Source organism: Diabrotica virgifera, chromosome 6 (genome assembly GCF_917563875.1).
Source record: "Diabrotica virgifera virgifera chromosome 6, PGI_DIABVI_V3a".
In the NCBI taxonomy this organism is placed as follows: domain Eukaryota; kingdom Metazoa; phylum Arthropoda; class Insecta; order Coleoptera; family Chrysomelidae; genus Diabrotica; species Diabrotica virgifera.
In genome coordinates, this window is record NC_065448.1 from 148,443,524 (window position 1) to 148,515,612 (window position 72,089).

The window sequence follows — 72,089 nt, forward strand, 5'->3', positions numbered from 1 at the left end:
CTGATTTCTAGCTGCTGCTTTTGGTAGTGGTTTCAAAAGGAACGGACTCAGCGGAGGAGAGTTCTTTTTGTGATTTTGCATTGATTTTTGTCGTAAGATTACTTTTAGAAGGGTCAAGTTCCTTTGAGCACAACTTCGATCCTTCATCAGGTTTGCTCAAAGATCTTTCAATATTTTTATGAGCATCAAGTGCCTTCAAACACTTTGGTTGCAGCTTTTCGTTGGATCGGTTTGACACTTTTGTGGGATCTTCAAAACTTGAAGGTTCGCTCTTTGGCAGTCCCTGTTATGGATTTTCCATATATTTTTATATCACTAACTGCTCTTAACATAATATCTGGTGTAGTTTTACCTTTTTCGGACTTCCTTTTAAAAGAACGCATTTCCTAAAGCAAAACGTCAAATCAATAAAACTATATTTATCAGAGCCGCGTTTAGGTCAATAGACGCCCTAGGCAATTCTCTAGTAGCCGCCCTTCAACTATGTACCATTTTTGCGGAAAAAATTGCAGACATTTGCAAAAACACTATAAATGGATTTAAACCTTTAAACATTTAAATGGTGTACGACCTATAACAGAAAAAATTGTCATTCCAGTTCGATCACATCAGAGACTTTTTTTTGAAAAAAGACTTTTAAAAAAAAATTTTTTCTTGACAAAATCGACAAATTCACGTTCTTGCGTCATACTTGATCAGAAATTATTTTTAATTCTTAACATTTTCGAAAATGACCTTTCAGCGGACACGTTGGCACTTGGGATTAGGGATGGACTCGAGCCGAGCCGAGCCGAGCTTTTGAAAAGCTTGTGCTCGGCTCGAAATTTCGAGCCGAGCTCGAGATAGAAGCTCGGCTTGAACTTCGAGCTTGCAGGTTGAGCTCGTGGCTCGTGCCGGCTCGGCTCGAATAGTTCGAGCCGAGCCGAGCCGAGCTCAAAAACATAATAATGAATGTAAAATATAACATTCGTAGTAATTTTTTTTACTTATAATAGTCAAATATAAGAAATAATAAGAAATTTACTAAATGCTTTTCACATAATAGCTACATACTCTGTCATAGTAACGTTAGGAGACAAGAAGAGTGAGATATTTTTTTTCTTAGATTAATGAACAAATAGGAGAAATTAAAAATGTTTATTTCACAGTCTGTCTTAATTTCTGTTTAAAAAACTATGATAATGTATGATTTTAGTGTTCGTCCTGGAATAATGTCAGTCTTTTTAAAATAACCCGATTTAAAGGAAGCCAGGAAAATAGTTTTATCGCTGAGAAACTATATAGGTAGATATATTACGATAGTTTAATATAAATTTCAAATAAGATGGCATATTTGTATTAAGTATTATGACAAGATAGTGGATGAATTGTTTGATAACACCCGGATTTCGTATAGTGTAGTGATAATAAATAATACAAATAACAATAAAAAGTAAAGTCTAATACGACCAGACTAATCCATAAATAATCGGAGTAGGAAAAAGCAGCATATTTTATGAAAACATTTTTTTAAATATCAATATTCATATGTACATACAGTGTGGCCAAGCCAAATGGAATAAATTTATTATTTCGTGAATAAGCGCTTTTGGAAAAAAATTCCGAAACAGGTCGGTTTTTATTTTTAAATTACAATTTTTTGGCATATACTCGTATATGATAGTAGCTCATTTGAACGGTTATGAAATTCTCTATTCAGTAATATAAATATTAACATAATATACAGGGGGTCCAATTTTTTTTAATTAAATTAATTGACACAAAAATGAGAATGTATATGTAATTTATTTAATTCAAAATACATTTTGCTACTGTCAGTAAACAGAAAGAATGTTCATTTGACAAATAAACATAGCTTTTCACTTAAATTCAATGTTCAAGATGCCACTCACCTGCCTCTTGGTAGTGTGAACATTTAATTTAAGCGAAAAGCTGTGTTTATTTGTCAAATAAACATTTTTTATGTTTTCTGACAGCAGTAAAATGTATTGTGAATTAAATAAATTACATACATTCTTCTTTTTGTGTTAATTAATTTAATTCGAATTTTTTTTTGTACACACTGTATACATAATTATGTTAATATTGATATTACTGAATAGAGAATTTAATAACCTTTCAAATGAGCTAGCACATGACCCCTATTCCCATTTAAAAAAATAATCGATTACGTCATCACGCCCAGATGGATGACGTCATTAGTATGATATATGTAGGTATTATATATGCCAAAAAATCGTAATTTAAAAATAAAAATCGACCTGTTTTGAGATCTTTTTCCAAAATCGCTCATTCACGAAATAATGAATTTATTCCATTTGGCTTTGCCACACTGTATAATACTATTGGTAATATTGTAATGTAGTACCTACCACCTAAAAGGCCTGCATAAATAAATAAAAAATATAAATAAAAAGTATCAAGTATTTTATTGTCTTATATTACTAGATTCGCATAAAATAAATATTTCACTAAACTTAATACAGATGAGTTGTAACTCTTTTTTTTTAATTTAAGTAACTAAAAAACCTGTGTCACCTGAAAAATATTTTTGTACACTTACAGTCAATTGTAAATAGGTACATAGTATCTCCATTAACATTTTATATCGGAGATACTATTTAAAAAAAAATTACATTGTTAATAAAAATCATTTACAAGAGGAAAGGAGGAAAGTGTAGGTATATATTTAAAAATAACATTATAACTCTATTCTTACCAAATTATACATATACGACTCTACTTCAACAATAAATAAAATTAAACCTAGAACTAATTTAAACGATTAAAATTTTAAAAAAAAATTGTTTTACACATTTTTCAAAATTGGGTTTTCTACCCAAGAGTTTAGACATAAGAGGCACTTAGCCGATTCATTAGTCAATCTATTGCGTTGTTTTCGAATAATTAAGCCAGCTTTCGCAAACAATCGCTCAGATGGTACGGACGTAGCAGGAATACTTAGTAAGTCTCTGGCCATTTCAGCAAGAACAGGAAATCTTCCTTTATTTACCTGCCACCACTTTAAAATATCTTCGTTGCCAGTACTTTGCGGGAGTGCTATGTAGTCATAGAATTCAGTACTTAAGTCTTTTGGTTTTGTTATGACCTTTGATTGATAATAGATTTCGAAATTGATTTCAAGCTCATCTTGTACTTCCATGACCACCGACGATTCAGATGTACTTTGCGTTATATTTTCTACAGCTTGCTGATTTCCTTCATACTTTTTTAACAGTTTTTTAAACACTGAATACGATTCGTTCTTTAAGTCCCTTCCCCAAAGTGAGTTATCAAATGCTTCAAGTTTATGTCTTGGGTCTAAAATAAGTACTGCACAGTAAATCCAATTTGTTTGTCTGTAATGTTTTAAAATTTTATCTCTGGCCTTTTGAAATGCAGTTAAAAGTTGTTCATCTACACAGGAACGATTCTGTTTATCGTCAAGCAACTTTGATTGTAATTCGATTTTGTCTAACAGTATATTTAAACTGACTATCACTGATGGAAGCGTTGCGTATTTGTCTCCTCCAAGGTTTTCGCTTACTATTTTAAACATCTTTAAAAATTTACAGACGGAAGCTAACATCTGCCATTCGTTTTGGTGTAGTCGAAAATTGTTTAATTTATTGACACTGTCGCTTGCACATAGACAGTCGATCCCCTTTTTTAACTTTAATGCGACATCCAACATATCATGAGTGGAGTTCCATCTTGTTGGAACATCCAGAATAGGTGAAATCTGTGTAGATGCCCCAGCAGTTTGGCACGCACTTTTAAAACGGATCCGTAATTTTTCAGATTTTTTTATTTTCTTAAATATATAACGAATTTTATCCAAACAGTTAGTTGGTGTTTGAATATCTTCATCTAGAACATCGTTGTGTTCGAACTCAACCTCTTCATCTACGTTACTGCTTTCTTCATCTTCAGCCTCCCCTCCTACGTCTTCTTCTATTTTCAGAGATTTTAAGCAATCTTGAACAGCCAAGTTCAGAATATGTGCTACACATTTAAAATGTTGATTAACGTCATCAAAAGAAGGAATAAGCTTTTTTAACTCCTGCATGAACGTTGTATTTGCTGCAGTGTTGTCAACAGTTATGCCTTGAATTTTCGATGTGATGCCATAGCTCTGCAAAGATTCATAAAACAACTTGGCAATATCTCTCCCAGTATGAAGCCCATGTGAAGGTGAGAAATCGATAACTACAGACTGGAGTTGCCAATGGTCATCAATAAAGTGGGCGGTGATCCCATAATAAGATTTTCCATTAATTGCCGTCCAACCATCAATGGTAAAAGATATTCTTGATGTGTTTTGTTGTAGTATATGCATAACTTTTTTTTGATCCTGTTCAAAACGGGACACAACCATTCTCTTTAAAGCTTTTCGTCCAGGCAGGTTTATTCCAGGTTTGATTTGATCGAAGAAGTTCCTTGTTGCTTCGTCGTCAAAAAACGAAAAAGGTAGGTATTTAGTGGCCACCCAATCAACGATAAAGTTTTGATCTTTAGGTTCATTCACGGATTTCTGCAATAAACATAAACGAGTGTAAATTACTTGATATTTGAATGTAAATTTGAATTATTTTTAAAATAAAGCTATTATTTTATTGTATTTATTTTGCTATTTATTATTTCCCAGCCAACATGAATTCACACTAAATTACCAGAGCCCGCTAATAGTTAAAATAGGATTGGAGGTCGTTGGGTAGGTACAATGAACTGCACACTAAAGGGATTACCGAATTGGGCGCTGAATTTTTTGAACTTTTTTTTTGGTTTTTCCATAAATAAACAAATTAAATTGACCTAGTCTTTTAGAAAATTATGAAATATAAAATATTTTAATTATAACTTTTATTTGTTCTTTAAGTCAATATCATTTACATTGTTAAAAAACTGAATCATTGAGAAAAGTAGTAATAGATAATGAGAAATTATCTAATTGTTTAGAATTATTATAGCAGCCCAGCGGGTAAACAAAATTATTTTTACCAACTTTACGGCAATTGAACCAACAAGAATATTAGCAAGAATAAGGAGACAATGGTTGTTAAGTGTTAAATGTTCTTTACGTGTTTTATATTTTAATTTTTGGTTCCTTTCAGACTTTTGTAAGCTTTGGTTTCAAACAACACAAAAATAGAAGTAATTAAAAACTAAATTATGGACGAAAACGGCCAGAATTACTTGTCGCAGACGGAAAAGTTTTATAAAAGTAAAATGAAAGTGATAAAACATGGTAAAAAACATAAAAGGGAGTTTGGGTGTGGTACCAATTATTAAAGATAAAATGAGATAAGTTTAAGGTGGTTATGGCGCGTACAATGCGCAAAGGTACCATTTCATCCAAAAAGCGAAAATGTGTGTCGCACCTGGAGCTAGTAAGAGAGGAAGAAGAAGCCGTTATGATAAAGTTAGGAATGACATGGCGGTAAAGAATATTTATTCTGATGTGGCTCAAGACAAAAAAGGCAAATATGTATAATGATGATGATGTAATAGAAGAGAATATATTAGGCTATTGATTATGTTCAAAATAAGATGGCTAAAAGGAACTACAACGTTCACGGGGTTTTATTGTTTCTTGTTTCATATGGTCAATGGACCTCTAAATATGAAAAAACCGCGGAGTGCTTCCATTTACAGGGGTGCGTTTTTGAGAAAGGGGTGAATTAACCCCTATGAACTAAGGTGCATAGTATGAGTTCTATGCCCTTTTAGTACATACATTTCTACAGCAAAATTGTTCGAAATTAAATTTACTATTGAATTATCACCTTTTAAAGTTTAAAAGTGTTTTTTACAAAAATATATTAAAAAAATGCAAATTCATCCTTCCTCTTTAAAATGACGTTTGGCAGAGGTCATCGCTTATAACTCGACAACAACTAATTTTAGACAAATATCACAAGAGACCTTTTTTGCTCAGAATTATCCAAAGAATCTAAAAAGACCTTAATACTATCAATTTCTTTACCGGGCTTCTCATAAAGCCCTTATTTTACCATAATTTGTTAATAACAATTAAACGGACCATATTTGGGCTTCCACACCACTTCCATTGGATTCAGCGACCCAAAAAACTTATAATACCACCATTAAATCACGGGGAGCTCGAACTTTCCCACGGGACCCCCTCTGTTGCGACTAGACAATGGATCTCGGATTTGCATTTTAGGTTAAGTAGGTATATTAATTTTCATTATAATTAATGCAATTGTTAGTACTGAAAACTAACAGCTTAAAATTTTATAATTTTACTCAGTTTGACAACATTGTTTAACGTTAAGCAATTATTTAATGCCAAATATTTATCAGATTATTACATCGACCAAAATTTTATTAAGAAAATTCCCAAAAAAACTGGTTATGAACAAAAAATTTTATTACACTTTTTTTTCCAACAATAATAAATAAAAACTGAAACATCATGCAAAAAAATAATAAAATATTATTTTTGAATATTTGCATTGTTTTGGCACATCGAAAACTTTGGCGTTAATACTTTGAATATTGACATTACAATAGTAAAATGTGTTCTTACCTTAATTGTTAAGAAATTATGAAGTGGTCCAGCTTTGCTAGTTCCAGGTTGAGACAGCTTTGGAAAAATAGTACCATATTCCTTTGGATGTTTACTTAATAAGTGCCTTTTTAAAGTAGTTGTAACGGAAAGTTTTACTTTAAACTCACTTTTAATTTTTCGTTTGTTACATAATTTGCATGTCGCTAATTTGTTTATTTTGTCAATAATTTTAAACTCAAAAAAGCATGTAAACTTGCTCCGAAATGTCGAAGTTTCGTCAAGAGTATAATCGCCGCTAACGCTTTCAGTCGACTTAGTTGACACTTCACTATTTCACTTGGACTTGGAGAAGGAAGATTTGTGTCCATAAAACTATCATCACTATCGTAATTAAACATTTTAAAAACGCGAAAAATTTGGAATTAGGTTCCTAAACAGAAATGGACGAACAGCAACTTCAACTTCTTTCTCAAGACTGAAAAGATTGTAATAACTATTAGATTTCTTTCCTACTACCCGTAAAATACAAACGTGCTAGTTTTCTTAAAATCGGAATTATTTTCTTAATACCTACAGATTTAGCAAAGTTTATACTGAGAAATAAGTTACAATAAACCATTCAACTGTACAGATTAACAGTAAATTTCTATTGTTAAATTCATATCATTATGTCCAAAACCATTCAAGTATGCAGGTACGAGGTAGTAGTACCTTTCCTTTAATAAAATTATTATAGAGATTCAAATTTTTGGGTAGATTATATTACCCCATGAACATATTTTTTTGTTATGGTAAAATGTAAATATTCGCATTCCTAGAAGTTAGTCTTTTTGATAAACAAATTCTTAAGAAGGTTACAAGAGGCAGTTTAAGTTTATGGAGGATTATAAAATTGGGATTCTACCTACATTAAAATTTTTACCTCTTCCGAGTAACTATAGTAAAAATGAGAAGTACATAACTGCATTTTATAAATCCTATTCAAATATTTAGTGACGATATTAGGGATAATCGAAATGCAAGAATATTATTTAAAAAGGAATTTATACAGAGTGTCCGTAAAATATGTAATAAATTAGATACTTCCTTAATCCTTTTTAAAAATATCTGGAATTCGTGGAGTTTTAATTTTAATGTTCTACCTTCTACCATAAAATTTGATTATACAGGGTGATATACATTAAGCTGATATGTATGAGGTAAATGTACACTCTGTACCTACGTTGTGACATTTTTAGATCGATAAAAATGAGTTGATGTTAAAAAGGTATGATACTTGGGGTCTAACGGACAGAATTTCAAAGATATGCGCTATGAAAATAAATTTTATTGATTTCAAATTATTAATCTAAGAATTTGAAAGTAATCCAGTAATTGATACATGACTTTATCTTAAATTTTCACACTCCCACGTCTTCCAATCCACCTGTTCGGAAAAATTTCGTCTACGTACCTTGGAACATCTACAGCATAATGCGGAGGCGCAATATCCTGTTGAAACCATAAACTTTCATCAAAACCTCCAGGATTAATTCTACTGGGAAATAAATAAATTAAAGTAGGTGCGAGATACCCCGTTAAAGACTGATGTTATGCGACTCGTTTCAATTACCTTTGAAAAGTAGGGTCCGATAATTGTTAGCCCACATATTTACCTTTTGCAGGTATTGTGTATGAAGCTGTTATATTTACAAAAAATCCGATGGCGTCATCACCATCACCTTTATGTGTATCACTCTGTGTAATTAAATTTGGTTGTAAAATGTAGATCATTAAAATTAAAAATCGACGTGTTTTAGATTTTTTTCAAAAGACTTTTAGGTTAGGAAATATCCCATTTATTTAATACATTACGGACACACTGTATATTGCAAATACATATTTGTCGTCTAAATTACTTATTCTCAAACAAAAGTATCAGTGGTATCAAAAATAAATAGAAAAAATATTAGAGTATTAGCTAAAATATTGACAAGCTCGTTAAGGAAAGCTCGGCTCGTTTCCAATTCAGCTCGGCTCGGCTCGAAAAAAATTTGGCTCGGCTCGCAAGAAACAAACAGGCTTGAGCTCGAAGCTCGGCTCGTCAAACGAGCCGAGCCTCGAGCCGAGCCGAGCTAAGCTCGAGCTTGTGTCCATACCTACTTGGGATGCACAAGTAAATGTGCAAAGCAATGTCAAAATTAGGAAAAATATCTTTCAATCCACTTAGTGCAGTCACTGAAGGTTTTCACCTCCGATATCGTTGAACCTCCATCAATTTTCATGAAAATTGGTGAGTAGTTATTAGAGGATACCTCAAGGAACAAAGGTGACATGATGCCAACTTGCGCTTTTACCGCGGTGGTGAATGCCACCCCTTCTCGAGGATGAAAATTATTTTTTTTAATAATTCCATAAATCGATAGTGAGACAAATTCTAAGCAAAATTTGATATATAAAGTTATTAACATAAATCAATACTTTTTGAGTTATTAAAGATCAAAGATTTTATTTTTTCGTAAAAAATTGCTGTTCTGAAGCTATTTCCTTGTGGCATTTTTATAATCAACTATTTCCCATTGAAAATAGTTGATTGTAAAAAAATGCATATTTTAAAGCTGTTTTTCACGTAGAACTCAATAACTATAAAGTTTTACAAAAAAGTTATTATTATCAAAATTGAAGATAATAAAATGCTGAATACACTCCTTGCTTATAGAACTAAACTAATGTTAATTAAAAGTGAGTTATGGTTCATTGAATGGTTAAATAACGGGAAAAGATGCATTTTATAAAATATACCTACTAAACACTTGTCAAAGTACTTCGGAGTACCTATCAAATGAGCTCCAGTAGAAGTCAATATCATCACAATTAAGCAAGTTATGATGAAAATAAGAAAACCCTTTAGAACTTTTTAGGAAAAAGTGAAAAATAAAACATACGCCATTTCCACAAAAATTAAAATTTATAGTAAGCCTTAGAAGAATGTCTTTATATTAGCATAAGTAATGATTCCAACAATTTTGACTGGTTTAGAATGCATATTAAAAATATATAGGTAATTTAAAAAATCAGAATTTTTAAAATTATCGTAATTTTCATTTTCTTTTGATAATAATTCCAAATATACTCAATATACGTTAAACGTGATATGTGTATAACCAAATTTTAGTTTTCTCTGTATTAAATACTTTAACTTTATATAACTATATAAAACCATAGGGTATAAACTATAGGGTAAAAAATGACCGAGATAGAAACGTTTAAATCTTAAATTTTGCTGCGAGAACCATGTAACCGGGGCCATTTAACCTTTTATTTTTAAATAAGTAAGGTATTTAAAAGATTAAATTCAACGTGGTTTAATAGTCAATAAAATTAACTTTTAAATGGTGTTAAGGCAAACTTGATATCGTAAAAATTAACGGAGTTATTAAAAAAAAAACAATAATTTTTTTGGTAAAATTCTTAAAAGATAAATTTTGAAAAATATTTGGTGCATAAATTTTAATGCTATCAACTTGGTCGGGGCTCATTTAATAGATATTTCTAAGTACTTTGACAAATTAATGTTTAATAAGGTTATGTTATAAAATGCATAATTTTTCCGTTATTTAAACTTGAATACTTAGATTTGGGTACTCGCCGAAAAAATATACATTTAATTACCTATAACTCACTTTTAAATAGTTAACATTAAAAGGTCTTTTCAGTAAGGAGTTTATTTCATTTTTTATTAGATCCAATTTTGGTAGTAATAACCTTTTTTAAAAGGTCCTTAAACATTAAAAGGTCTTTTCAGTAAGGAGTTTATTTCATTTTTTATTAGATCCAATTTTGGTAGTAATAACCTTTTTTAAAATCTTATAATTTTTGAGTGATTTATGAAAAATCGGTTAAAAACAACATGCATTTTTCTCACAAAAAATTAAAATCTTTGATCTTTAAAACTCAAAAAGTTTTGATTTATTTTAATAACTTTATGTAGCAAACTTTGCTTAGAATTTGCCCCTCTATCTAATTCTGGGGATATTTTAATAAAATAATTTTCACTCCCGAGAAGGGGTGGCTTCCACCCCCAGGGTAAAAGCGCAAGTTGACACCATGTCACCTTTGTTCCTTGAGATATCCTCTAACCACTCACCAATTTTCATGCAAATCGATGGAGGTTGAACGAAATCGGAGGTAATAGCTCATATCCACCTTCAGTGACTGCACTGCAAACTCACTTTATAAGTATATTAAGATATGTCAATTGGTGATTTTATTGTGGTATCAAAATGCATTCATGCATGAATGATGTATCTTGGTCGTCTTTATTTTGTACCGGATTTTCAGCTTCTTTAATAATTTCTTCATTGCTTAATTTTGGCAAATCTGTTAATAACACGAAAACGTTAATAAATCAGTCGATAATATTCCAGACGTCTATTCAGGTCTCTTATCAGAGTGTCGATTATAATATAGAATGTGTGGATTTTCATCTCATCACTAGCTGAAAAGTTTAGTTCATCATCGGCCCCCTCGTCAAATTGAATTTTTCTTTTTCTCTTTCTTATTTCTTTATATGTTATATTTGGGCACAATTTTTTGGCTTTCTTGCGGTAAAGTAATTTGAAAGAGCTTCATACTCTTTAATGACAGAACCAAGATCGATAATTTTTATATACTACAAATATTTTTTGTACAGTATTTGCGCCGCCCTCTCATAAGGCCCGGACTGGCCCGCCGGCCCACCGACCCTCGGGCCGGTGCACCTTTTGCCTTCGTTAGTACCTATCTGTCCATAAAAAAATTAAACCGGAAAATTTTTCTTTTGAACCTTTACACAAAGATGATGCAGTTACCATTCCCCTAAAAAATGTTTTTACATGCCTCAGTAATCAGAATCCTACATAATAAAGCCAGTCGGTACAACAAAAGACAGCTTGTAGCAGGCATCAGATAATTAAATAGCTTAGCTACGACGGACGGCGCCCTCGAAGACTATTTTTACTATTCGGGCGCCTTTCATAAGTATCAATATCCGCTGTTTCTTTTATAATAGATTGGATGCAACTAGGGCGCCTTTCGTACGTAATTTCCGCTGTGTGTATTATAATAAATAGCTTAGACGCGGCGCCCTCGAAGACGATTTTTACGATTCGGGCACCTTTCGTAGGTATCAATATCCGCTGTTTTTTATAATAAATAGCTTGGATGCAACGAGCGGCGCCCTCGAAGACAATTTTTATGATTCGGGCGCCATTCGTAGGTAATTTCCGCCGTGTGTATTATAATAAATAGCTTAGACGCGGCGCCCTCGAAGACGATTTTTACGATTCGGGCACCTTTCGTAGGTATCAATATCCGCTGTTCTTTTTATAATAATAGCTTGGATGCAACGAGCGGCGCCCTCGAAGACAATTTTTACGATTCGGGCGCCTTTCGTAGATATCAATTTCCGCTGTTTCCATTATAATAAAAAGCTTAGACGCGGCGCCCTCGAAGACAATTTTTTCGATTCAGGCGCCTTTGGTAGCTATCAATCTCCGCTGATTCTATTTTAATAAATAGCTTAGATTCAACGAGCGGCGCCCTCAAAGAAAATTTTTATCGACGCCCTCGAAGACATATAGGTATCAATTTCCGCTGTTTCTAATATAATAGAAATAACGGATATTTATACCTACGAAAAGCGCTCAAATTGTAAAAATGGTCTTCGAGGGCACTGCGTCTCGCATCTAAGCTATTTGATTATCTGATATCTAATATAAAGTGTGTTACATGTTACATCCCACAATTGGCCTAAATTATACAGGTGAATTTTTCTGCGCTCCATAACTACGGTATACATACTGGATTGTTGCGCCCCAGAATCCTAAATAATGAAGCCAGACAATAAAAAAATACAACTTGTCAACATGTATCAAGTATCAGATAATCAAATAGCTTAGATGCGATGCGCGCCGCCCTCGAAGACCATTTTTGCGATTCAGGCACCTTTCGTAGGTATTAATCCCCGCTGATTCTATTTTAATAAATAGCTTAGATGCAACGAGCGGCGCCCTCGAAGTCAATTTTTACTTCTACATTATACATATAAGATTGTTGCGCCCTAGAGTGCTACATAATAAGACCAGTGGGTACAACAAAATTCAACTCGTTCAACTCATATCAGGCATTCTTGATCTAATCTGCTACCTTTAAAGCTTATCTGATACCTAATACGAGTTGAATTTTGTTGTACCCTTCTTACTCTAATACAATTTGTCCTCAGATATTTATGCAGCTCATTCCACCAGTATGGTTGTTTCCTTTCATGCCTCCCATTTGACTTCACATAAGCCAACTGTGATGTGGCATTTAGATCCTCGATCAACTTACTTACATCCTCGCATCTCGGACCAATCAAGCCAAAAGAATCCATAAAAACCTCCTCATTTAAAAGTCTCTTTCGATCGATATCTCTATCTTCCTGTTTCTTCTTTTTGTTCGTTATTTCAAAACTCACATATTTATGTAAGCTGAGCGATTCTTCTTCCAAAACAGTTTAGCTTATGACCCTATTTAAAAGTGACGTTGAAACCAGTGAGATGTTCAGAAAGGATTCACTATTATCTCTCACAAACGTAGGTGCCTTACCGTCATTTAGCAAAGTAATCCCTGTGGCGTGGATCCATTCTGATAGGGTTTTCCCTGTCCCATCAGATCTCCTATGTTTAATGATTCTTTGTCGAGAGACCAACTTTACATTGGACTCCTAAAAGAGGATCACGTCACAACTTTATCTTCGTGCAAGTGTTTCTGCAACATCGTGAGCGGTCCTCGCCCTTCCCACATTTATTTGAAGGAACTTCGTATTAGATGGTTTTTGTCTGATTCCTGATCCTAGGCGCTTTCATCCACCCTTTCTTCGTCCCTTGTGGCAGGGTCTCTCTTGAGGCCCCGCTTTTCCAGGATCAGTTTTTTATACTCCGAGAATTGTAAGCTGTCGGCTCTGTGACCGGACTTTACACGTAAAGCAGAAAGTCGCCTCACTACTTTAATCTCGTGACTAGTGCCCCCTTGCCTTGTGGGTAGCAGGAGTCCGATTTGTTTTTTCCCTTGCAGTCGGTTTTACTATGTCCGAATTGCAGGCATCTGAGGCACCGCTGAGGCACATGCAGACTCTCTCGTATCTTGCACGACTTCCGGCCAATGGGTATATGTTCTCTTTTCAGCGCCTTCTTGGCTGCTGCGATTCCGACTGTAACGGTTGTATTGCCTTCTCCATTTTCCCATAGAGACGTCGTTAGGTTTCCTGCTGCCGGAATACCTCCAAACCATCTTCAGGATTTCTTCCTTTGTGACATCTCCGTCTATATAAAATATTTTCACCTGGTCCTGATAGCTCCGGACATCTTCTACTGGGTTTCCCTCCGTGCGGGCCACGATAGTCTTCTTCAGGTGCCCGGCTTGTTCTTTTTCTAGCACTTTGAGGTTGAGGTCCCCGCCCCTAGTCTTCTTAGCGTTTTTGACGCTAATCCCCTCCTTCCTCGTGTCTGCGCTACCCTTAATTAGCAACTCAGCGTAGGATTTTCCACCTCCCTTTACAATCAATTTCTGCGTCCCCGCGTTCGTACTCTTCAGAGAGGTGGATGTCCATACCCATGAAGATTACTTTCAGGATTTGCCTGATGTTCCTACTTCTATAGCCCCCCATTATTAAGAGTAATGGGGGCTATGATAACATAATTACTTTGATCTCCAGTGTCTCCATGTCTTCCCTCAATTTCAAAAGAATTGCCAGTAGTCTCTTATCCCTGTCACCCATTTCTCTACAGAAACCATGAAAATAGTCTGACGATTTCCCCTGTTCTCTTCCTCCTGACCCTTTCTTGTAATTGTGGTCATAGTATTAAGTTAAAGGTACTTCACCTCTCCTGGGCTGTATGTACCTCCTGCACATACTACCGGTTTTTCCCTTATCAGGTCATGGTACCTTTCCCCCTCACCGGAAAGTCCTTGTTCCATGACCACTACTAAGTCGCCTGCTGATTTATTCTCTCTTCCCGGTTTGGCGACCGCATATAGAAATTTTCTTCCCATCGACTTTATTATAATGTCGTTTATTTGTTCAAAGCCTTTTTCACCTGAGTTCGGGACCGTTGCGATCATTTCTATCTCTCTTTCACTAAGTTTTTCAGGGAAGAACTTTCGAAATCCATCGGTGTGGACATACTTGCCGTCTCCTTAGTCCTTCCTTCCTCGCCGGTTTTCTCCACTTTCTATCTCGTTTCTCAATGCTGCCGAGGGTGACTTGCCTGAAAGCGCTCTCCATATCTTCGGTGACACTCTTACGGTTTATAGATTATTCTTGATCTCGACCTTCGTGTTTGTATGGTCAGACATTAATCTCACTAAATTATTTGTAACTCTCGTTTCTCCATTGCTCTTACCATAGTCTTATGTCGGAGTTCTCCTCCTTCTCTCTAGATCTTTTTCCCCAAGTGAGGAGCTCCTTTGCAAGGTTGCCTCCCCTGGAACATCCGTCTTGGTCAGGTCCCTACCCCTGACCGAATATCTTCTAACCGAAGACGCTCTTCTTCCGAAGATTATAGTTTCCTCCTTCTTCTTTTCCTACTTGCCTTTTGTTTCCTTCACTACTGATGTTGATGTAGTTGATGATGTTCCATATCATCTCATTCATTCATAGTTTGTTCCAGCTGCACCACCACTGATGACTCACTCCAATGTCTCCGGACTAAAAGGGATACTGAAGCTATATTTTTGTGGCATCTTAATATAATTTACTATTCCCAATAAAAATAGTAAATTACTTCATGGAGTTAAATTAAAATTAAACTTAAAAAAATTCACGAGTAATATTGATTTACTTTGCATAAAAAGTTTGATGTAAAATCTTAGGAGCGGGGTGTGGCGCCTTTGTTTAGATATTAGGTTGGCGCCTTTTTTAGAATTTGGGTTGGTGCCTTTTTCATGAGCCAGTCCGGCCCTGCCTCTCATAATATGCCGCCCTAGACAACTGCCTATATTGCCTAATGGATAAAGCAGCCCAGATATTTATGCTCGGGGAAGGTTGACCAGCCCCAGAGAACAATTTTGGATATTTATGGTGATCGACTCTATAGTAATTAGTTTTTGGAAAATATAATGATTGTATTTTCTAGTAGTAGTTCCAATCTTCAATAAAAACAAAGAACGAATTATTATCTTGAAAAATGGGATTCTAGAACCAAAAATGTATGATAATAAAAATTTACTCATGAGTGTAAAAAAAACTACAAAACGCTCTGTACACCCTATTACTTATCGCGCCAAACTGAAACTACCTTCACCTTCCGAGAGTGCGCTTTGTGGGGAGCCTTGGAACTTGTGTAAACGCGTGATAGCCAAAGTTTCTTAGTTTTAAGAAAATCGCACCGTGTCAACCCAGAAATAAAAAACCAAAATACCTACACGCTTTTAATAAAATTTTCATTTATTTTGGTTTATTTTTATAAATATTTATTTACTTATAATACAATTGTTTTTTATTACATACTTCCATTTAGCGCTCCTATGAATATATTGTCACAATTAGCCTTCATCTTAGTTAATGTCAAATATATTGCCGACTCACTGTTGCGAAAGCTTTCGAAAAAGGGTGTGCTCTTAATATCTGCCACATAGATGTCACTAGGCATGCATCACTTGATTAAGGGGGGGGTATAGTATTTTTGATTATTTTTTTGATTTTTTTTATTGGCTTATTCGATTGTAAATATTTTCAAGAGTATACCATTAAAATTTCAAGTTAATCTGAGCAAAATTGACGGAGATATGGATATATACAAAAATTTTCGGACATCTTGGCTATAAGTGCACCCTATGTAACGCACAGCTGGATCTTATGTTTGTGCGTCACAGTGTTGCCATGCCATTTCTTTCATAATTTCAATCAATGTTAAATGTACCTACAAGAATAATAGAATAAGAAAGTTTACTTCTCCGTCATTACACTAGGTAGAATGACAAATGTGGTGTCAAATGAAAGCTTATAATCCAAGGATAGTACTAAAGGTGAGAAGTTAGACCTAGATTGTCTGTACCTCAAAAAATAAGCGTTATGTTGGGGATTTCTAATGTGGACATTAAAAGTTGCACTATTTTTTTTTTCTATAAAACATTTTGATCAAAACTTACCAAAAAACTTCTTTGTACTCTCTACTTCAAATAAACGTGATTAAAAAGCTAAATTTTAAACTTCGTCACACAACTTTTGCGATTAAACTTTGCAATGCACAAATCCGCACCTTTTTCTTTGAAAAATTCATAACCTTTATCATGATAAGAACAAAAACTTGAAGCAGGTACCTTTGTCTTCAGAAATGTTAAAGCTATATACTGTAAAAATTTCAAAAAAAAATATTAAAATGGAACAGAGTTGTAGCGAGGTAAATGCAAAAAACGTGATTTAATTTTTTTTAATTTTAGGTTAAAATTGCGATTTTGACAATGTTCCTCCAAATAAAATTCAAAATAAACCTCATTTTCGTTTTCAGCACCCTCGAAAATATAAAGTATGAATAAAATTAACCATTCACCCCTCCGTGGTCAGTATCTCGAAAACTAAGCGCTTTTTTGAGGGTGTCCCGCTCGTGTATAATATCAGAAAAAATTGTAACGTGATAGTATGAAAAAATAGAGGATACGGCAACGGTGTTACAAGTGATGGTCGGATCCATTGACATATAACAGGACATATAACAACTCTTAAATGTCATTGGTCGGATCCAATGCCAAAATCTACACAGATATAAATTAGGGTCCACTAATAGCCAAGATGTCCAAATTTTCTTAGTATTATTGACAAAACTACATTTTTTTTTAAAACGCTTTTTCTGAAAAACATGTTTTTTTGAGGCGGTGTACATCATAACTCAAAAAGTAATGCACCGATCTTTCTGAAATTTTGCACTTTTTTTTTAGATATTTTACTAGGTAGCGACGTCGAGTTTTTGCTTATTTTAACAATTTTTTTGTTTATATTACCATTTTTCTCTTTACCAAACACACATTTTTTGTTTTTTTAGATTTTTTCACTTTAAAGTTAAACCATGAATTTAAAAATAAATATAATCATAAAAACTCGACGTCACTACCTCAAGAAACTCTTAAACTAAAATAATATTTTTGGTTTATATGTTTCAAATGATTCTGTCCGAAGATATAGTGTACACCGCAAATCATCTTCTTTTTTGGATCGTCTACTTAAAAATGACGCCACTGCTTCATTTTTTAATATTTTTCAACAAAAATTTAAGTGAATTATCTTCAAGTGTTGTTCCTTAAGATATCCTTTTACCGATTTAATTTAACCCCACCACGTTCAAGGGAAAACGTTTTAAAATTATGCAAAAAAACGCAGAATTAACTATACCCCCCCGCCTTAATTAAACCTATGAGTAATGAATTACAGATCATCCCAAACGCTTTTTTCAGTGCGTCACAGATATCGAATTCACTCTACTCTAACGCATTACAGTTGAAAGTGACAGAAAAAAACGTACTTCTGTGATTATTATACATTGAACTTAAAAGATTATGTATTCCTTGACGGGTATTTGAATATTAAAATGACTTATACTTATAGATGTATAATTGGTTGGCGATTAGAATACTCTAAATAGAAAACCAATAAATGATGAGAATAAAGATAATTTGACACAAAAGTAATCGATCGTGTCAGTATTTTCACAATATCATATAGTAAAATGACAATTTAGGCCAATCAAGTTAGGTTTTTACTAGACATAACGGAAAAGACGAGGTTTGACAGTTGAAAAGACTACCATCTTTGGATTCATCAATTTTATAGTGGAACATTTTTTAAATAAACAATCAAAATGTCAAACTTAGTTTTTTACTCATAACTTAAAAATTTGTTTATTTAGAAATTTGACGTCCACAGGTAACTTTCTTAGAAAAAAAAGATACATCGAATAAGATACGCTAAATAAAAATCGGTTAATAAACAAAAAAGTTATTGCAAAACGGATGACAAAATCACTGTTTTTGATTATAGTTAATAACAATTTTATTGTTTGTTAAAATACGTTTTAATATACCCAAAATTGAGGGCACTATGGTGTTTGAATGGTGTGCAAAAAATGGTCCAGATATGTTAAATAGTTTTCGTAAAATTGAATTTGTTTATAAATTTTTTTGAAAAACGAGCTAATTTCTTAGGCTGGTCCAGTTAATATGGCTGAATGTATCTCAATAATCCGTGGCTCATTTCCTTCGTTAAGATGTATACTAATACCCTATGAAAAAAAAAAGTAAAAAAAATTACATGTACGTACACAAAATTATTTGTTAATAAATAGCAGTTTTTAAGCTTATAAACAATTACAATAATTTCGTAGAAATTAGATCAAATTAAATAGAAATAAAAAATACTGAAAGCTGGTTAAAATACACAACTTCTAAAAGAAATTAGCTCGTTTTTCAAAAAATTTTATAAACAAATTAAATTTTGCACAAACTATTTGAACAGATCTGGACCATTTTTTGCACACCATTCAAACACCATAATGCCCTCAAGTTTAGGTATATTTAAACATATTTTAATGAACAATAAAATTGTTATTAACAATATTCAAAAACAGTGATTTTGTCGTCCGTTTTGCAATAACTTTTTTGTTTATTAACCGATTTTAATTTGGTGTATCTCATTCGATGTATCTTTTTTTTTTCTGAAAAAGTTACCTGTGGACGTCTAATTTCTAAATAAACAAGTTTTTAAGTTATGAGCAAAAAACTAAGTTTGACGTTTTGATTGTTTATTTAAAAAATGTTCCACTGAAAAATTGATGAATCCCAAGATGGTAGCCTTTTTGTAATATCTCATACTACACATTTCAACTTTCAAACCTCGTCTTTTCAATTATGTCGAAAAACGGCTTATTTTTTACTAACTTGATTGGTCTAATTGTAACTTCTAGGTTAGGATTTTTCAGCGATGTAAATATAAATATTTTATGCCATTGGTATATTCGGATATTGTATAGTGAAATTTGATTTTATATTTATTTATTTTTACATTAAAATATTTTAACTATTAATATCATGGCAAATATTTGTATAAATATTAATGTTTATATAAATATTCTGACAACTGTCAGATTTAACTAAAATGTCATATAATTATTTGCGACATTCTTAAAATCCTATGTGACGTCAAAATTAATGAAGCACTGAAAAAACGGTTTGGAATCATCTGTATTACTCATATCACAGCACACTCACAGGTAAAGTAATGGGTGTCATTATCTATTCAAAAATAGTCAATAATGAGCATGTTATTAAATGGTCGCAGAAAAATATATTTTTATCTATTTGAATTCACTTTTATGGATAAGCAATTGGAAAAATAAAACAATCGTTACTTACTATTCTGAATATTTATTACGGACCTGTAAAAAACTGATGCGTTTTGTATTGGCTAAACTCCGGTAACTCTAACTTTTCTTTAGCTTGTCTAATATCACTTTTTATTGCTTCGTTAAGTGCATCCAATGATTCAAAATTCTTCTCCTGTCTAAGATAATCCAAAATGACAATACGCACATCCTTTCCATAAAAATCCGAATCAAATTTATGCATTATATGAACTTCTACGGTTTTCGTTTCGTTGTTGTAAAACGGGTTCCAACCGACACTCATCACCATCTTATGAACTTGACCACCCTCAACAGAAGCGAATCCACAATATACACCAGTCTCAATTTTTTCCGGCAGGTTTTTGACAACTTCTAGTGGTAAATTTGCCGTTGGGCATCCTAGCTCTTTGGATCCACGACCGAAGCCCCTTACCACTTCACCTCGAGCAAAATGGGGCAATCCGTCAATTGAATTTCCAGCCATTAGAACTGAAAACATTAATGTAATCTTTAAAATATATAATCTACAACTTCAATTTTTTTATTATAATAATAATCACGTGATACAATAGTAGATAAAAAAAATCACGGAATCGTATACCGTAATCAATTATGATTATGATATTTACAATAATTATTTAGAGAAACGTTGGCAGTGGCGTCTCGATAAAATAAATGTTTTCATATCAGTAGGTACCTAAGTAGGTACTTATTTCAATATTCGGGAGATTTCCAGTACTGATAATACTGACTATGCTACCGAACCAGAGGCGGCTTTACCTATTGTGCAGGGTGTGCGGCAAGGGCGGTCATAAGGGGGGGCCATGGGGGCCATGGCCCCTCCCATAGGTGGCAATGCACCTTAAATAAACTTGTCTAGTAACACAGGATAATGTTATGTTAATATATTTTAAATTATTTACTCTGTAAATTAATTATTTTGAATGGATTCACATACGGATTTTGAAATACCTAGATACTGCAATCTGTAATAATGATAATTAATCATAATGCCTGTCTCTTCAACTCTGGTTACGCCAATGCAAGTGCATCGCCTCCCGCGCGAATCCCGACACCGGCGACGTCCAGTGTAGAAACAGAAACATAAGAATGCCTATGTACATATTTTTTATGGAAGTTATATCGTTGTGTATTGTGTAGAAATTTGAACGTTCTGAAGTATCTATCGTCTACCCGATATACACTATCGTATCGTAGTTATAGAGGTGACATAGGTGCAGTGCACTATATATATTGCCGGATTGTAATCATCATTTTATTCCAGGGTGACAGGTGAGTAAAAATCCATAGATAGGTTAGGAATAATTTTCTGTTTGCTAACGGAACGAATACATCAGCAATGAGTACATAATACTCTGCAGTTTTCTCTCGTCCAGCGCAGATGTTCGCTATATAGGATGCTATTTCGAAATACAAAAGTTAATAGATTCCGATTTGAACGAAAAGTGACTGCAAATTATTATTAGGCTCAAATTAAAAAACCTGGGCATATCCATCTCTCGTTTGGCCGGAATCACAAATGTTCTTTTTTTTTTCAGAAAATGAAGAGGGCAAACAATACGAATACGTTAAATTCGTATTTTTCTGTTGTTCCGAAGAAAGTAATTAAAGATGTGGGTGATAATGGGTCATCCCGGTCATCTTCCTCATCGTCTTCTCAACAGAATCTCGTAGTGCCAGAACGACTTACAACAGTATCAACATTACAAACATCAGTTAATAATGAAAATACTCTAAAGCAAGTCGCTGTAGAAAAGTCCAATGAAGTTAGTAACTACGACATTGGTCGAGTTGTTGATGGTTTGAGTGGTTTGGGAGACTTTCAAAAATATAATTATTTGAAAAATACGTGGGTTCCGGAAAAAAACTACTCATTTCCATTTTCTGAACATAACAAAAATAACAAGTTAGTTAAGCGGTACTTGAGATACGATCATCTCCAAAAATATAACTGGGTTGCGTTTTCGGACTTGAAGAAAGGACTTTTTTGTAAGCACTGTGCTATCTTCGCAAATTCAGGTGGTAAAAATAAAGCAACAAGTTTGCAAAGTTTGGTTACCACACCAGTTACAAAATTTTCAAAATTATTTGGAATGGATGGTGTGCTAGATAAACATAATACAAATCGATATCACATTGAAGCGGTTTTATCGAGCGATAATTTTATAAAATGTTACGAAAACCGATCTTTAGATATAAGAAATTTGATAGATAGTGCTCGAGCCAGGCAGATAGAGGATAATCGAAATCGGCTCAAACCAATCATTCGATCTATAATTTTTTTAGCCAAACAATGTATACCTTTCCGTGGCCATAGAGATGACGGGCCATTGTTAGAAGAAAGCAATGTGACAAATAATGAGGGAAACTTCCGAGAGCTTCTTCGATTCAGAATCGAAGCAGGAGACAAAACTTTAGAAGAGCATTTAAGAAACACGTCGTCACGTGCCACATATATTAGCAAAAGAACGCAAAATGAGTTGATTGAATGTTGTAAAGACGAAATTTTGTCTGTTATCCTGAAAAAAATTAGTGATGCTAAATATTACAGCATTATGTTTGACGAAACTACTGACATAGCACATGTTTCCCAAATGTCGATTGTTATTAGATACTTAGAAGGTAACAACGTGCGGGAGGATTTTGTGTCATTCATAGATTGTCATTCTGAGAACTATGAGCTCAGTCCCGATACGTTGGAACCGGTTTTGAATGGTACTATTTTAGGAAAATCAGTGATAAAACAAGTTCAAAAATTTCGTTTACCATTGGAAAATTGTGTAGGAATTTGTACAGACGGATGCAGCGTAATGACATCAAAACAACAAGGAGCCGTCCAAGAAATTCAAAAAGAAATGAATATAGCTGTACGATGTCCATGTTTCAATCATGCTTTAAATTTGAGTTTGTTGAAATCATCAAACGTTCAATGTGTGAGAAATGCTGTAGGGGTAATGAAGGAAATAATATCTTTTTTCAAAGCCTCTTCTAAACGCAATTATGTCCTCAAACAAACATTGGGTGATCAGCTCTCTGGATTGTGTGAAACGCGATGGGTAGAACGGCACGACTCCGTTCTGCAGTTTAAAGCATCGATTGAAAAAATTTTGCAAGCTTTGAATTTGATTTCCGAATGGAACGAAAGAGAATCTTCCAGTAAAGCTAGGACGCATATACTTGCGATCTCATCAAATTGCAGCTTTATTATCACTTTGTTTTGTCTAAATGAAGTACTCGCAATAACGTTACCTCTGAGCAAATTATTGCAACAAAAAATGTGGCTATAAGCTCTACACAGAATGCTGTTCTAAATACGCTGCTTGTTTTGAAAGACAAACGCAACAATGCAGAAACAAATTTCAATGCTTTGCTTAAAGAAATAATGCCATGTCTAGAAAATTTGAATATAGATTTATGTATTCCAAGAGTGAATAAATTCATGAAAAATCGACCTAATCCAGATATTCATTCCTCCACAGAATACTTTCGAATAACGATATATATTCCTTTACTTGAAAGTATCATTTCCGACATTGAGTGTCGTTTCCAGCAAGAAACCATGGATGTATTTAATCTGCAAATATGTGTTCCTGCTATATTAATTCATTCAAATGAAGATGACATCCATTCCGCCGTAGAAATTTTGATTGCAAAATATGGAAGTTTGTTTGAGACAGTTAGAGACGTGCTGAAGTCAACTTTTATTGCAGAGCTACATTTATGGAAAATGAGATGGAAACACAGCAAAGAATCGGAAATTCCGAGCGATGATCTAAATGCTCTCATACAATGTGATGAAATGATGTATCCAATCATTAATAAAATTTTAAAAATATTGTGTACTCTTCCAGTAAGTGTTGCATCTGCAGAGAGGAGTTTTTCAGGACTGAGAAGACTTAAGAGTTGGCTGAGGGCCAATATGGGTGAAGAACGGTTAACTGGCCTTGCACTAATGCATGTCCACAAGGACATTGTTATTAACGAAGACAATATAATAGAACGTTTCGCTAAAAGTGGAGTGAGCCGAAACATAGAGTTCGTCATGTAGAGTATTAGTTTTTTGTTTATAATTTCATTTCATTCGAGTTATTGTTATTTTCTCTTTTCAATATATAAAACATCCCATTCTGCGTTTTGTGTCTGTATTGAAATTGAGAGCTAATATCTAATTGTACAAAATGGCCCCCCCCTGAATTAAGATATATGACCGCCCTTGGTGTGCGGTGCACACGGGCGCCGGGATGTTGGGGGCGCCGAGCGCCAAAGGGCGGGTCCTTTACTTTATTCAACATAAAATATGCTTTAAAACGATAAATGAAAAATTATATGGGCACTTAAGCACGATTTATAGATTGCCGCCCGCCCGGCTGTCCGTCCAACGGACGAGCGGCAATCTTTCGATTCGTTTGCAGACATACCGACAATGATTCCGAAATCGGTTGTGAAACCTATAAAGGTCAAATTGCTTGGGATTTTCCGGGCATTTTCAAAGGCGTTGAATTAAGTGATATTATTCAAGATTTTGCTAATACAAAAGCACGAAAAGTATTTTTTTTCATAATTATTATGTTATAGTATGTGCATTCTGTAATAATTCGTTAATAAATTATTATTTTTTAAATAAGTACAAAGTTGGTTTTTTATTCATCTATAACCAATTCCTTCGTAAAAGTACTATTTACTCGTGTAGTCAAACCTGTCAAATTTCCTCAACCAATTTTCAACCTTCATCATCATCCAACCAATTTACGTCCACTGCTGGACATAGGTATCCCCAATTGTTTCCATACTTCACGGTTTTGTGCTGAATGTTGCCAGTTTTTACTAATCCGCCTGATATCATATGTCCATCGCGTAGGCAGCCTTCCTCAACAGCTTTTATCTTCTCTTGGTCTACATTCCATTAGCTTTTGTGTCCATCTTAAGTCCTTTTGCCTGGCGACGTGTCCTGCCCAGTTCCATTTAAGCTTGGTGACACGTTATATATATATGTCTGTGATCCCGGTCTATAACCGGTTCTTTGTCTCAGATCTTCATTTCTTATTTTATCCCGTAGGGTTATTTTATCCACGCCCAGCATGGATCTTTCCATACGCTTTTGAGCAAACCCTCATTTTCGACGCTGTCGCCTTGGTTAGAGTCAGTGTCTCTGCTACATATGTCATTACCGGTAGCACACATTGATTAAACACTTGTCTTTTTAAACTGATTGGTATACTGCTCTTAAATATGTCTCTCAGCGCTCCGTAAGCTGCCCAAGCAAGAGTTAATCTTTTTATTTCGCATGTTTGAATATATCTGCCAATTCTAATTTCATGAATTAAGTAAATTTACTTTTCCACTAGCTCTACTTCCTGTTCACGTAGCTGTCCGCTAGAAATCAGATTAGTCATAAATTTAGTTTTAGTAAAGTTCATTTTCAGGCCTATTTTCCAGAAGATAGCGTCTAACTCATATAGCATTTCCTTTACTTCTCCTAGGTCATCAGTTATAAGGACTATGTCATCTGCAAAACGAATATAATTTAACTTTTCTCCATCTATTGTGATCCCTTTATTGTCACAGTTAAGGATCTTAAAGGCATATTCCAGAATAGTTATGAATAGTTTTGGCGAGAGTGTGTCGCTTTGTCTTACGCCGCGTTCTATGTTTGGTTTTATCATGTATCTTAACACTCGTTTTTGCCTCTTTATAAATATTATAGATGATTGTACAATAACGATAGTCAATGCTGCATTCATTTATAGTTTTTAAAATGCTATCCAGCTTTATCGTGTTAAAGGCTTTATGAAATATACGAAAGCTAGGGCAAGGGCTTATATTCCATTAACTGACTGGCTGATTATATTCCATTGACCTTTCAATTAGTAACTTTACTGCCTGCAGATGGTCGTTTGTTCCAAAGTTTGTGCTAAATCCAGTTTGTTCTTTTGGCTGGTAAAAATCTAGCTTCTTTTCTACTCTTGATGTCACTACTATTGTAAAGAGTTTGTATAAGTGGTTTAGCAGGCTAAGGAGTCTGTAATATTCTGTCTTATCTCCCTTCTTCTGCAAAAGTACCTTTATAGTATTATTTTCAACCTTACCGCATAGATAAAAAATTAAATATTTTTAATTAAATATTTTTAACAGATTTGGGTAGGTTGTTCTGACGCCGTGAATACCAATTGGCTCCCGACATCTTTTAATATTGAACTATTTGCATCTGGATTTTTGTTTGCATTATGAGTGTACCTAATGTACTAGTACTAGGTAGGTACCTATTCAAATAGTCAATTTTGACTGCGCGTCTAGCAAAGGGCGCCAGGGCATCGACTGCACACGGGCGCTACATGGGCTAGGGCCGCCTCTGTACCGAACGCTATCCGCTATGAGCTCGTAGGTAGAGGGGATAATTAAAAGTTCACGAGCGCCAGTAGTGACAAGTCACACCAAATTTTCTCTTTTTTCACCCCTGGAACTGATTAAAGTAAACAGAAGTTTTCAGGGACTTTTGTATAATGTATACATTGCGTATAAATTGCTTTCATTCTGCGTTTAAATTTTTCAACAATACTTATTTATTAGTTTTCTCAGGATTCGAAAAAACATTAATACATTTAAAAAGCGTTGGCCCGAAATTTTACGTTTACGCTTTTAATTATTTGTTTAAGTGCAATAATTGCATAATTTAATTTTTAAGTAAGTATTATACTATAGTTTTATATATTAAATTATTATACTGTTTTCTATGTTTTCTAATATTATTTAGATATCTAAATTTTCATCTATATACAACCCACCCCCATAATTCTACATATGACTATTTTCACCCCATCTATTCAATCTGCCATTTTCATAACATACCACTTGATAACACTCATCTATACTAAAACCAAATCAAAAAGTCTTATTTTTATTTCTGGGTCCCGTTCATGTTCCATTCTCATTAATTTTCTCATATACATCTTATATTCCATCCTCTCCTTCCCCTACTGTCAACTACATCTTATGATGGTTTGGTTTCAAACCCTTAGGGTTCCGGGTAGCCTGCGGGTTCCTTATGAATTACTCGCCTAAGTCTAAGCTTGTTTTTTAATGATATATCCCCCTAGTAGATTATTTAAGACATTTTTACACTTCAGTCACCCCAACTGTGACCTTTTCTTGAACTTACACAAATTCCAACAGCTACCAACAAGTTAAATAAATTCGATAACTTTAAATTAACACAAAATTGCTTTTCTAAATCCTGGGTCTAATCACAATAGGGTTTATTATTATCGATTTTAGTTTTCGATTATTTTTTGTGTAATGTGGTTTGCCTACCACCTCCATTGACAACATACGTGAATACATTTTCATAACTATAGCATCAAGTTTATTTTATTTAAATTGATTATTTATCACAGTGGAGTGATTGTCGTTACTGTTCTTAATTTAACTAGCTTTACACCAGAGTCTTCAAAACTGACAGGTTAATTTTTCAACTTCCTGTGGAACTGCCACTTCTGTCATGTAATCGTTCGCCACCATACAGTCAACATGTGAACAAGTCAATTTAGAGCTCAGATGGTACCTAGAGCATATTACATGGAATATTTTGAACATCCATGTTTAAGTTCACATATTTTATATATGTTTCCATGACGGATCAATTTTGAAGGGTTTTACCCACGGTTCTTAGACATTACTACGGTTGCCTAGATCGACTAACCAATGAACATTAAGGGGAGATTACGTCACGAGAGTGTACTGTCATTTGAATCGTAATATGATTTTTTCCGAATCCTGAGAAAACCAAGTATTTTAGAAAAATTTAAACGCAGGATGAAAGATTACATTATTACCGAGGGCGGAAAGCCCCTTAGAATAAACAAGCAGTTTCTATTGAATGAAATATTTGAAATTAAATATCACACTTCTCTTTTATTTTCAGCCCTGTAACTTATTAAAATAAACATTATAGAAGTTTTCAGGGACTTTCGGCCCTCGGTAATAATGTAGTCTTTCATTCTGAGTTTAAATTTTTCAAAAATATTTATTAGTTTTCTCAGGATTCGAAAAAAATGAATACAATTAAAACACATTGAGAATTTTGACATGCGTCAAAATTTTGCATTAACTCAATGTAAAATTCTAAACTGTTGAATTCCAGCTTCCTTAATTATTTTACATCAAAAGCATGTATTGAAAACAACTGTTAAAATTGGTCTACGTAATTAAACATATTCCAAAATTTTGTAAAAATATAATACATTTTAGTTTTCAGCCCAAACTTAGGCCACACACAATGCAATAATGTTCACATTTTTAAACTGTCAATATTTTTATTTTATCATCTATTGTTTAAAAACAATACACTTGATAAGATACCCTCAGTTGCGGAGAAAGTATTAATAATAAAGATTTTTTATTCAGTCAATGGTGTGAGCACTGTCAGTTAAATAGTAACGTGTGGCCTAACTTTTACACGCATACCTATTGTGGCAAATATATCATATTTTTCAAAATTTTGGAATGTATTTAAATCGTAGAACAATTTTAACTTTTGATTTTAATACAGATTTTAATTCTCTACAAGTATTCTCTCATGACTTTTGATGTAAAATAATTAGGGAAGCAAGAATTCAACAATTTAGAATTTTACATTGAGTTTCCTATGGCCCTTTTTACGATTCACCACCCGGTATAAGATAAAATGTGGACTATTTGTCTTATTATTTCATAATAACACACATATATACACAATAACACACATTCAATGATCGAAAATCATTTAAAAATATGGGAATGTGTACTCTTGTGACGTAAAGTCAAAAATATAAGTCTCCCCACCACCGTCGGTCAAGGCAACCGTAATAAAGTCTAATAACCGTGGGTTTTACCCATATATTTTTATAATATTGTATTTTGGTGGTTAGCATGTTAGATCACGTGAGTATAACCTACATTTCTTAAAACGTTAGTCAAAATTTAAAAAGTTTGCATTATCTTATCAGGTTATACGCATTTTAGGTAAGCATTGATTGTGATTAGTCATCCAATCGAAAACTAGTTCTGTGATGTAGCCCTTTTTGGGGATTTTTAAAAATATACCTTTTATAAAGGTTTTTAGTCGTTTTTTGTAATATATGGTATACAGCCAACTACAGGAAAACTTTTTCCTTGTGGATTTTTTATAAACGAACACTAAAAAGTTTTAATGAGTTTTCCCCGAAAAGTGTTTCATTTTTTGGTTATTTCACGTTGAAATATTCGATTTTTAGAATTTTTTTTTTAGAATTTAGATTTTGAAGAACGAATAAATGGGTATTTACCTACTTACTTTTTGAGTTATTTGCGAAAAACCGCCTGAAAATGTGGTTTTTTTGTTGAACAATAAACATTTTTACTCGCAAGTAACTCGAAAAGTATTGACTTGACCACTTCGGTGGTGACACTGAAAATTACACGGTATCGCCATATTTCACGTTCATTTACTGGGCTATAAATAACACCCCAGGCAACCAAATAACGTTTACAAAACGTTGAAAAAACGTCATAATTATCACCAAACGACGTCAGTTTATTACGTTTTTAGACGTCGAAAATCACGTGAATATGTCCCACCATAATTCACGTCATTTTTATCACGTTTTAAATACGTGATATGAAAAACGTAGTTTTTACGTCGATTTTTCGTCGTTTTTTAGATTTATTTTTCATTTTATGGTTTTAGAAATACACAAAAATTGAATGGGTCCGCCACATGGTTTGTTTTTGAGAAGTCATAGAAAAAGTTTTACATTGTGATAATGGTGAGTTTATACATTTTAAAGGTGAGTAATACAGTTTGTATTTTGTATTTAAAAACTGTATTACTAACCCTTAAAATGTATAAACTCACCATTATCACAATATTAAAACTTTTTCTTTGACTTCTCAAAAACAAACCATGTGGCACAACGATATTCGGCAGACCCATTCAATTATTCATATGGGCATTGTTAGTATTGCAATTTTTCCATTTAAGTAAAACCAGATGGAATGCTCGTTAAAATGCATAGAATTACAATATCCTCAATGCAACATATATAACATACATAGAATTTTCACTTTTTATATTATAACTATTTACTGTATCAAAAGTGAAACAACATATAAACTAATAAATCATTTATTAACAAATTAAACATTTAAGTCACAATTAATAACAAACTTAAGTTTAATGCATTTAAGTAATATTATATATATACAGGGTGAGTTTTTAGTGCGGGATCGGTCGATAATTCCATTACGGTATAGAATATCGAAAAAAGTTATTTAGAAAAAATGTAGGCAATGATATTCTCCACGCTTGGAAAATATGTCCATTTCTACAGGGTGATCAATAGCAGCGTGGTATATCAAACATATAATTTTTTAAATGGGACACTCTATATATTTTTTCATATTTATATTCCACTCATAATTCTTGTTCATATAATATTGGGTTTTTCATTACTATACAGAGTATTTAACAAGTTATGACCATTTTTATTTCGAAATCCCTATGAGATTAACACCCTCTATATAAACAAGTAATTCATAGACAATAATTTGTTTTATGTAGTAAGATAAACAATATACTGTAGTTTTTAAACTAAGTCCAATGGAAATCATTGACGAATGTTTGTATACAGGGTGAACTACAAAACCAAATTACGATTTTCTCTATTTTTTTAAATGGATCACCCTATATTTTATTTTTCAAAAATATTATATTTATTATACTCTTTCATTTTTATATAGCATTCCCTATATCTAAACTTATTACTTTCGGAGATATTTTTAGTTTTCTTCAACTTTCGGGAATACATTCAATTTTTCTAGTAGAAATAAATTGGTATTGAATGATAATTAAACAAAATTATTTTTATTCAATAAATAACTAACACAAAATATAAACCATAGCAATATGCAATGAATGTATCAATAAATGTGATATTAAGGCATTATCATATTTCCCTAATATACAAGAATCATACAATTCCTACAAAAAAATATAGGTATTTTGTGTATAAAAATTACAAGATTATTTTTATTTAATAAACAACTCACACAAAACATAAATCAAAACAATATACAACTAATTTAATAGTTTTTAGATTATTATATCAACAGCATTCTAAGCCAAGAAGTTTTTAGTAACACATTCCTAATTGCAGATTGTGACCCGCAGTTATTAATAATATAATTTTCATATTAAATTTCATTAATATGCATCAAGAAATCCCTGCTTTGTTAACACTCAAACTAGGTGATCTATAAATGTTTAAGGTGATATTGTTAGAGATTATGTGATTGGTCCACATTTTTTGACGGTTGAGGTTTTTATACGACGGTGCTCCAGTTCTTCCAAAATTGATTTTTTTCAAGTTTTATTTCACATATAAAAAACCTTGTATACCAGAAGCATCCAACAACGCTTGATGATATGAAAAATAGAATAAAAGAAGTTTTTAATAATATTGACTTACAAAAATGTTAGAAATGTGGCTCGGTCATTTGAATATCGGTTACAAAATTGCATAGAGTTGAAAGTGGTCATTTTCAACATGTACTTTAGACTTATATCCTTAACATCACATTAATTGGTACAATCATTAAATTTTGTTATGGTTTATTATTTTTTGTTAGTTATTTATTGAATGAAAATATTTGTTATATTATTACATAATACTTATTTGTTAAGTTATTTATATTTTTAAGAATTGAATGTATTCCCGGCAAATGAAGAAAACTAAAAATATCTCAGAAACTAATAAGTTTAGGTATAGGAGATGCTATATAAAAATGAAAGAGTATCATAAATACAACATTTCAAAAAAAAATAAAATATAGGGTGATCTATTAAAAAAAATTGAGAAAATCGTAATTTTGTTTTGTAGTTTAAAAGTGCTTATAAAAATGAATATTCTACTAAAAATTATTGGCATAGAATGCTGTTGATATACCAATCTAAAAACTGTCACATCAGTTGTATATTGTTTTGATTTATGTTTCATGTAAGTTATTTATTGAATACAAATAATCTTGTTATATTATTATATACAATACAAAGTTTTTTTTGTAGGAATTTTACGATTCTTGTATATTAGGGAAATATGATAATTTCTTAATATCACATTTATTGGTATATTCACTGCATATTGCTATGGTTTATATTTTGTGTTAGTTATTTATCTAATAAAAATAATTTTGTTTAATTATCACTCAATACTAACTTATTTCTACTAGAAAAATTGAATGTATTCCCGAAATTTGAAGAAAACTAAAAATATCTCGGAAAGTAATCAGTTTAGATATAGGGAATGCTATATAAAAATGAAATAGTATATTAAATACCATAATGTTGAAAAATAAAATATACGGTGATCCATTTAAAAAATAGAGAAAATCGTAATTTGGTTTTGTAGTTCACCCTGTATACAAATATTCGTCAATGATGTGAATTGGACTTAATTTAAAAACTACAGTATATTGTTTATCTTATTACGAAAAACAAATTATTGTCTACGAATTACTTCTTTATATACAGGGTGTTAATCTCTTAGTGATTTCGAAATAAAAATGGTCATAACTTGTTAAATACTCTGTATAGTAATGCAAAACCATATATTATATGAACAAGAATTATGAGGGGAATATAAATATGAAAAAATATATAGGGTGTCCCATTTAAAAAATTATATGTTTGATATACCACGCAGTTACTGATCACCCTGTAGAAATGGACATATTTTCCAAGCGTGGAGAAAATAATTGCCTACATTTTTTATAAATAACTTTTTTCGATATTATATACCATAATGGAGTTATCGACCGATCCCGCACTAAAAACTCACCCTGTATATAATTATTATAATTATACCACACTTTAAAGGTACGATTCCGACAACGACTGCAGACGGCAGTTACAGTTGTCACCATGACAGACGTCATTATTTTACACTATTAATTTGCATAATTATTAGCAACTGACGTTCTGACGGACAGCAGTTGCAGTCAGATGTCGGAATCAGTCTCACACAGATAAATAGTGCAAAGTAGTAACGTCCATAACGCAGAGAACTGCAACTGATGTTTGCAGTTGCCGTCTGCAGTCGTTTTCGGAATCGTACCTTTAGTCAGAAATGAATACATACAAATAAGACCCAATATATTGAATTTCAATGAAAACTATCTGCTTGATATTTATACATTTTAAGGAAGACGATTGAATGATAAAAAATAGGACAAAGCTATAATAGTCTGTGTTCTCACATAATATTATATTTCCATACTCTTATAATCCTCAAATTGATTTCAAATAATTATTACAAATTTTTGCATACAAAAAGATCTACAGACATCTGAAAAATATATTTTTTGATTAAGGGACTGTAATGACCAAATTAAAATGATAAAAACAATTTACACGTGATCTCTGATAATACACACTTAAAAGACTAATAGGGCTTTTCATCGACTGTCATTTGTTTCGAGCTTCTGTCATGTGTCACATAATATTAATATATCTACGCCATACGTCTTTGGTTTGTATCATTGGTATATATCAATAACGTATGACGTAGATATATTAATATTATGTGACACATGACAGAAGCTCGAAACAAATGACTGTGAATGAAAAGCCCTATACATAAATACTCAAGATGAAGAAGTACATTATAATTAAAAATGACTAACCATTTTCATATCGCTGCAACATGAAGCCAAAGCCGTCTTACATTTCAGTTCGTTTAGATCAGTTCGTTTAGAGAGCACAACAAGCACTCTGACCGAACAATTTCAAAACTCATTAGTTTTTCATCAGAGAATGTACATCGCTGTAAAATCTGTACATGCATTGGGTTCTTCTTATTCTGTTTTGCTGTGGGCATACTCAGCTGCAAATAAGATTGCTGCAATATGGCTGCAAACTTCACTATTACCGGCCATACACATACAATGTGCATTTGCTATGCCATTGGATCTGGCTATCACCCAAGCATCTAGTGGTTTAGCATTAGCTTTTTGGGAATGCTTCACCTAAGAAAAATATTTAATCTTTGTGGGAATGCTTCAACTACAAAAATTTATTTTTATTAGAGTATTTGCGTTCTTTACAATGATTGAGAATATTTTAAATCAGACATTCATATAATATAATTTTAGAACAAACAATCATAACTGTTTATTATTCTCTTTTCTATCATAGCAATTACATGTCGTCTACCTAATCTGTAAATTGCGTAACTCCATTTATTCAAATTTTACAGAGACACAAAAAATTATTTCTCTAAATATGACTAATGTGAATACTACGTATCTCCCATTTTAAAAGATAGGATTCTGAAATGGAATATTTTATAGATAGGTACACATATCACTAACATTTGTATCTATATTGTTTAATGAGTGTATTTAATATTATTTACCATCAACTTTTTCTTGAAAATATCACTTTCTAAACAGTGAGGTCAGTCGTGTGGTATGACAAACTGGGGAGTTACAAATTTTTCGTACTAAATTTGCCGCAAGGTAGATACAGTGTACACGAAGATGTCACTATTTACTCTTCTGGTAAAAATAGGCATGTGCATCCTTTTTTAAACGAGTAGGGATTTTTTCAAATAAATGGCAGTAATAACTCATTTTCACAGAAATATATAGACAGTTTACAAATTAGGACGACAATATGTCTGGTTTCATACAGATATATAAACGTAAATAAATGTAATATTTAAAACCAATTTATCCAAAAGACACTAATACTGTTATCCATATATTTCTTAAATGGCGAATAAATAAAATAAAGGCTTACCTTTCCAACGATAATATAGAAATCATTAACAATTTTTACTCCAGCTTTCACAGTTGTGAAGGCTTTTATGTACATGACAAACAAATCCAGTTGTGAAGGCTTTTATGTGCCTGAAGGCTTTTATATGCTTTCATCTACTACTTAGAGTAGTAACTGTGAGACTCCACCAGATATGTATAAACATCTATAATAGTGATTGGTGGGATAACTTTACTGTAAAATCCAATTCTGATGACTGAATTGTATATGGATCTAAACCTCCAATTATTTTCAGCTTCAATGAATCTCTAAAACAATAAAAGAAATAATGTTATTGTTTGCAAAATTCATCATTATTGATAAATATCAGGGAAAAATGAGTAGTAAATAAAAATTGTTTTGCTTACCTTTCTCCAACATCTGCGGAGTTTCCAATAATAATTTCCTTAAATAATCACTCTGCATTGTGGTAAATTTATAAAATTCACAAAAGACAAACAAAAGTTTTAAGAAATACACAAAAAACAGCCAACAAAATCTAAATGAATCCAAAATTGGCAAAATAGGACAAGACAAACAATGAAATGAAAGGACGCTACGCTACACACATAACCTTTGTTTTGTAATTTTTAAGCTCCTCCCAATTTAGTGACGTCAGACCCGTCAGACTTAAGCTGTCTGAAATGAAAACGTCTTTTAAACGTATTTTAACGTCATTAATCTTACGTATTTAAAATCACCTACAAAAGACGTCGATATGACGTAATGTTCAACCACGTGTATATATTCCACCAAAAACTGACGTTACCTCGACGTTCTTGACGTCACTTGGATGCCTGGGACATGTATGTTTTTTTCTCTGATTCTGGCTTTGGTTTAGAACTAGAACCTTTAGCCACGTAATTGTATAACTTATCACTAACTCAGGTGTAATGTGTAGTGTGTGTGTTGAGTAAGTGTCTTGTTACTTTGCAAAGTCGACGTCATTGTCTTTGCAAAGAGACGCTAATTGTATCCGAACGTCTGCGGTCCCACCGGTGAGTACACATGTATGTGTATACTTTATGTGTGATTGACAAAAACAGTAGATTATTTAAAATTTTACTATTAATTTTGTCCTAATGTATCAATATAAAAATAAAAATTTGCTACAAATACCTGCTCTATATGGTAGAAAATTTCTGATATAATACATAATTATTATAGTTTAAAGAAAAATACGAAGAAATTTTAAGGCTGACAGACGAAGGTTGACGTCACGACTGTCATATTATTATTATCACTTTGTAAACAAAGGTTGAAAAACTGGGATTTACCCAATCTCAAGACTTTTTTTAATTCCTATGAAGTTGAAATGTTGCTTCCTCTGCTGCTTTTTGTGCTTAAGTATAGTATTTAGTATTTAGTTATCCATTCTAAACCAACTCAATATTAAAAAAAGGCTGTCCACAATATGTCTGCAACGAATTCTGCAATTCTTTGGACACGTGGTTCGAAGAGGTAACGACAGTTTGGAGAGATTAATTGTTTCTGGAAACGTTCCGGGGAGAAGATCAAGAGGACGATCACCAACTAGATGGTCTGACCAAATAAAGCATTCAGCTGGAAACTCATTCTGCGAAGCTCTTAGAGCAGCTGAAGATAGAGACCAATGGAGAAACATTGTTAGGAATATTGGAAGAAATCACGATCCTCGGTAATGGGGAAACGACAGGAGAGAGAGATAATATTTAGTGATATGATATTCACATAATGGACCCTACTCCTAAACCTAATCAACAATCTTTAATTTTTTTATTATAATAATAATCACGTGGTAATTTTTAATAGTAGATAAAAAATCATGGAATCGTATTTAAGGGGATAGACGCAAAATTTCGGCTCCATTGTTTTTTAAATTGATTCATTTTTTTCGAATCCTGAGAAACCTAATAAATATTGCAGAAACGCAGAATGAAAGATTAGGTATTTTATTACCGTGGACCGAAAGTCCCTTAGAATCAACAAGTTTTTTTGAATGAGCTATTTAAAATTAAAAACCACACTAAATTTTCTCTTTTTTTTTCACCCCTGTAACTTATTAAAATAAATATTATAGAAGTTTTCAGTAACTTTCTATCCTCGCTAATCACGTAATCTTTCACTCTGCATTTAAATTTTTCAAAAATACTTATTAGCTTTCTCAGGATTAAAAAAAAAGAATGCATTTAAAATGCATTAGAGCCGGCATTTTGCCACTACGCCCTTAATGAATTATGATATTTACAATTATTATTTACAGAAACGATAGCAGTGTTGTTTAAGGGATAAATACACGATTTTTTATATTTTATTTTTTATATTACAATACCGGAAAATGGGGTAACTTAAAATACTTTAAAAATTCAAACAGTTGTAGTATCTGGACTGTTCAAATTTTTTTTATTTTTGTGGTTTCAGAACTTCGGTATGTGTCTAAAGATTACATTCAGGTATACAATTTTTGGGCACCAGGTACACCAGGGGTCGGTTGTGATGACATATTCGTGTTCAGCAACCCCAAAACTCCCCAGTAATCTGTTTGTATTAATTTAGTGTCAAAAACCTTGGAAACTCCGGAAGGTGACGTGCCTCGGCAGTGACTCTAGGCACCGGGTGCTGCAGAGGGTCAGTGTGTTGATAGCGTATTCTTCAGCGACCCCAAAAACCTACGGAGTAAATCTGTTTGCATCAATTTGGTACCGAAAATGCTCGAAATCTCATATGGCGGGATTTAGCAGTAACTCTGCGCACCAGGTAATAAAACCTGGCTATTAATATACTGAAGTTGACATGTTTATACACTTTTGAGTACATTTTATTACTGTAAATGCAATTATGCATTTCCACCCATTTTTTTATTGTAGACTTTTTCCTGACGGCACCCCGAACACAATGCAAAAAGTTGCAAGCCGATAGGTACTCTCAGTTTGTGCCTAGGTAGAGTGTAGCCAAGCCCGGAAACAGCGCCATTTATTGCCCTAGTTGCGCGAATGACTTCACCAGTGCTGGATTAACCATTAACCCATATAGCACACAACGTCCGATGGACGTCCATATAACGTACATTTAAAGTCCAAACGTCCATGGACCAAAACTGGACGTACTATGTACGTCCATTACGCGACGTCCAATGGACGTTTGATTTCAACGTACATTGGACATCCATTTGTGGTCCATGGAGATTTTACACAAAACGCGACTATTATTATGAGTAATTATATAATATAGCTTCTTGTTTTAATCAAAGCAATATTATTAGTAGAATACAAGAAGCTTCTAATAAATGTAGTCACATATTTTTTCATCATTGGATTAAAACATTGAACCACTAAAATTATTTTAATTAAACCTAATATAATATTAGATGATGATAAAACGATGGTAAACTTTTTCAGAATAACGGAGCTACATCGCGCATCGGTAATTATAGAACTTACAATAATTAAACACTACCAATTTAAATCTAAAATATGCATTTTGTAACTATTTTTCCCGCCAAACTAAATGAGAATCTTCTTGACAACGTTGTCGCTCTTCACGCTATCGGTCGTAAAAGGTAGTATTAGGCAGGTACTTTTAGGGGATTATCGCTGTAATTGTTGTGGAATACTGAAGGAGGATTTATTTATGATAATTCACAGAATGGCAAACCCGCTTGCAATATACAACCGTACTGACTCTAAAGTTCTAAGAAATTATGTTTGGAATTTGGAAGGAACAGCAGAACAGAAATAAACCTCTTTTAATGTGCATGCTTCATAGGGCGCCATTATCTGAATTTTGTCTTTATTAAGTTATTACATACAATATAATACATCTGTGATATCTTTGTGTTTGCTGTTTATCGTGCAAGTGCAGTCGTGCATTAATGAAGTTCCTATAATAAAGTTATAATAAAGAGAAATAAAAAAGGTATTTTGTGTAATATTTTAAAGTATAAGTTTCGTATTATAGGCAGTGGTGTCATGGTGTGGGAACGCGTGGGAACGCCGTTCCCACACTGGTTAAGAAAAGAAAAAAAAATAAATAGAGAATTTAGGTTTTGTAAACAAAAATTAGCAGTGCGTTCCGGCACTGCTAATTTTGCCATGACACCACTGATTATAGGAACTATTTCCGATACCTAAAGGCTTTTTGCTATGTATGTATTCAAAAAATTATGGACACTAGATTGCTTTCTGAAAAGTGCCCAACAAAAATGTCCATAAGACGTACATTGAATATACATCAGATGTACATTGAATGTACATAAGATGTACACTGAAAGCTTCAACAACGTACACTGTACGTTTGTAGCGGACGTTCTATGGACGTCCAATTTTGTGAACTCTGGACGTTCGTTGGACTTCCATCGGATGTCCATTGTACCTTAGCGGGACGTCCATTGGACGTTCCAATGTACACAGATGTACGTCCATTGGATATCCATAAAACGTACTTGTGCTATCTGGGAAGCCAAGTAGGCAGTTGCCTAGTAGCCTCGACCCCGAAGGGGGCTCGCAGGGCCCAAAACAAAAAAATAACACTTAGAATTAAATAAAAACTAAACGTAACTCATATTATGATGAATAGTTCAAATATCCGATGGAGGGGATATCCGAGGTTCTGGAAGGAGAAAGCGCAGGAATCTTTAGGAGCCTAATAGAGCATGGGTTACCTAGGGGCCTCAAGATTCTTAATCCGGGACTGGACGTCACGAAAATATAACTTTTACGTAACTGTCAGTTGTAAAAATAAGATTGAGGTTAGGTATATAGACAACATTGCAAAAAATATCCAAATTTATGTTTTAATTATTTTCATACTATTTTGTAATTATTATATTTTTATTATTATAGAATTTTAATATATATTTATATTATTAGTATGTCCAGTGAATTATTTTCAACTAAAGTGAAGTTAAACCAAAGTAAACGCAAAATAAACAATAACAAAACACTGATCATCTGTTCACTCACCCCTACCACATTAAAACGGAAATAGATCTAAAAATGGCGGAGCCAACCAGCTTTTAACGTATACCTCTCCTCTCCAGGGCCGGATTTAAGGGGGCAGGCTGGGCAGGTGCCCGGGGCTCCCACATTTCGGGGGCCCAAACTTTAAAAAAATCAGCAAATTATTCACATAGAATAACTTTTGTCAATCAATTTAGCTGTGATATTTCGTTACATGGAAGGTTTTACTACTGTTAAAAGGTTTCTCATATTTTTTCCAAAGCACGGTCATAAAGCAGAAGATATACAGTCGGAAAAATGAAAGAATACCTATGAACAAACATATAAAACACGCTGCTAAAAAAGACAAAATTAGTTTATGATATATCATACAAATAAATAATTAGTTGCAGATACATGTTTTTTAATTGTATTTTGTTTTCCAAAGTCTTAAGAGCCACTAAAATTTACTCACAATGTGTAATATATTGTACAGGTCGCATATACCATTTGTTCACAGTGTACAATATACTGTGCAGTCCACATCCCTTAAAAGGGATAACAGGGAATAGTGTTGCCCAAAATCGGTCTTAGTCTTGCAGTCTTGGTCTTGTTCTTGCGTTTTCGCAAGACCAAGACCAAGAACGCCTAATTTTAGCAAGACCAAGACCAAGACTTACCGTGCAAGACTTGAGCAAGAACAAGACTTAGCCTGCGAGACTCTTACGTCTTGCAGTTAGAACTGAGGGTCGTTTTAGGGAGTATGTATATTAGTTCGGCTATATTCTTACATACTTTATGAGAAACAAAAAAAAAATTGTAACAAAAATTTTGAAAATTGGACTTATGTTCACTACGAACAATACCATAAACATACATAGTGAGTCAAAATATCCATTTAAAGAACACTTGACACATTTGACACGTACTCAGTTCATTATTACAATATAAAAATAAAATATTTTGTACTTTCCTTCCCATCAGACGACTTCTCTGAAATTAGTTGTCCGGGTTATAGGTCTGGATCCCGCGTATGAAAAAAAAGTTGATTAATAGCAAGCTGAAAATTTGTTAATAGCTTAAGGGTGTCTAGTCAGACAAACTTTGATATATGGGAACACTGGAACAGGGGAAGTTTTAATTGTGGAACAGTTTAAAAATTTGGAACGGTCAGACCACGAAAACGTCATATGTATTTTGTCCGACAGAACTTCCAATTGATTTGTTACCCTTTTATTAAACTCTCATGCAAAAATCAGGCTGCTATTTATCACCAAATGGGCATGATAATGAGTGGAACACGTAGGACATGTCAAATGACAGGAATTATGACAGGTGATAAATAGCAGTCTAATTTTTGCATGAGAGTTTAATGAGAGGGTAACAAATCAATTGGAAGTTCTGTCGGACAAAATACATGTGACGTTTTCGTGGTCTTCCAAATTTTTAACCTGTTCCACAATTAAAACTTCCCCTGTTCCAGTGTTCCCATATATCAAAGTTTGTCCGACTAGACACCCTTAAGCTCTTAACAAATTTTCAGCTTACTATTATGTAATCAACTTTTTTTTTCATACGCGGGATCCAGACCTATTATGAGAATAGTCGCCTTCTAATCATAACATAACATTCTTGCTTTGCGACGCCGATAGTAATATCAAATATCGTATCCAAACTTTTTAAAAATATGTCACCTTGCTGATAAAAAATATACCTAATAAGTAATTAATTTTTGTCATTATTAATTTTCTAGGAATTTAAACACCACAAATTTAATCTTATCGGTATATAGAATAGTAAGACTATTATGTATTGTTTTTGCTGAATGTGCTATGACCTATGCTATGAGATCACTGGGTTACAGAAAATTTGCCGAAACAGCGCGGCTATTATTTAAAAGTATGATAACGAGACAAATGAACAGTGTAAATAAAATACCGAAATTAACGATATACACTTCTCCAAAAAATTTACTCACCACCTTAAAAACAGGTCATTGTTAATGTCTTGAATTTCCTAAGCCTGTTAGGATAAGGGTCCCTGTAATAGGTTCCTAAGCCTATATGTCTTATTTTTATAAATATCGCTGTAATATTATTGTTGCTAGACAGGTCAATTATTATTGTCACTGTAGACCGGGTGTACCAATAAAAGTGTGTTTTTTCACATCACTCTGTGGAATATTGTAGCATTTATAAAATACTGAAATTACAACGATAACCTCATATTTTCGCTTATATTGGACATTACATTCGCTTATATTGGATAATAAAATACACTACTACTACTATTACTATCGGCTTACAGCGTTCTTCGACGCCTTCCGACTCCTAACCGCCATTCTTCTCTGTTTAACCATAGACCTGGAGGGATTTCTCTTTCCTCTAGTTCTTTTTCAATTCCCTCCCTCCAGCTTCTTCTCGGCCTTTCTCTTTTTCTTCTCCCTTGTGGTGTCCATGCCAAAATCTGCTTAGGGATCCTGTCATCTGGCATTCTCTGTACATGGCCGTACCATACTAGTTGTTTTGTTTTTATGTCATCAATTATTGTATGTGTGACTCCCATCATTTCTCGTATTCTCTCATTTGGTATCCGATCTCTTCTTGATTTGCCTGCTGCTCTTCTCCAGAAGTCCATTTCTGTTACTAGTAGCATTTTCTCCATTCTTTGTTTCAGTGGCCAAACTTCACTGCCATATGTGATTATACTTTTAAGTATGCTATTGTATATGAGCTGTTTGTTCGCTTTAGATATTGTCTGGTCCCACAGAATGCCGTTCATCATGGATATGGCTTTTCTACCCTGTATTAATATAATAAAATATGTAAGTTTCTAATAAACTTTAGTTAGTTAGAACATAGGCACGGATCACTTAGATCATGGGTTCAAACTCCACCCGGTATCAGTTATCTAGATCAGTAATTCTCAATCTTTTTGAGTCATGAACCACAAAATACTTTTTATTATTTTTGCTACCAACTAACTGAAATATGTATCTAGCTAGGTAATCTAATTAAGTATAATAATAATTGTGGTGCTGATTTTAGCTGTGTTTGAGTTTTGTGTACCACCGCAAATAATGATATGTACCACCAGTGGTACATGCACCCCAAACTGAGAACCGCTGGTCTAGATATTTATTAATTTGGCTGGTCTTTACTATGGCTATGATATTCTAGCTTAAAATGTACATCTCTGTCACGTTGTTCAAAGATATGCAATAGGCTAATAGGCAACTGCGAGACTTGCAAGACTCTTGCTGCAAGACCAAGACCAAGACCGGGAGCGCAATACCAAGACCAAGACCAGGTGTACTGGCGCAAGACCAAGACTGTCTAAGTCTCGTCTTGGTTTTGCATTTGGGCAACACTAACAGGGAATTATTTTGAGTACGCCAAAATGTTAAAAAAACAAAGGAATATGTCTACCTAATTTCAAATTTTTATCTTAAAAAACAAAAATGCATGTGCGAAAGGGAAGGGACTAATACTAAGCTCCACGTTTACTTTCATTGCTACTACATAAGTATATTATTTAATGTTAACTGCGACCTGTACCTACTCTCTACTAACAAGTGCGCCACTGATTATCAAAAAACTGATATTGACCTTAAACAATTACATGCTCAAATGATATTTGTTTATGAAATATTCAAGTAATTATAGAGTAAAAATTACACATAAATAACGAAAAGTGTCGAATAATAATAACAAAGATTGTCATGAATCTACATTAAATATTAGATTACTAATTATTATACTTTTTAAGTAGTAAAAAAACAAGTTTTATTTTACTTACCAGATTACCTGCATTAACGTGTTCAACGACGAGGCAAGAATCACGAATCACCCAATACGAATCGTCGAGAATCCACTTCTTAAAAATAGCAGGAGAGAAAGTCCAAAAAAGACATGGTTGGAGACCATGGGGAGGCGATAATCTTAAATATTTTATTTAATTAATGCTGTCCGACGTTTACGAGTATATCGTAGGACAGAATGTAATAATTAACTTTACAGCGTTGCTTGATAAATTATGTATTACCAATCAACAATTATAGTAGAGGATCTGGTCGATTTGCACCGATCTGTTTAATGGATACAAATTATTGGATATGTAATTTAGCATGTTACCAATTACAAAAAACAAGGGTTGCCCGGTCTAATCTTGTTCTAACTATAATTAATGAATAATTAAAAAATTACATTTTTTTATGAATTAAAAAAATTCGACCTGGGCAGATATTATATCAGATTTTTTGGATCATTCTAAACAAAAAATATCTTTTGTCATTTTTCTCTAAAGTTGATCGTTTTCGAGTTATAAACAATTTAAAACTAAAAAAGAACGAAAGATTACAATTTTCAAGGCTCAAAAACACAAGTAAAAAATATCATTTTTGTAATCATCAAGTACATAAATTCAAGTTTAAACCTTTTTCTATCAGGTCTCGATAAGAATTTTAGCCATGTTTTATTCTAAAACATATTTTTTTAATTGTTAATGAGGAAGGTTTCTTATGGGGAGACGGGCATTAAGTACGGGCATACTAGTACACTTTAGAAGACCAAAAATAAGCATTTTTTCAAGATTTTTTTTTCTCAAAACCTTTATTAAAAATGAACATAAAGCTTTTTACATATTACAAAAACTATATCTTTTTACATTTACGCAGGTACACTAATATTGTAGAGGGCGCCAAAGTCGAGGCCTCGAAAAAAAGTAGTTCCGATGGCGGAAGTTAATCTCAGGATTGGGATCTCCGACATAAAAATGCCGTACGGCATTTGAAAAAGGAAGGTTTCTTACGTGAAAATTTACCACCGTTAGTGAAAAATTCCACAAAAAAAGATTTTACGGAAATTTGAAAAAATTTTGTGAAAAAATACGTATTTTTTATTTTTTGGTCAAATTGTGGTAAATTGTCACGTAAGAAACCTTCCTTTTTCAAATTCAGCACGATTTCTTTGTTTCAGATATCCCAATCCTGAGATTAACTGTCCGCCATCATTTTTCGAGGCCTCGACTTTTGCGCCCTCTACAATATTAGTGTACGTGCATAAATGAAAATAGATATATTTTTTGTACTCTCTATGACAGCGGTGCTCAAAGGGTCGATCGCGATCGACCGGTCGATCGCCAAAGTTTTTGAAGTCGATCGCCATTCACGGAAAAATTACAAATGGAAAAGACGGGGACAAAAAACTCGCTGAGAAGATATATACACCGTTTTTATAAATTTTGTGAAACAATACGAGCTGAAAACATACAAATGTAAAAACTAGTGTGTATTACAAATTACAACAGATGGTAAACTATCTATAAATGGCGTTAACAATAGATTTGTAGCATTATGTTGAGCCAACGATGACTTTCCATCGTTTTTTTATTTTATTATATCATTCACCAGCAAGTTTTGTGTTCCAAAATTTTAAATATGAACGACGTCATGAAGATGACAACAAAAATTGTGAATTCAATCAGAGAGCGAAGCTTGCAACATCTCTTTAAAGCGTAATTGGAAGCTAGCGACTCTGAGGAACACACTGATTTACTTCTGTATATAGGTGTGAGGTGGTTGAGCCGTGGAAAATTTTTAGTTATGGAGATAATTAACCTCCCGAAATATTTCTTTTCTAGGAGAATGAGGGGATGACACTCATCTACTTCAAAACGAAAACTGACTAAGTGATCTTTCTTTCGTATCAGATTTAGCAAATTGAACCACCTTAATTTGAAACTACAGGGTAAAAATAAAACAATTATCGAAAGGATGAGCGCAGTACATTCTTCTGTCAACAAAGTTAAATTATTGATTAATCAAATGAACAGAAAGGATTTAAATAATCGGTAAAAAACGGGTTGAAAGGCGCTTTTGTAATTTTAAAAAACTGACAGATATTGTAACATTCATATTTAGTCATTTTCTTGTGAAGATGTGAAAAAAATTGCCATTCAAATATCCATTCCTTTAAATATGGAGATTATTTCCGTCTAAAACTATGCACTAAAAATAATTTCTGATATACACCTAAGTCCAGAGCGGCCAATACGAAATCTTGGTCTTTCATATCGTCTGACAAATATCTGTCTTTGAGGCAAGTAGCTATGCAGCTCACAGCATTCTTGGATCAACGTACTTGTGTGATTCTGCATTTTCCCAAATAAAGGTAGTGAAATCAAAGTATCGTGATTGGCTAACTGACGAATATCTCTCATCATGCTTGCGGTTGGGTCTCGATAATTACGTACCATCATGATATGACTTGTGGATGTGCTATGATAATTTGACTTGAGGATGATAGCAGTACCATTCACTCTCTACACTCTCTGTAATTGCGACTTTTTATCAAAGAGAAATGTGAAATTTTTATTTCCCAATTTTTTTACTAGTAGTCGATCGCTGGACGCTTGCAGTTTATATGGTAGATCCCACGCAGTATAAGTCTGAGCACCACTGCTCTCTGAGTTAGATATGAATATGTAAAAAAATTTATGTTCATTTTTAATAAAGGTTCTAAGAAAAAAATTCTTGAAAAAAACGATTATTTTTGGTCTTCTAAAATGTACTAGTACCTTAACAACTAAAAAACAATGTTTCAGAATGAAGTAAGTCTAATAAACTTATCAAGAACTGATAGAATAAGGTTTGAACTTGAATTTAAGTACTTCGTAATTTCAAAAATGATATTTTATACTTATGTTTTTGAGCCTTGAAAATCGTCATCTTTCGTACTTTTTTCGTCAACTTTAGAGAAAAATTACAAAAGAACGTTTTAGCTTAGAATGACCTAAAAAATTTGAAATAATATCTGCCCAGGTCGAATAATTTTTTTTAATTTATAAAAAAATGTCATTTTTTAATTATTAATTACTTATAGTTAGAACAAGATTAGATCGGGCAGCCCTTGTTTTTTGTAATTATTAACATGCTAAATTACATATCCAATAATTTTTATCCATTAAACAGATCGGTGTATATCGACCTTATATCGTATCTTAGACTATTACAGCATTACTTTGTGCTGGTTTGAATTTAAAGAACAGTCGGAATTTTTCGACTATGGGGCAGATTCTAGTTCAGCTTCATCTCCATTAGAGGTCCATCCAGCTAAAGAATTCTCCGTTGATTGTCTTTACACTGAAATTGCTTATGGTTCTTTCTTTAATAGCCTTCCACTATCAGTGGAACCCAAATATGATGGAAAAATAGAAGGAAACCAAAGAAATATACAATTTGAAGGTAGATATAGGATGCATTCAGAACCACATATACAGGGTGTTTCATTAATAATTGTTCATATAGTAACTAGAGAAACCTTAGCACAAAATAAGAAGATTTAACCTAAAACGCTTAAATAAAATGTCGTTCCTTACTGAGTTACAGGGTGTTTTATCTAAAAATTTATAAACTATTTTTGCTCACCATTTTAAAACTATTCAACGTATCCTTTTCATACTTAAAAAAAAGTGCAACTACTATACACTCTACTAAATTATGATAAACAAACGTTTATAGCTACTACCAGAGGCGCACGACAGGGGGTAGTGAATGGTTGACCCTTCTCAAATTCTACGCCACTGAAGGAATTACTATTTTAGTGCCATTTTTAGATTTTCCAATACTTTCTACGTACATAATATACTCTTCATTGGTAACGATAAAGTCATTAGTTTTCGAGATATTTGAAGTTAAATATGAAACGGCACAGTTATTTTGATTAATTTACGATATGATTCATATGATTAAAATTTAAAAATTATTTGTAACCAGTACTTTAAAACTATTTGGCGTATCCTTATCATACTTGGCAGAAAGTGTAGGTACTGTACACCCTACTAAATTAAGATAAACAAACGTTTCTAGCTACTACCAGAGGCGTACGGCAGGGGATAGTGGCTGGTTGACACTTCCCAAATTCTACGCCACTGACGAAATTGGTATTTTAGTGTAATTTTTTGATTTTACAATACTTTTTATGTAAATAATATACTCTTCATTTGTAACGATAAAATAATTAGTTTTCGAGATATTTGAAATTAAAAATGAAGCGACACAATACATTAATCAAAATAACCGTGTCGTTTCATTTTTAACTTCAAATATCTCGAAAATTAATGACTTTATCGTTACGAATGAAGGGTATATTATTTTCATAGAATGTATTGGAAAATCCAAAAATTGAACTAAAATAGCAATTCCGCCAGTGGCCTAGAATTTGGAAAGGGTAAACCATTCACTTTCCCCCATCGTACGCCTCTGGCAATAGCCAGAAACGTTTGTTTAACATAATTAAGTAGTTTGTACAGTACCTATACTTCCTGTCAAGTATGAAAAGGATACGTCTAATAGTTTTAAAATTCTGAGCAAAAATAATTTTTAAATTTTTAGATAAAACACCCTGTAACTCAGTAAGGAACCACATTTTATTTAATTGTTTTAGGTTAAATCTTCGTATTTTGTGCTAAGGTCTCTCCAGTTACTATATGGACAATTATTATTGAAACACCCTGTATATGATATATATTATATCATATTTTTATACTACTGTACTACTGCTGACTCTTTTTGGGGTTTTTTATCCTTGTTGTTAGAAAATGCGGAGTGAGAAGTGGAAATTTTCGACCTGGAACGGATTCGGCGCCTGATTATGGCTTTCCGTGAGTATTGGAATCAGTGGCTGTTCTAAAGTGGGAGAAATAGGGAAAATCGCCCCTAAAACGGTCCAAAGTCGAAAATTAAAGAAAACATTATTGAAACTGTAACGGTGCGAAGGTCATTGACCACCCCTTAATTTTTTTTGTGTTAAGACCGCATTTATAGTACGCCCTGCATGTTAGAATCGTTGAATTCATATTTGTTTTCAGAGATTGTTGAGTCTCGCAAATCTATCGCCCTGGAGTGTGTGGGTACGACGTAATTCGTTTTCTCACAATGCTAAATATTGTGTATTTTTCGTTTTTCATAATATTGGATCGATCGTCTGATATTGGGTTGTTTATCTCTTTCAGGAATTTGACGTAGGCATCGTAACTGCCTCAAATTGTTTATGTTCTCCAGAGGCGGCATTGCTTCAAACAAGTTTAATGGTTTTTCGAGGCTGAAGTCTGAAATTTTGTTGATAAATGGTACTTATTAAACTCAGATTACTGTCGCTACCGACTTTGAGACTGTGAGAAATTTTTATCTTATAACGATAAGAGCTGTGAGAATGTTCAGCGGAGCCAGATGGTTAGAGCTGACTTAAGCATTTTTGATGGGAACCTAGAGGAAACTGCTTACAGAAAATGAGTGGGTTCTTATTGGCTGACATAGAATTAGAGGTTTGTCAGAGATCGATTTTATTCTTTTCTATTGGTGAAGATTTTGATTAATTGGTTGCCAAGTCTGTTGGTTGGTGGTAGAATTATTCTTGGGAGGATTGAATGATTTCTAGAGAGGGCGTTGAATTTTAGAAGATTGGAGTTTGGGGAGATCGAGTTAGTTAGTTCCAGTTGGGCTGTCATCGAGTTCAGGGGTGAGAGCTATCGACAAGAAGATCTTGCCGGTGCCTCGGGCCGCCAATATGCGGTTACCGGCAAAATTAGTAGTGCAGTTCCATTTAAGTTTTTGCAAATTTATTGCAGAAGTTTTTGTGTTTAGTTAGTGTTTTGTGCCAGTATGGCTTAAGCAATCTGCAGGCCACGGCGTTCAGCTGTTTTTAAGCGAACGCGATATTTTTGTACCACTATTGGTACCATATTTCTTTACATGCAAACAGAAGTTAAGAAGTTTTCTTTTGATGTTACTAGTTCAACACCCCAATTAAAGCCTAAAGTTTGCTAGTATTTTTTGATTCCGTCAATGAACTAGATAACAAATTCTTTTTTGAAGTTATATACGTCACATACTCATTCAGTAACTTAGCCACGTAGTCAATTAGTGGTTTAGTCAGTTAGTCACCTTACATCGCTTGAAGGGATCTACGAAAAAAGGTCGCCAACAATTGGTCGAGCGAAAAAATGTCGCGCACATTTGAGCGCGTATCAAAAGGTCGCCGGCGAAAAAACAGCGCCGACGAAATAAGGTCGCGTGCAATTGATCGCGCGAAAAAAGATCGCGTCAGAAAATATGTTTTCATTTGCATACTTTAACTTTCCTTCACACTTAATCCAGGCTTAGGTCAGATTTAGATGATGCAATAGAACTAAAGGATTGCTGTTAAATAATGACCCAAACAGTTAAATATTTTCTTATTAGTCATTTTAACCTATTGGTAAAAAATATTTCGTCAACCCAATATTGACTTCTAAATGACTTTAGTTTTATTTTCCACTTTAAATAATAGGAAAATAATTGGAAGTAAATAATCCTATTTGAAATTGATCATGTAAAATGTTCGACCAATTTAATGGTCGAATTAAGGTAATTTTAACTGTAAATGTTGTAGGGAAAGTACCTAGAGGTATTATTTCACGACTTGGCAGTGTCGCAAAATTTACCCTTGGTTATTTAAGAGTAAGTTTTAATATAAGCTTAATATATTTTACAGGGTATATACTACATATAGATAGGGTAGGTTAAGGGCTACCATCTTTATTAAAATAAAATTTCCCAAATAAAATAATGATATTGTGGTTAAAAATTATATAACAGGCACAATTTCATTAATACATTGTCACTGGTGAGTACTTATTGAAGATATCATAGTTAAAGAATACATTTATATTAATAACAGATTTGCATACTTTAACTTTCCTTCACACTTTATCCAGGCTTAGGACTGGCAGTTAGTAACTGGCGTGTTTAAAAGTTTTTTTAATTTTAATTTTTTTATTTTTTTCAAATTTTTTTTTTTTTATTTTTATTTTTTTGTGTTTTTTTAATTTTTATTTTTTTTTTGTTTTTTTTAAATTTTTTTTTAATTGTTTTTTAGTTTTTTATACTTGCAGTTGAAAATTTTGGGCAATTCCTCTTAAATATTCTAGATTTGGCCGGTTCCCGTATTGCAAACAAATCGTTTTTATTCGCCGCGCTGTATCTTTATAAATTTTTTTTTTGAGGTTGTTGGTTTCCAGCTATGTATTGCTCCACTTTTAATCGATTTAAACTCTCTTCTTTCTTTAGCCCCGTAATAAACTTCCATAGATTTGGGTGTGCTGCATTTAATATCGAGGAGAAGCTGTTGTGCCAACCTTCGACAGCATTATTAGTACGCGGTAGATCTTCCTCTATAAATTCGAAGCAATTCCAAAGATTCCTTGGAAACATTGGCGGTCTTCTTTGTTGTCGTCGATCCAATCTGCCTATCCATACATCCTCAAAGTAGTTTATTAAAGGTGTTAGTAAATTTTCATTTTGAGTGTAAAACTCGCTGTCCAGTAGCTCTCCGAATGTTGCAACAACATCTACTTCAGGTACGAAGGCTAGGGCTGCCAATTGTCGCAGATGTAGAGCAAAATTCGCGTCTTCTGTATAAACTTGTTGCAGTCCTGTACCTTGCATGTTTCTCCACAAACATTGTGTGAAATGAAAGAAACATCCACGGATTCTGACTTCAGGAAACTCTTGTTGTAAAGCATTAATTGCTGCTTTTTCATAATCCACCATTATTGTTGTAGGACGTAAACCTGGTCGTAACGTTTTTAATTCATGGAAGAGTCGAGTGTATGTTGCCTGAGTTTTATTAGGAAGTAGAGCAAAAACAGTTGGAATAACGTTGCTATACTGTACGCCATGTATTGTATACAGCTGACCAAACAATAGAGGAGTACATGTGAATGTTCCATCGGCATACCAGTGTTCACAGCTCGCCATCAAAGTTAAATTTCTTTCAGTGGAAAATATTAAAATTCTCTGTTCGTTTGGACCACTGTCAAATAAAAGAAACGGTTCGCCGTTATTGTTTCTGGTGTATTCTTCCGGAATAATAAGCTCTGTTAAGCTTCTTGGATTTGCCGGAATAGCTTCCACTCTTTGGCGTGTGTTCTGAATAGTTCGCTTTAGGGATGAAATAGAAGGTAGCTGCCCAGTTGCACCCACAGACACTTCTTGTGAAACGGTAGCTATGATTCCTTGTGTTGTTAGTTCAACTTGATGAGCCAGTTCTTTCATTCTGTTACAAGCCTTTTTTGCTTCTAATATTGACGCATCGGCAACGTGGTTGTGACTTGTACTTTTCACTACTTCATCTCCCACTGTGTGAACTCTCCCGGTACATTTATGCTTATTGTACTGAGCGCACTTCCAAATTGTCTTTTGATCAATCGTTTTTTCCTTTCTATGGATATATCCATTATACACCAACATATTGGCACCTTTTTGACTCTTTACGTAAGTTAAGACCATCTTGACAAATCGACAAGCTAATGAATAATGAGATATACGATATTTTTTCCATCTTCTTATACATCCAAAATACATTAAAAAGTAATAAAAGTACGTTTCACGAATATGGAATAATAATTACCACATTAGTGAATAACGCACAATTAGACAAAGAACTTTTGTACAATATTTATTTTAGCATTTCCAATAATGTCTTATCGTAATGACTTCATGGAATTCCTAATAAATACCTACACAATAAGGTGCCCTTATCTAAACTACTTATTCTTCACTAATCTGCATAACGACTTTCTACTAAGAACCAATTATGCTAATTACCGGTCTCTGAAAATACCAAAAATAGGTAAACTGGTACCTGGTATTCGTTTGTATGTAATATATACTGTAAATAGAACTATTATTACTGTACATTTTTAACGATATCCGATTAGGAAGAGCAAACACTTTTAAACACGCCAGTTTTTTGCTGACAGTCCTAAGCCTGTAAAAAGTGTGAAGGAAAGTACCTTTCTGAATTTAGATCCATATATTAAAATTATTCACGTAGAACAAAAAAATACTTTCTTCATGTTAAAAATTGTTCAATTTTCAAGTATATTCACTTGAATAACCTGAAAATACCATATGAAATAATTTCCCATTCTCCTATATTTCCCATCTTCCTACACATCCAAAATACATTAAAAAGTATTTAGATATACGTTATTTTTCCCATCTTCTTATACATCCAAAATACACTAAAAAGTAATTAGATGGAATTCCAAGACTAATCGGCTCATAATGCATAAAGTTAAAGTATGCAAATAGAATTTCTTTAGAACCTTTTTGAAAACCAATTGAATGGTTTTAATAATGTAAAACATGACGCGATCTTTTTTCGCGCGATCAATTGCACGCGACCTTATTTCGTCGGCGCTGTTTTTTCGCCGGCGACCTTTTGATACGCGCTCAAATGTGCGCGACATTTTTTCGCTCGACCAATTGTTGGCGACCTTTTTTCGCGACACCCGCTTGAAGTATGTACCAGTAGTATTAGTAGCAACTCTGCCATGGTTCACTCATAGTGTGTGCTGTTCATTTTGGAGAAAACCACTACCTGTGTTCACAACATCCAGGATTTTCCGATAAGACTTACCCATCACAGCAGCCAACTAGCTTTGTTGTGCCAAAAGGATATTTCCTAAGGACTTTCTTTTTTTTAACCATCGGCTGTTGTACAAGATAAGTTCTTATTTACTTTACTTTACGTTACTCTGTAAACTTATTGTATGCATACAATCAGGTGAACTAAGTGGTACATATTTTCGTAATAGATAGGTTTTAGGTCGTTGTTTTTCTTTCTTTGGTTCTATATAATTAGTAATTTGCTTAAATAAATAAAATCAGGTCTTCCTTTTAATAATAACTATAAATCATTGTATCTTAAAATTTAATAGGGAATCGGGGGTAAAATTTTGTCGAGGTTTTAAAATAGGGAATATGTCTTGTAGGTTTTTACATTGTATATAGAGTCACTGACCCACTCATTATATAATTACTTATTAGTGTTTTTGCTAGGTGAGATCTTTATTATTTTTGGTAACCGTAGCGTTCTAGTCGTGCATCTCACCTAGACGAGTTCAATTTAGGAAATAATTACTAACTTTTTAGTTGTAAGGACTTAGTGCTATTCTGACAGACTTTTGATTTGGATTTTGATTTTAACACCTTTGCTTGGCCAGTGATAGTGGATAATTGCTTGTTAAGTGGCCTTTGCGGTCCTATTTGATCTTTTCCCCATCCACTATCACTGTTATTACGTTGCGATATATGTAAATTGTTAATATTTAACATTGATTGTTAATATATTTGTTATTAGTAAGGTTGATGTTTTATTTCAGTCTGTATTACCAGTATATAATATGTCAAGACAAGGTTAGTATTCAATATTTTGTATTTCAGGTGGTTGTAACCAGTGTCATTGAGTTCCTGTCATTCGTTACTTCAAAAAAATCTCGAACCTTTCCAACTTCTTGGTTCCGAGAGCCGAGGTGTTCGTTCGAGTTGGCGCCCTTTTTTCTTATTCTTTCTTTGTTGTACCTCGATATTATTTTATCTCTAGCATTCTTATCTATTTTCCTTCCATTTTTGTATTAACAGTCTCATTTTCTTCCTAGTTACTATCATTTCATTATCAATTTTTTTTTATATCTCTAAAGCCAATATTCGGTGTATTGAAGCAAGCCCGAATACTCACTTGAGATTTAGTGTCTCTCTGCCCTTTTAATTTTTTTTTCCTGAGCTAAGCCCCTCTTCTTTTCGTCTAAAATCTCTTCTCATTTATTTTTCCCCATCTTTTGTCAGTTCTTCTCTTCAAAAATCTCTATACCCAGAGTATAGAGGTTTCTTTACGATCGAGGGTGAAATTTTATATTTGCCTGGCGCATGCGCAGACAGACAGTATGTAGTTCGTTGCTAATCTTTCAAATTATGTATGTATCAGCGCAAATAAGTCATTAAAAGAATATATTAGTGGGTTTAGCTCGGTGATAGCGCGTTCGACCAGAGATTGAGAGGTCCCTGGTTCAATTCCGTGTGTTATCTAACATTTTTTTTATTTTTAGTATTGTTTTAGTAAAAATTTTTGGAAAGTAGTAAGTAAAATCTAGTTTAATCTTTAAATACAAATAACCTGTTGAAAGTATATTTATTTCGTTGAAATCATATAATAGAAGTAGGTATAACTTCTTACGTGCGTACAAAGTACACACAAATTCTTTTTTTTATATATTTTTGTTCGAGTAAGTGCTAATTTATTTTGACAATGCTGAATTTTTCTATAAAAGTTTTTTGATGAACTATGGAGTTTTTTTTAATGAACTATGGATAACCTAATGTACTTTTGTTGTATCAATTTAGCGACTTTAGTGTGAGTGAAGTGAAATCGCCCTTTGGACTTAACAACTACCAAGAAAAATCAGGACTGATAAACAAGGTATATTTTTTATTTTACCTTTTTATTTTATTTTTTTTTTGTAATCACGATCTCTATTTGTAGAAGGTAAGAGATCACAAATTTAGATTCATTTTTTTTTTTGTTTTAATAAATAATGTTTAATTTGTTAAATACAATCTTATTATTTCTCTTTTCCTTCTCTCTTGTATCGTAAGAACAATAAAGAATTGGCTGAGTATATATAGAGTAGATAAGGTAAGTCACGATATATTTGTTTCCACGCTATATTTGTTTTCACGGAAAAAGTATTTTATATATTTTTTATTTGATTTTTTGTTTTATTTTGATTTAGCTATCCTTTTTTTAATATTTCTATTTTTTGTATATTTTTGGTTCCCATAAGGTAACCAGTGGCGCCCAATATTTTATTTTTTTAATTGACATCCTTATTTTGATTTTCCTATTATTTTTATTTCTAAGCTAATAAGCGTATACTAATATCATCCCTTAAAGATCCACCCCCACATATCTTCTGATTCTGAACTACTGAGGTCATGTGTAAATGTAATCCATTGTGTTACATCCCCTAATGTGACATAACAACATCTTGTCAAAATTCTATTCCCTTTTCATGTTATACAAATTTCACCCCCTTTTTGGGGCATGTTACAAAACATAAAAATATATTAGCTGACATGAAACTTACCATACACATAGACAAAGACAGACAGATTCAACAAAATAAACCTGCTAGTTAGGAAAATTAAGGGAATTTAATGCATATATGTTATTATTTATGTCTTTTCTATCTTTTTTAGGTGTTTTGCTTGGTGTTTATTTTAAGTTCCCCCCAGGCAAATGTCTAGGTCTGACACTGATCGGAATGGGCATAGTCAGGGCCGCGTTTAGGTCAATTGCCGCCCTAGGCAATTCTCTAGTAGCCGCCCTTCAAACATGTACCATTTTTGCGAAAAAAAAATGCAAGCAGAATTTTTTATTTAGGGAGCGTTCAAGTATTATGTAACACGATTTTTGAAGATTTTTGACCGCCCCTCCCCCCCTACGTAACGCAATTTTTGAAGATTTTTGACCCCCTCCCAACCTGCGTTACGTAATACTTAAACGGCCCCTTAAATAAGAAATGTATTGTTTGGAAATGTATTAAAATGAGGAACATAGAATTTATAAAAAATAATATTTTACACAAGTGAGAACAAAAATCACACTGATCACAGTATGGTATGAATTCACTTTTGACCGGTGTAAATAAACACAGAATGTTTTACATAAAAATGAAAAATTATGATTATGTATAATTTGCAATTTGCACTAGTATAAGATAGGAATGTGTTGCGATAGCCGTTATTTTTTAACTGTTATTTCACTGAAGCTATTTTACACTGTTACATCATTTTCATAACAACTGAAATATTCAGGTAGGTGACTACTTTTTTAATTATTGTAGACCTATAGGAAGAAAACCTACCCGTGTCCTGTCTAGAGTTCACGTCCGTTTTTTTAATTATTAACAATTTAATTTGTATATAATTTCTACATACATTACATAATATATGCAATTTTATTATAAATGTATTAATTAATAAAGGGTCTACTTTAAAATTATTTTTTTCCAAATACCTATTTTCTTAATCATATCATTATAGTATGGTATAACTAGATCCAAACCCAGGCATCCAAAGTGAAAGTTATCCTCCAGCACCAAATTGTTCTATATGGTCTACATAATGTTCAGAAAAAAGTCACACCATTTTGAGCGTCGGGTTTGGGGGGAATAGGGGGGAGAAATCGGTAAATTCGTAGTTTTTTAAGTTTTTCGTCAATATTTCTAAAACTATGCGGTTTAGCATGAACAGCCTTCTATACAAAAATGCTCTACATTAAATTTGAAACAAAAAAGGTCCTCTGCATAATCCGTCTAAAATGAACGGCTCCAAAGTTTTGGAGGTAGTTTAGTATAATTGGTCCAAAAAAGGCCTAACCCAGACATTAAAAGTAAAAGTTTTCCTCCAACACCAAATTGTTCTATATGGTCCAGATATTATTCAGTAAAAAGTTACACCATTTTGAGCGTCCCGTTTGGGGGGTAAATAGAGGAGAAATCGGTAAATTAGTAGTTTTTTATGTTTTTCGTCAATATTTCTAAAAATATGCTTTAATGTTCTATACAAAAATGTTCTACATTAAATTTAAAACAAAAAATGTCCTATACATAATTGTTATAAAATCAACGATTCCACAGTTACAGAGGGTAAAAAATGGAGGTTTTCGATACTTTTTATATTTTTTGAGCAATTTATAATATTTTTACTGATTGAAATAAATTTTTTTTAACAGAATTTGCTATTTATGAGGCCGATGGGATGTTAGTGATAATCCCTTGAAGAATTAAACGTCAACCTCACCACCCAAAATCATCTTCAATTGCCCAAAAAATATAAAAAGTATCGAAAACCTCCACATTTCACCCTCCGTAACTCTGGAACCGTTGATTTTATAACAATTAAGGATAGGACCATTTTTGTTTTAAATTTTATGTAGAACGTTTTTGTACATAACATTGTTTACGCTTAAACATAGTTTTAGAAATATTGACGAAAAACGTAAAGAAATAACTAATTTACCGACTTCTCCCCCATCTCCCCCCCAAACCGGACGCTCAAAATGGTGTAACTTTTTACTGAACAATATGTGGATCATATAGAACAATTTGGTGTTGGAGGAAAACTTTTACTTTGGATGTCTAGGTTAGGCCTTTTTTTGGACCAATTATACTATACTATCTCCGTAACTTTGGAATCGTTCATTTTAGAAGGATTATGTATAGGACATTTTTTATTTCAAATTTATTGTAGAACATTTTTGTATAAAATGTTGTTCATGCTAAACCTCATAGTTTTAGAAATATTGACGAAAAACGTAAAAAACTACGAATTTACCGACTTCTCCACTTCTCCCCCCTCTCCCCCCAAACCCGACGCTCAAAAAGTGTACCTTTTTTCTGAACATTACATGGACGATATAGAACAATTTGGTGTTCGAGGATAACTTTCACTTTGGATGTCTGGGTTATGTCATTTTTTGAATCAATTCTATCATACTATTAATGGTCATAGAAAAAGTTAAAGTATATTTTAATAAATAAATTATTTTTATTAAATAATAATTTATTGAACATAATTTATTCATTAAAATATCCCTTAATTTTTTCTATGATTAATAATTATTATTTTCAAAAATTATTTTAAAAATTAGACTGTTTATTAATTATTAAATGTCTAGGCAAATTGCATATTTGTAATTTACACAAAAGTACATACAAATTAAAAGAAGAAATATCAAAATTCATTGAGTAGATCCCAAGATATAGAAAATGGTACTATTTTTAAGTTGCTTTTTTAGTTTTTGAACTCGTGCATTTTTCGGCTCCCGCCAGGTAGCTGACAACTGTTTTAATTGTTGACCTATAGGATAAAAACGTACATGTTTCCTGCCTAGAGTTCGCGTTCGTTTTTTAATTATTAACAATTTAGTGCAATCAACGCAGAAGCTCCCCCTTCACTTACTATGACTAATCATCATTTGAACTACATTTTTAAAAATTCGAGTAAAATATCATCTTTCCGAATACCTATGTAAGAAGATGTTTTCTACGGACAAAATTTTTAAAGTTATTGTATTGTAAATGTTTATAAACTAGTATTTTTTACTATATTAGATAATTTTTTATCTTTTCTTAATACATTTTGATAGGATCACTTTTCTACTTTCATTTGGCATACGCAGAATTGTCCTATCTTCATTATTTTCTGTCATTTGTTATTGCAAAACAAAGGTCTCTGGGATAAACAAATAGAATACCTAACTTTTAAACTAATTAATGGATCGGTCTCAAATTTTGGGAGTTTGTTATGTACCCCAATACCCAACTTTGAGTAAAGCGAAACACTACAGTGTACAATACAAAGTTAGTTTTAGGAAAAGTTATTAATAAATAACGATTTTCAGTTATTTTGCAGTTTACGAAGCTACAAATTAACTTTTTAACTTTCAAAAATCGTCATTTTGAAGGTTTTCAATGTTCTAAAAAAAAATTTTTGTAGCTTTATGTCAACTATTTAGCTTTTTAATTGAGTGCAAAAAATGGAAAAAATCGCGTTGATTGCACCAAATTGTTAATAATTAAAAAACACGAACTCTAGGCAGGAAACATGATGGTTTTCATCCTATAGGTCAAGTCCACAATAACTAAAAAGTAGTCAGCTACCTTGATATTAATTTCATTGTCCCGAACATGGTCTATTTCTTGCTTATTTCCCTGGCTGGAGTATTATATCAGTGCGACGACACGAATATTATCTCCTTGTAATAATTCAGTTTGAAAATCCCAACTCTAACTCGATTTCCTACTGGTAATCTTTAGTTTCTGCAATATGTGCAATATTGATGTGATCAGTCAATTCACCGTCTTTGCGGAGCTTCTGGCGGCCCAATAATCACTAAATTTATGACTTCCGTTTTTTTGGATGAATAGTGTTAGGTTTAAGATAACAGAATGCTATGTTTGTTTTATTTTTGATATAAATGCAATTTCTTTTAAAAAATGAATAACCATTTTCAATTTCGTTGCAAAACGAAAATACAGCCGAACCATATTCCAGTCCAATCAGAGAGTGCCGCAAGCACCTCTACCGGTTTCGAAACTTATTAGTCTCTCATCAGGAGGCACATATGCTGCTCTCCCCGATCCAACCAAAACAAACCCCAGCGTGCAGTCCCGAACTGCAACGAACGAAATGGCATAGATGCCCTAGCGGCAACTGCTAGCAAAAGACTAAGTTTTCACTCTAATGGCATATAACATATCCCACCAGAATGAAAACAATGGGAACCTTCTCTGGTTACACCTCCGAGGCTTCTACAATTTGCAAGCCATACGGATGCTGAGACTAAGGAAGATGAGGGAATTCTACAATTTACAATTCACATCACATCTGCTCAGCGCGGTAAAATTCCAACGAGACTGGTTCCCTTCATACTCCACACAGAGTAAATGTAAATAAAAAATGAATAACCATTTTCAATTTCGTTGCAAAACGAAAATACAGCCGAACCATATTCCAGTCCAATCAGAGAGTGCCGCAAGCACCTCTACCGGTTTCGAAACTTATTAGTCTCTCATCAGGAGGCACATATGCTGCTCTCCCCGATCCAACCAAAACAAACCCCAGCGTGCAGTCCCGAACTGCAACGAACGAAATGGCATAGATGCCCTAGCGGCAACTGCTAGCAAAAGACTAAGTTTTCACTCTAATGGCATATAACATATCCCACCAGAATGAAAACAATGGGAACCTTCTCTGGTTACACCTCCGAGGCTTCTACAATTTGCAAGCCATACGGATGCTGAGACTAAGGAAGATGAGGGAATTCTACAATTTACAATTCACATCACATCTGCTCAGCGCGGTAAAATTCCAACGAGACTGGTTCCCTTCATACTCCACACAGAGTAAATGTAAATAAAAAATGAATAACCATTTTCAATTTCGTTGCAAAACGAAAATACAGCCGAACCATATTCCAGTCCAATCAGAGAGTGCCGCAAGCACCTCTACCGGTTTCGAAACTTATTAGTCTCTCATCAGGAGGCACATATGCTGCTCTCCCCGATCCAACCAAAACAAACCCCAGCGTGCAGTCCCGAACTGCAACGAACGAAATGGCATAGATGCCCTAGCGGCAACTGCTAGCAAAAGACTAAGTTTTCACTCTAATGGCATATAACATATCCCACCAGAATGAAAACAATGGGAACCTTCTCTGGTTACACCTCCGAGGCTTCTACAATTTGCAAGCCATACGGATGCTGAGACTAAGGAAGATGAGGGAATTCTACAATTTACAATTCACATCACATCTGCTCAGCGCGGTAAAATTCCAACGAGACTGGTTCCCTTCATACTCCACACAGAGTAAATGTAAATAAAAAATGAATAACCATTTTCAATTTCGTTGCAAAACGAAAATACAGCCGAACCATATTCCAGTCCAATCAGAGAGTGCCGCAAGCACCTCTACCGGTTTCGAAACTTATTAGTCTCTCATCAGGAGGCACATATGCTGCTCTCCCCGATCCAACCAAAACAAACCCCAGCGTGCAGTCCCGAACTGCAACGAACGAAATGGCATAGATGCCCTAGCGGCAACTGCTAGCAAAAGACTAAGTTTTCACTCTAATGGCATATAACATATCCCACCAGAATGAAAACAATGGGAACCTTCTCTGGTTACACCTCCGAGGCTTCTACAATTTGCAAGCCATACGGATGCTGAGACTAAGGAAGATGAGGGAATTCTACAATTTACAATTCACATCACATCTGCTCAGCGCGGTAAAATTCCAACGAGACTGGTTCCCTTCATACTCCACACAGAGTAAATGTAAATAAAAAATGAATAACCATTTTCAATTTCGTTGCAAAACGAAAATACAGCCGAACCATATTCCAGTCCAATCAGAGAGTGCCGCAAGCACCTCTACCGGTTTCGAAACTTATTAGTCTCTCATCAGGAGGCACATATGCTGCTCTCCCCGATCCAACCAAAACAAACCCCAGCGTCTTTTATTTAGAAACGAACGCCCACTTCTATTTCATTGATGGATGAATGATGAATATACTTATTTGTTATTCGATTTTAATTTTTAAATACAAGTATTTTTTTGTACAGTATTTTTGCCGCCCCAGGGGCGTCATTTGATAGGGTTAGGGGAGGCAGTTGCCCCCTCCCCTGAAACTGAAAATGACTGAAATTTACAAAAAAACACTTTCAGTTTTCATCATTACATCATATAATATAATGTATTGTATATTATATAATGATTGCCCCCCCCCCCCCAATCAAAATTTCAAGCCCCTGTGCCGCCACCTCACAATTTGCCGCCCTAGGCAGCTGCCTATATTGCCTAATGGATAAAGCAGCCCTGGGCATAGTTTTCCTCAGTCAGGGATAGTTGTAAATTTAAGGAACTCATTATGATAGTTTTAGAATCACTATATGAGTCGCAATTATCGAAATGTTGTTGTATTGAACAATCCTCTGTGGATCTTGCCCTGCTTGCAGAGAAGTCACCACTCTCCGTCAACTCCTAGCAACTTCCCTCCATCTTCTGACCCTTAGGCCTTCCTAAAGTCTTCATCCACATCAGCAATCCATCTTCTAAGCTATCGTCCTTTACTTCTTCTACCCTCTGGGTTTGAGAATGTCAATGTCTTCGTATTTTCCTTTTCCTTCCTTTGGCGCAAAAGGAAATATGGCGCTCCATAAGAGGTCATAGAACGGAGGTAAAGGAACTAATAGAACCAAAACACAGACAAAGATAAATGGTTTGACTATCTAAAAACACTCTATGCAGAGGAAAAACTAATTTTGCTAGAACTAAAAACGCCAGAAATTACCACAAATGAAAAAGTTATTATAAATACACAGGAAGTTCAAAATACATTTGAAAAACTGAAAAACAGAAAAGCTGCAGGTAAAGACGGAATATCAAACTAATTATTGAAATATTGTGGAGCAGCAATGACAGAAAAATTAACAACATTAACAAAATTATAAAACACAAAAAAATACCGGAACAATTGAGAACGAGCGAACTAATTCTACTATTTAAAAAAGGAGATAAGAAACGCGAACAACTTGGTGGCTATTTTAACTGTTGACTTCTTTTAGTATTGGCAACCAAATGCATTTTCTCGACTTCCCACGGAGCAATTTTATTCATTTTTTTTTCGTTCCCAAGTAACTCGAGTAGAGCCATCTAACTAATGCATTATTAAATGTCAAAGTTGCTGTTGTTTTGTTATAATAAATTAATTTATTTATAAGAAATTAAAACTACATATTTTTCCAGTTGTAGACTTTTTTTAGATATACCTTTAACGTTTAATATACAAATATTCTCATTTTAAAGCTGCATAATTATTTAAACAATAAGTAAATTAAAAATGAATAACCATTTTCAATTTCGTTGCAAAACGAAAACACAGCCGAACCATATTCTAGTCCAATCAGAGAGTGCTGCAAGCACCCCTACCGGTTTCGAAACTTATTAGTCTCTCATCAGGAGGCACATATGCTGCTCTCCCCGATCCAACCAAAACAAACCCCAGCGTGCAGTTCCGGATTGCAACGAACGAAATGGCATAGATGCCCTAGCGGCAACTGCTAGCAAAAAGACTAAGTTTTCACTCTAATGGCATATAAAACAACATAATGCTATTCTACATCCCACCAGAATGAAAACAATGGGAACCTTCTCTGGTTACACCTCCGAGGCTTCTACAATTTGCAAGCCATACGGATGCTGAGACTAAGGAAGATGAGGAAATTTTACAATTTACAATTCACGTCCCATCTGCTCAGCGCGGTAAAGTTCCAACGAGAATGGTTCCCTTCATACTCCACACAGAGTAAATGTAAATCAAAAATGAATAACCATTTTCAATTTCAATAAGTAAATTAATTTATTATAACAAAACAAAAGCAACTTTAACATTCCATAATGCATTAGTTAGATGGCTCTACTCGAGTTACTTGGGAACAAAAAAAGATTGAAGAAAATTGCCCCATGGGAAGCCGAGAAAATGCATTTTTTAACATATACCGATTTTGAACTTCGAGATTCCATTTTCTCCAACCTAATTTTCGATTGGAATTTTGGTATTTTTGGTATTTTTCACTCGTAATACCGATAGTTTTTATTATTATAATATATGTTATGAATCTTTTAACGATGTGAAAATTTTTGTGGAGAAAGAGGACTGAAATAAAAAGGTGATGGTTCAAAAACTAGCATTCTATTGTTTATATCTTCGCCGTACATGCCGGTCAACTTTGACCGGTTGTATCTCAGGAAGCACTCATCGCAATTAAACGTTTTTTTCTTTTAAAAGAAGCGTCCTGTCGCGTTCTTTCCAATAGTGTTTTCATAATTAAAGTCAATTTAATAGTTGCAGAGATATTATATTTGTTTATAAGAAAAAAAATTGTTTATAATTTTAAAATATTCCTGAGGCCGCCTAAATAGGTCCAATTTCAATTTTGTACCGTACAGCTGGTTCCTAAAAAAACTGATACAACTCTTAGTAAGATTTGATCATTTTGAGCAGTGTATTAAATACCGACCAATCAAATTTTGATTGGTCTGACATTATATTATATTTATTATGACAGACAAATAATAAAATAAACAAACAAACAACAAACAGCTGATTACATATAGACCGGCCAGTATCGTCGCCCCCGCTAGCGAAATTATTCCGATTGATTTTTTTGCACAAACTTACTCAAAAAGAGGTCCTTATAACATATCCACAGGGTGCCGGGCGGTGCCGTGGTCAAAAAATTGTTTAAACAATTTTTTTTAAACAAATTCACAAAAATAATTTTTTCATTTCGAGCAAAAAATTTTTAGATAAACTGGCTTATTCTGAGCAAAAAAGGTCTCTTATCATTTTTTTCTAAAATTGATTGGTGTCAAGTTATATGCGATTAAAAATTTGAAAAATGCGAAAATGGCCATTTTCAAGGCTTAATAACTCGATTAAACATTATTATTGTGAAATTCAAAAAGTCACCAAATCAAGGTTCAAATCCCTTCTTCAAGCTCCTGAAGAGATTTTTGTCATTATTTTATTAGAAAGCTGTTATTTTTAATTATTAACAATTAGCGCTATATTCCAGGATGTATCGTCGCCCCCGTTAGTGAAATTATTCCGATTCCATTTTTTTGCAGAAACTTACTCAAAACGAGGTCCTTATAACATATCCACAGTTTTTTTAGATAATTTGGGACATTCTGAGCAAAAAATGTCTCTTGTGATTTTTTTCTAAAATTGATTGTTGTCGAATTATACGCGATTTATAATTTGAAAATGCGAAAATGGCCATATAACTCGACAACAATCAATTTTAGAGAAAAATCACAAGAGACCTTTTTTGCTCAGAATAACCCAAATTATCTAAAAAAAATCGTTCGCAATAAAAAAAATATTTTTGTGAATTAGTTTAAAATAAATTGTTTAAACAATTTTTCGACCACGGCACCGCCCGGCACCCTGTGGATATGTTATAAGGACCTCGTTTTGAGTAAGTTTCTGCAAAAAAATGGAATAGGAATAATTTCACTAACGGGGGCGACGGATACATCCTGGACTATAGCGCTAATTGTTAATAATTAAAAATAACAGCTTTGTAATAAAATAGACACAAAGATCTCTTCAAGACCTTGAAGAAGGGGTTTGAAACTTAATTTGGTAACTTTTTGAATTTCATAATAATAATGTTTACTCGAGTTATTAAGCCTTGAAAATGGCCATTTTCGCATTTTTCAAATTTTTAATCGCATATAACTCGATAGCAATTAATTTTAGAAAAAAATGACAAGAGACCTTTTTCGCTCAGAATAAGCCAATTTATCTAAAAAAATTTTGTTCGAAATGAAAAAATTATTTTCGTGAATTTGTTTAAAAAAAAATTTTTAAACAATTTTTTGACCACGGCACCGGCCGGCACCCTGTGGATATGTTATAAGGACCTCTTTTTGAGTAAGTTTGTGCAAAAAATCGAATCGGAATAATTTCGCTAGCGGAGGCGACGATACTGTCCGGTCTAATATGTTAATTCATAAATTGTAATAGTTATTAAGGTCTAAATTTTGATATTATTTTGAATTACTGCATTTTATAAAGAGTATATAAATGATAGTTTTTACATAAAATAGGGTTGTTGTACCAGATTTAGCCATACGGCTCACACTCTCTCTCTAAGGGGAAAATTGACTCATCCCAGATACCTACGGTATCAAAAGGATTGAGCTCTGGTGGGACTCTTTCCATGTTATCGAGCCCTAGGTGACTTGGTATGCAGGTGTATCTCCCAAAAATTTTCGTCCACTTCTGGCCGTCGCGAGTAGTACAGCTTTCTGCATGGTCTTATAAAAATGTTCATTCAGACCCAGCTTTTTGATGCTTTCGAGGAGGGTCTTCGGAATGACTCTAGTAGTAGACATAATAATCGGTATTGTCTGGGTACTTTGCATTCTCCATTGTCTCCGTATTTGAATTTCCAGATCTCTGTACTTGGCGATCTTTTCAGTAAATTTACTACGTAGATTATTGTTGTTAGGTATCGCCACATCAATTAGTGTTGTTTGTCTTGTTAATTTATTAACTAGTACGAGATCTGGTCTATTATGTGCCACTGTTTGGTCTGTGAGCACAGTGCGGCCCCAGTATAGCTTGTAGTTGCCATCCTCAAGCATACTCTCAGGGACGTATTGATAATATGGGAGATGGTCCGTTTGGAGAAGTCCCAGTTTGATAGCTATCTCTTGATGAACGATCTTTCCAACTGAGTCATGCCGCTCCTTGTATTCAGTTGCAATAAATGCCTGGCAGCCCCCGTAATATGTTGGTTGGTTTCTTGGGCTTGACATCCATATCGGCATCTATCGTTTTGAACTTGAGGGTCTTTGACGATATATTTCGGGTAATTTTTGGTTGGTATAACCTGATCCTGAATGGCCAGTAATGAACCCTCCGTTTCAGGGAACATCTTTCCTGATGTCAACCAATAGTTCGACGCTGTATTGTCGACATAGTCTTGGCTGACCTCATTCGGATGTCGCCCGTGTAGAGGTTTACCCATCCAGGTGCGCATTTTTTCGTCTTTAGTGAGGTGGTTTATGCGCATTTCTGGTTCCCTCAGTTTAATCGGTGTTGTGTCATCTACTGCGCAGATAGCGCGATGTAGAGTAGATGTCTCAGCCTGCATCTGAAAATAAGTTCTTAAGTTAGCAATTTGTTTGTCTAATTGCTCACCTATATCCATAAGTCCTCTTTCTCCTAAATTCCGTGGTAATGTCGTTCTTTCTACTGCACTTTTGGGGTGGTGTTTTTGTGCCTTTGTGAGGTGCGTTCTTACTTTTCGCTGAAGATTTTCTATGTCCGTTTTTGTCCACTTAACAATGCCAAATGAGTAGCTAAGCGCGGAACATGCGTAGGTGTTTAGTGCCTTAAACAAATTTCTACTGTTAAGGTGTGAGCGAAGCAGCTGTTTTACCCTTCGTATAAACTCAGTAGTTATCTCTGTTTTCATTTGTTTATGGTCAATTTTCCGCGCTCGCTTTACTCCAAGATATTTACCTATACATATCGTTTTCACCCATGGCCTCGATGTTCTGGCCATTTTGCATATCGAATCCTCCGGGCTGTACTCTTCCTCTGACTATATTTAAAATAGGGCACTTGTCTAGTCCGAATTGCATACTAATATCATTAGAAAAATTTTCTACAGTTTTTAGCATCTCATCGAGTTGGTTTCGAGTGGAAGCCATTAATTTCAAATCATCCATGTACAATAAATGATTAAGCTTCGCCACCACATTGTTGTTATTTTTGATGCTAAAACCTGCGTCTGTGGAGTTCAATAGCTGAGATAGTGGGTTCATAGCTAGACAGAACCACAGAGGACTCAGCGAATCTCCTTGAAACAGGCCCCGGCTGATTGCGATATTTTCAGTTTCGATGTTATTTTCACCAGGTATTTGAAGGTGAATTCTAGTTTTCCACTCTGTCATTATATGCTCTAAAAAGGTCACTATATTATCATCGACTTTATATATTCTCAATATATCTATAAGCCATTCATGCGGCACCGAATCAAAGGCCTTCTTGTAATCAATGAAGGCAGTAAAAAGATTCCTTTTTTGGAATATGCCTGGTTAGAAATGACTGAGTCGATGATGAGTTGTTCTTTGCAACCCATGGAACCCTTAGCGCATCCTTTCTGTTGAGGCTCTATGATATTGTTCAGAGCACAGTGTTGGTAGATACGCCGGGCTACACAGGATGCGACCAATTTATACAAAGTCGGAAGACAAGTAATTGGGCGGTATTTGGCTGGATCTTGAACACTCCAAAACTTCTTGAGCCAAAAGTTTTGAACTCCGTCTGGTCCAGGAGATTTCCAGTTATGAAGCTCTTTGATGGTATTTGAGACTTCTTCAGTAGTGAAGGGTTCGTAAAGGGTAGTAATGTAGTGTTGGCAGTTTTGTGTCGTATCTTCTATCCATCCAGCATTGTTGTTAAGAGCAGCTGGTGTGGAGAGTTGATTTCCCCAAAACTCATGAATTTCTTCTTGGCTTGGGTAAGTCTTATCGACACGTTCTACAGTGGAATTGAGTTTTCGATAGAACGCCTTTTCAGAACTTTTAAAAAGAGCATTGTCGCTTTTGCGGTTGTTACTAACTTTGTACCTCCTTAGTCGTCCTGAATAAACGGAGAGTTTTTGTTTTAATGTATCCAGACACTGTTGTTTTCTGGATCATATCTTGAGTGTCTTGCGGTACTCAGTATTATTTCTCCAGCTCTCCTGATGACTTTTCTACTTGTTACACCTCGTATGAATTCTGTGACTATACCAATATCCCTACGTAGTAATTCAATCTTTCCAAATAGGCTTTTTTCCCAGGGTGCAATTCTGTTACTACTTCTTACGTTATTTGTACCCCGTCGGTTGTGTTCTGATCTTAACGCCCATTACAGTAGCAATTGCTGTTGCTGAACAGTAAATTAGCATATGCAAATATTCTAACGTGGGAGCTTCTACGACATAGTTGGGTAGAAATTCAGTGTTCACAATTTGTAACAGCGCACCTAGTTTCTTACAAGAGTTTATTCGTGGTAGCGGTGGTCTGCTAAGTGGGTTTGTTCCATTAAACTCTTGTACGGCACGAGCCATTTCGTTTGCTAGACTATCGCGCAACTCGTTGTTTTCCTGCTGTGTATCATCATCATCAGGTTGAGTCTCTGGGATGGGAAGCTCAGGAATCTGCTCATCACCGATCTCATTAGGGACTTGATCTAAAATTAGCCCCTGGATATGAATCCTTCGTTCGACTTCGCTTCTGATGGCATTGCGTCTGGTCTCGGATCAGGTTGTTTCTTAGAATTACATAGGGTTGTTGTTATTATTTTTAATATTATTAAGAAATAAAACAAACGACTTAACTCAACAATATATTAAAGTAAGAATTGTTTTAAAACTGTTGTTCTGCTTACAGTGCTTACGTTAAAATGGCAGATAGTGACCAAACATTTTCTAATTTCGTTACAATTCTTGCTTTTAGTTCTTTGCTAGCATGTGGAGCCATTTTTTGAGGTTGAATAGAATAAGCAAGAATAAGTTAACTGACAAATTTTAAGATTTGGCAGTGACAGTGACAGTATGTAAATAACAAATTTTATCCTTCAAAATACACTGCTCAATTTTCTACAAAATATGCTTTAAGAGTCGTATCAGTTTTTTTAGGAACCAGCTGTACATTTGATAGGTTTAGTTCCTTTTTATACAAAAACATAGTTACATATTCTTATGTATCATAATTACTACGGTCATTATAGCAAACGCAAATTGTTAATTCACAATTTAATTGTTGCTAAACTGTTCATTCAATTTCCATCGGCTTCTGGAAATATAATATACCTATACCAAAAGAGCTTTTATGTCACCAAGTTATTTAATTATTGATAAATAATTACTTACCTAAAATTTTAGTTGAAAATTAAAGATTTTGTTGGAAAAACTCGCATTTTCAGAGGAAAATGCGGGTCAACAGTTACAGAAAAAAAGTCAACAGAAAAAGTCAACAGTTAAAATAGCCAACAAGTTGTTAGCGTTTCTTATCTCCTTTTTTAAATAGTAGAATTAGTTCGCTCGTTCTCAATTGTTCCAGTATTTTTTGTGTTTTATAATTTTATTAATGTTGTTAATTTTTCTGTCATTGCTGCTCCACAATATTTCAGTAATTCGTTTGATATTCCGTCTTTGCCTGCAGCTTTTCTGTTTTTCAGCTTTTCAAATGTATTTTGAACTTCCTGTGTATTTATAATAACTTTTTCATTTGTGCTAATTTCTGTTGTTTTTAGTTCTAGCAAAATTAGTTTTTCCTCTGCATAGAGTTTTTTTAGATAGTCAAACCATTTATCCTTATCTGTGTTTTGGTTCTATTAGTTCCTTTATCTCTGTCCTTTGACCTCTTGTAGAGTGCCATATTTCCTTTTGCGCCAAAGGAAGGAAAAGGAAAATACGAAGACATTGACATTCTCAAACCCAGAGGGTAGAAGAAGTAAAGGACGATAGCTTAGAAGATGAAGTATAGGAGGGCCTATTTTTCAGTCGTAATACCGATAGTTTTTATTATTATAATATATGTTATGAGTCTTTTAAAGATATGAAAATTTGTTTGAAGAAAGAGGACCGAAATAAAGAGGTGATGGTTCAAAAATTACCATCCTCTTATTTATATCTTCGCCGTACATGCCGGTCAACTTTGACCGGTTGTATCTCAGGAACCACTCATCGCAATTAAACTTTTTTTCTTTTAGAAGAAACGACCTGCCGCGTTCTTTCCAATAACGTTTTCATAATTTAATTCAATTTAATAGTTGCCGAGGGATTTTATTTGTTTATAAGCCAAAAAATTGTTTATAATTTTAAAATATTCCTGAGGCTGCTTAAATAGTCCAATTTCAATTCTGTAAAGTACATTAGATAGGTATAGTGCTTTTTTATACAAAAATCATAGTTATTATTATATATCATAATTGTTATGGTTATTAAAGCGACCGTAAATTGTTAATTAACAATTTAATTGTTGCTAAACTTCCATCGGCTTCTGGAAATATAATCTACACCAAAAGGGCTTTCATGTCACCAAGTTATTTAATTATTGATAAATAATTACTTACTTATAATTTTAGTTGAAAATTAAAGATTTTGTTGGAAAAACCCGCATTTTCCAAGGAAAATTTTCGTCGAAGTAAATCGGGAAAAACCTGTCTCTATGCAGAATTTAATTACGGTGAATTATTTTTGGGTGTTTTTGGTATAAAGTTAAAATCTTTGTAGTTATAGAGCAATAATTGAAAAAAACACTAGTTGGGGCGCCATTTTGTTTATAAAAAACTAGCACACTATCTGCGGACTTTCCATACCTATATTATTAATATAGAATCATAAGATTCGATTCCAATAATAAAATTGCTGGTAAATAACTTTTCCTTGTATTTTGCTAATTAGCCCAGAGTAACTACAATTTGAGAACGTTTAGGTGTACCCGAAAGAGTCCATATTGGATATAAAGACTCTTAATTATTTCCTTGATTAATACTGTTACGCCAGTCACCTGTAAATGACCCCTAGATAAAACCCTCATAAACATCCGTCGATGAGACATAGGATCGCGAACATTCGATACGTCAAGCCACGTATCTAATATGTTCGCGAACCTCTCGCGTTCCGCTCTCCATGCAACTGCTTCAATCAATACGGTATGCGCTCCTCTAGATATAAACCGACACCAATTGGAGCGCTGAGACGGAGCGCGAACGTATCCACTATGTGGAGCAGTAGCAGGAGCGCGGAGCGCGAATATAGTGGATACGTGCCTACAGATCTGCCGCCAGACGAATCCAGAATCGAATACACACGTTAATAATACCGGTGCTGCGAAGCCGGTTTGAGGTCCATACCGCTATCGTTTAATATGGAATGTTCTTGATTCAAATCCGGGCTAATATAAATTAGAGATCTTTTATGAACCCGACTTAGTTATAATTTCGATGTCAAGGGTTCGCTGTTGATAAATGTAAAATATTTTTTTTTTATTTAAAAAAGACAATGTTGCATCCACCCGAAGGTTATTATACCCTATTCCACGAACATACGCCTGTTTTGGATTACTTCGACAACGAATATTACTGTGCAAAATAAGAAGAACGAAAGTAAATTGCAAATTACATTGTTGTTTATTGGAATAATTATTAGCGTCATTTACTTTCATATTTCTTATGTTGCACAGTAAAATATTCGTCGTCGAAGTAATCCAAAATAGGCGTATGTTCGTGGAATGGCCCATAGCGACATTTCTGTAGCATTTGTAGCAATATTAAATCAAAAATTGGTAAAAAGAATTACAATTTGTAGACAATTAAACCTTTCGAGCAATAATTAAATTCCACGCACTAACACTTTATTTTTGAAATGAACTTT

The 72,089-nt window shown here is 33.7% G+C and overlaps 1 protein-coding gene across 2 annotated transcripts; it reads right to left on the reverse strand.

The window, feature by feature from the left end:
• Nucleotides 1–19,928: 19,928 nt before the first annotated feature.
• On the reverse strand, nucleotides 19,929–43,628 carry LOC126886948 (riboflavin kinase-like). Of its 2 annotated transcripts, none has more exons than XM_050654119.1 (2): nucleotides 43,489–43,628; nucleotides 19,929–20,415 (listed from the first exon to the last, which is right to left on the reverse strand). In XM_050654119.1, exon 2 carries the CDS (start codon nucleotides 20,408–20,410, stop codon nucleotides 19,952–19,954), a length of 459 nt encoding a protein of 152 aa, XP_050510076.1. In that variant the 5' UTR covers nucleotides 20,411–20,415; nucleotides 43,489–43,628; the 3' UTR covers nucleotides 19,929–19,951. The 2 variants fall into 2 exon arrangements, with proteins under 2 accessions (XP_050510076.1, XP_050510075.1); XM_050654118.1 differs by lacking the exon at nucleotides 43,489–43,628 and adding an exon at nucleotides 35,894–35,945.
• Nucleotides 43,629–72,089: the final 28,461 nt, after the last annotated feature.

Excerpts from the sequence above, each read along its gene's own strand:
- LOC126886948 (XM_050654118.1), bottom strand. The coding sequence starts at position 35,930 with ATGTATTATATCAGAAATTTTCTACCATATAGAGCAG. Across the intron at positions 20,416-35,893 it reads TTTTCTACCATATAGAGCAG|TTCTAATGGCTGGAAATTCA; the intron begins GTATTTGTAGCA and ends TAATGTTTTCAG.